The sequence below is a fragment of the Mustela putorius genome, unplaced genomic scaffold (assembly GCF_011764305.1).
Source record: "Mustela putorius furo isolate JIRA1106 unplaced genomic scaffold, ASM1176430v1.1 tig00000196_pilon_pilon_pilon, whole genome shotgun sequence".
Classification (NCBI taxonomy): domain Eukaryota; kingdom Metazoa; phylum Chordata; class Mammalia; order Carnivora; family Mustelidae; genus Mustela; species Mustela putorius.
Genome location: NW_025421310.1, coordinates 3,499,629 through 3,561,328, shown reverse-complemented (window position 1 = coordinate 3,561,328; position 61,700 = coordinate 3,499,629). Strand labels below are relative to the sequence as shown.

Here is a 61,700-nt window from a genome sequence, read left to right as displayed (position 1 = left end):
TCAATCAATGGCTTATATCTTCATTATTTTCATAGTGTCTTTCGAAGAAGAGATGTTTTTAATCTTGATGTAATCCAAAATTCATTTTCTTTTATGTGTTCTTTCTGTCTACTCTCTAATTGGAGTTTCTCTCCAACTCAAGGTTGCAAAGATTTGAATTATGCTTTCTTCTAGATATTTTATGGTCTAGACCATTTTTGAGTTAATACTTTTATGTGGTCTGAGGTAAAGATTTTATATTACTTCTAAACATTTTATAACCAACCTACTCACTTTGGGGGCATGTGCATTAGGAATGAGTGCTTTTTACACCAATATAAATATATACAAAAGTTTATAATAATTTCATGATAACCAAGAAATGGAAATAATTCTGATGACAGTCTTCTATAAGGTGCTTAATTTCTGGGGCGCCTGGGTGGCTCAGTGGGTTAAAGCCTCTGCCTTTGACTCAGGTCGTGGTCTCAGGGTCCTGGGATCGAGCCCTGCATTGGTCTGTCTACTCAGCGGGGAGTCTGCTTCCCCCACCTCTCTCTCTGCCTTCCTCTCTGCCTGCTTGTTATCTCCGTCTGTCAAATAAATAAATAAAATCTTAAAAAAAAAAAAGGTGCCTAATTTCTACCTTTCATGCAGTGGAAGAAAATGGTTTCAGACTTCTGCCTTCATCCTGCAATGCTCTGAGGGGCAATGTACATTGAACACAAAGTAGTAAATTCTGCAGAATTTTATAGATGGTTTCATAACCAAGAAAACCTAATACATGGTGATTGAGAACATAATAATGGTCATGTTCTCATAGTATTAACTGAGAGGAGGCAGATACGTGTCTGAGAAGTTACTGGGAATATTCTCTATGTATAGCTAGGGATTGCATGGGAAACACATAAAGAGTGTCCAAGCTATACTTCTATGATTTGTCCATTTAATCTCATTGAATTAAACATGTATGAAAAAGATAAATATCATAAGTAGAAATGCATTCCCCACCCCAGTAAAAAATGGAGCCTAGTGACATTAGCATGCCATGGATGAGCCTGTGAGATTGCAGATTCTATCCTTCACTTCGAAGAACACCATCCAGAATTTTGCTTTACTTATTTTCTTACTTTTCTTCATAGTTTGACACCTTAAATATGTATTTCTAATAGTGGTTATTGTACTTTTGTTGGATTTTTAAATTTATATGAATGGTATAATGCTTTGCAGATGCCTTTTTTGTATTGCCTGTTGTTATTGTGATTTTTAAAGGTTTTTGAGATGAATGTATGTCTGTCTCATTATCACCCTTATATACATTAAAGGGTATTCCTTTTAATGGAATTCATTAATGGCATCTCATGAGAATATGTAGGGGTATCATCATTTTTGGCACCTTGTAAAGCAAAGCTTCATGTTGAATATTGTATAAGAATTTTAAAACAAAAGTATGATTCGAATAATAGAGATTGGGCACATTCATCTATTCGACAGACAGAGATCACAAGTAGGCAGAGAGGCAGGCAGAGAAGGGGGTAAGCAGGCTCCCCACTGAACAGAGAGCCCAATGCGGGGCTCCATCCCAGGACCCCTGGATCATGACCTGAGCCAAAGGCAGAGGCCCTAACCCACTGAGCCATCCAGGTGCCCCAAAGAGGGATTTAAAAATATATATTTTATTTATTTAAGAAAGAGAGCATGAGTGAGGGGAGGGGCAGAGGGAGACAGAATCTCAAGTCAGACACTCAACTGACTGAGCCACCCAGGAGCCCCCTTTTTTTTATGGTTCTGTGTATAGTCAGCTTCATACATATTGAATTTGTGCTAAAAAGCAAACCTCCTATAGTCAGTGTCTACATTTCTGTATGTATCCTTCAGGTCAGATTTGTCCATCTTGGTGTGTGACTCTAATGGAAACTTACCAGTATTATGCCTGCTTTTCAAAAATCATAGTAAAATGTCCCACATTTACCCCTTTATTCTTAGAGTAAAAAAATTTTTTTTACATAGTTTGAATTGATGCTAAGAATTACATACAAATTTTAGGGGCACCGTGTAGCTCAGTCAGTTAAGCATCCGACTCCGGGTCAGGTCATGATCTCACAGTCCTGGGACTGAGCCCCATGTCCAGCTCCATGCTCAGCATGGAGTCCTTTGTCGGTCTTCCTTTCCTATCCCCCTCCCCCTGCTGTGCTCTCTCTCTCTCAAATAAACAAAATCTTAAAAAAAAAAAAGAATTGTATACAAGTTTTAAAGTATGTCTTCCAGCTGTTTTCATCCTTATATCTATTTTTCCAATACAAATACAAACCTTTGTCTTATTGTCTAATAATTATTAGCTATAGGGGTGCCTGGGTGACTTAGTCGGTTAAATGTCCAACTCCTGATTTTGGCTTCATTATCTCAGGGTGGAGAGATTGAGCTGAGGGCTGAGTCTGCTTGGAACTCTCTGCTTCTCCCTCTGCCCCACCCCCTCACCCCACTTCCATCCCCACCCCCATCCCTGCTGGCTCTCTCTCTCAAATATATAAATAAAATCTTTAAAAAGTTATATATTTCTCTAACTTTTATTTCATCAATTTCTGTAACATCATATCTTAGAAGTATGGGTTATAAACTGATTATTGTGGGATGTTTTTCAACCCACCAAAAATAACTGACTACTAATTCAAGCATTTATTCCTCATGTCCTGTGCTGGCTGGGATATTTGGGTTCAAATGCATCTTCCTGTTTTGTTCTTATCTTTGCTTCAGTTCTGTTTCTTACACTTTCCTTTAAAAATTTGTATAGATTATTTGCTTTCTAAACATTGCTTTTAGTTGGGAATGTATGTGGCCCTATTTTATTAATGTTTAAGGTAAAAATTGTAAGACACGTCTAACACAACAGAATATAGTGTTAATACCTTTACCCTTTTCTTGCACAATATAAGGGGAATTATTGAGAATTGCATGGCAATTCTATCATTCAGTTCAACAAGGAGATACCGTTCATGTGCTTTATAGATAGCAAATAATTTTATTAATCCACAGATGCATCTCTCTTGGATCTTCATTCCTTCTGTCAGTGCAGACCTTTTACCAGGGATCACTTTCCTTTGACTTTAAACTTCAGGATTCATTTTGTATGGCTTAGGTTTCTATTATATTTTTCATTTTTGGCCTCATATTGTCTTATTTCCTGCTCTTTCTTCAAAAATACTGTTTTGTGGAGTATCGAAATCTTTGTGGACGATTGTTTTTTGGCACCTTCACTGTGTTGTTCAATGTGTTCTTGACCCACTGTAAACCGGAAACGAGTGGAAGCAACTTACTTTGTGTTGATAGTTTCCTGTTGTTAAAGACTAGTATTTGAATGACACACTAGAGATTGTAACTGTGAGATGGGCTCAGGAATTAGATGGGGTTTGAGTTGTTGGAACAAAAAAAAGTGACAGTGTAGAATCCATAGGAGAAATAATAGAATACATATCTGATGACCAAATTGACGGATTGTGACCTACGGTGGCTGGATGCTTACCAATCGCATTTTCCCTGTCTGGACTCCCGGGAGGACAGCATGTCTCAGCTCTTCTTACACTTATTTTGAGACCATGTGAATGAGCCGAGGCCAGTTGGATATAGGCAGAAGTGATGGTGAAATTGTGTCTTAACTGTTCTCACGTTTGTGCACAATTCTGGGGATATCCTCAGTGGTTCTAGATTTCACACCACCCAGGATTTAGTACTCCTTTGGGGGCTTGCAAGTTCAGAGGGGTGGGCTGACGGTGACAGTGTTTTTTTGTTTTTTGTTTTTTAAGATTTTTATTTACTAATTTGAGAAAGAGCATGAGAGGAAAGAAGGTCAGAGGGAGAAGCAGACTCCCTGTGCAGCTGGGAGCCCGATGGGGGACTCCATCCCCAGGCTCCGGGGTCATGACCTGAGCCACCCAGGCGCCCGGTGACAGTGTTTTGATAAAGACAGGGCATCATGACCGAAAGCCTCCGAGCTTCATGATCACATATTTGCCCTAAGCAATCAGAAGGGCAGGACGAAGGTCAGATGGGAGACGCAGGGCCGGGCTACTGTGAACTAGACAAGAGGTCCCTTCAGCTCCACCGTCAGCTCGACCCTGACAGCCGCTGGTCCTGACAAGCCGAGATCTGAGTCCTGGGGCCTGTCGTAACGCCTGTGTTGGGCAGCTTGTCTCTCTGTAGTTGAAGACGCTCTCCTGCCACGCTGTTTAAGAAACCACTAAATAAATCAACTAGTTCAAATCCGTGCTTATATGTGAAAATTTTAACCAATACCTGTGAGGCTCCTTTCCGGTCAAGAAGTTGTCGTATTTTGTTAGATAAACAACGCCCAGGATCCCGCAAAGAGCCAGCGCGACTTGGCCTCCCGCAGCCGGGCTAGATACAGCTAACAGCGAGTGACCTAACGGGAACTAACCGCGTGAGGGGCACGTTAAATCCCGCGAGGGACTTCGTTCCCGTCCGAGTCACGCAGAGCCCGGGTTCCCAACCTGGGACTGGCAGCGGGGCCCTGCGACCGGCGGTGCCCGCCCCGCAGTCTCCCGCGCACCGGGGCTGGCTGGCTGCAGACGTCCTCCGCTCCCGCGCCGCCTGGCTTCGGGGCGGGGGGGGGGACTTCGCCCCTCGCCCACGGGACTGCGGACGCTTCTCTGCACCGGGGAGCCTGGGCTCTGTTCTCCTGGTTGGCCTGTCGTAGTCCCGAGGACTGCACCCGCCCCTAATCCACAGTGCCCAGAAGCCTGGGCTCTGAGCTTCCGCCCCGAGCGCCCCACCGCAGACCGCCCGGGGACGCTTCCTGCGCGAGGGGCGGAACTTCCTGCCGCGCCGCAGGGGCGCATCCCTGACTGAGCGGCGGCTGGTGGCGCCACGACCGCGTGGACGGGAGCGCGCGCCGGAGCACTCCGGACCGCGCCGGGCGGGGGAGTGACGTGGCGGGGACCGCCTCCGCGCCCTGAGCCAGCCGTGACGCCCGGCGTCCGTCCCCTCTCCCCGAGACTGTGGCCGGCTTGTGGGACGGGCGCCGCAGGCGCCGCTCCTCCTCCGAGGTCCCCGCTCTCCGTCGCCCAGGCCCCGGGAGGCGGCGGCCCGGCCCCTGTGAGCCTCTCACAGCATCTGAGAGCGCGGTTCGGGCCGCCACACGCCACCCCGCCCAAGCTGAGCCCTTGGGACCCACCTGGTCTCCCGCCTCTCGGGCCCTGCTCAGCCTACCCGGACCCCTGGCGTGGCAGGGGCGGCAGCACGGATGAATCCCGCGCAGGTGAGTGGAGCGTCGTCCCGGGCCGCCCCCCACGCGCCCCTCAGTCTCTCACCCTCACGAGCGCCGCTCCTCCTCATGGCGGGTGGGAGGGCGGGGTTCGATTTAATCTCGCCTTTTCTCGGCCGTGGAGGCCCTGGGGGAGGTCGCTTCTGGCGCAGGTGAGATAACTTGGGGATGTACCCATTGCCGGCGGCCGGTGGAGTAACACTCGGAAGGGGGACCGAGGCACGGGCGCGGGCATGGGCCAGTACTGGGAGCGAGATTGAGCTGGGAGAGAGCAAGGTCTGCAGTGGGTCCGACGGGAACAGAGGGCAGGGGAAGGGCAGCCCCGCACGCTGGGCCTTTCTTCTGAAAGTCTAGAGCTGAGGACCAAGGTGGTTTGACACAGATTTCCCTCAGCAGCTTCCCCTGGCCACAGAGTGGAGGCTCGGGAGGATGCGAACTGAGAGCATTAAGGCCCTAGTGCTGAGAGCTTCCGGGAGAAGGCGAAGCCCAGTGTGGTTGTGTCTGGGAGGCATGGTGTGGAGGACGGCCAGAGAGTTGGTGCCCTTCCTGCAGATCCACAGGTTACATGGTATCTGTCTGACCACCTGCCTGGCTCTGGGCTGCTCACAGTGATCAAAGAGACAGGAGGGCAGAGCAGGCACTGGTGGCGCCAAAGCCTGCTATCTCGTGTGAGGTGGGAGGCCAAGAGGAGAGGCACCAGGGGTGGTTGTGTGAGTGGATCAACTGGGGGCCCCTGCTACCTGTGAGCTCAACTGTCCCCCCTTGTGACAGGGCTGTGTGACCTTCGAGGATGTGTTCGTGTACTTCTCCCGGGAGGAGTGGGAGCTCCTTGAGGAAGCCCAGAGACTCCTGTATCGTGATGTGATGCTGGAGAACTTCGCACTTGTGTCCTCACTGGGTAAGGCCCTGCTTTAGTTACCTGTTGCTACGTGACAAATTATCCCAAAGCTTAGTGGAGTGAAGACAAACACTTACTGTCTCACGGTTTCTGTGGGTCAAGAATCAGGCATACCTTTAGCTCAAGGTCTTTCATAACCTTGAGACAAGCTGTCCACGTTTGCTCTCTCATGGGAAGGCTCAGCTGGAGGTCAATCTCTTTTCAAGGTCATGCACCTGTGCAGAAGGCTATTGGACTAAATAGTCATTTGCTTGCTGGCTTTTGGCCAGAGCCTTCCCTCAGGCTCTTGCCATGTGTCTTCTCCATAAGCAGATCACAACAAGGCAGCTGATTTCCATGAGCACGAGGAAGAGACAGCACCCAACGTAGAGGCTGGTGTTTTCATAATCTGTTCTCAGAAGTGACATCCTGTCATTTGGGCCGTATTCTTTTCATTAAAAAGGAGTTTTCAGTTCAGTCCACATTCAAGAACATGGACAGGCGGGGATAGTATGATTGCCAGTTTCCTGGGCTGAATTTTGTTCTTCCCTTTCTTCCTCAAAGGGTAGCTCTCAGTCTTACAGTACTGTCATGGCACGACTGACCATTTTCCTTGGCTCCCTGGGGTAGGTGGTGTGGGTCCAGGGGCTGGGCAGTGGGCACTGGCTCCTGTTCTGCTGCAGCCCCAATCTCTCCTGTCCCAAAGCTTTCAAATGAAGAGTTTGGGGGTCAGGCGTCTTGCGATCTGCCCAGCGGATCCCAGATGGCCTGGCCACACCTTGACTGGGTGTCCAAACACCTCCTCTCTGCCTACATTTTTACCCCTTCTTCTAATTGACTTTTTCAGGGGCCTGACTGTGCCAGGAATTGCAGGCACTGACATGGTCATACCTCGTGAAGAACAGTGAGCTGTTCCTACAAGACGCTTTTCCAAGATTCTTTTTTAAATAATTAATCTTCTTTTTGGAGAACGTTGCCCTAGGGTGCTGCCAGCCACTCAGCGGCTCTTCTTTCCTTTTAGGACTTGCCGTTTCCAGGCCCCACGTAGTTACCCAGCTGGAGCCGGAGGGGAGCCCAGGGTGCCTTAGAAGGTAAACACAACTATAGCTACAGCAAAGAAGACTTGGAGGAACCTGGGCTTGGTGAGTGGAAGCTGAGGGAATGGTCGCATTGGGGCTGGTTTCACGTTATACCAGCAGCCCGTGCTGTGTCTCCTGGTATTCAGACGCTGGTACCTGTGGCTGACCTCCCTCCTTTTCCTTCCCCATCTGGATGCTCTGCCCACTGTCCTTGTACTCTGATCTCAGGTACCTGTTAGTCCCTTCCCTCTGCCCCCCATCTTCTCTTGGTACTCTGCAGCATTGGGTTTCATTTAACACTGTCATGAGTTGTACTCACATCCTTCAATTTTCCTTGAAAACGAAGTATTCCATTCCAACCAGATTTTTCTGGCCCTGGACAGACCCTTTTGCACAGCACTTATCTACCACAAGGCCTTGTTGGGAGATCATTGGCCAGAGGAGTGATTTGGAGACCCTGCCCCTCCTTGTACTGTACTCCGCCCTTGTACCCTCTTCCTGTGAGGTCTCTGTCATTCCCTGACCTGTAGAGGCCTGCAGCCTTCCCTTCCTGATCCTGATGCTAGCTCCCATGTTATGCTGTCCCATGGACTCCTTCCTGGTTGTATCAGACACACATGTGTCATGGCCTGCCACTTGCCACCCATTAAACATGCACTTCCCCACCTTTATCTTTCTTCAGGTTGATGGCATGGTGTGAGGGATGAGGCTGCACCTTCTGAGCAGGGTGTTTCTGTGAGTGTCACAGATGGGAACTCCCAAGGCAGGTCCTTCCACCCAAAAGGCTCATCCCTGTGACATGTGTGACCCGGTCTTGAAAGACATCTTTGCACCCGGCTGAGCCACAGAAAACACCATCTGAGCAGTACCCAAACACCGCCATGTGCATCACTGTGGGAGAGACTCCTGGGGTAGTATAAACCTTGACCAGATGCAGAGGCCGCAGAGTGGAGAGAATTTCTTCAGAAAGGAAAGGAGCCAGGCCTGATTTGTGAAGATCTACAGATCCCAGGTGTTGGAGAAGGCCTTTACTTGCAGGGAGGGTTGGAAAAACTTTGTGGTCAGTTCTGGACTTACCAGCTGCAGGCCCCTAGCAGTGGGGAGAAACCACACAGAGGCCCTCAGTGTGGGGAGGCCTTTTGTGTATCAGATTTCCTTTAGGTAAGAGACCATAATCTGAGACCATAAAGCCTTCCACTTGTTAGGAGGCAACCTCGCTCCTGGGTTGCTTGACTCAGAGCATCTCAAGGGACTCTTGGCTGTGGTGAACCTGGGAACAACAAGGGCCATTGGAGATTCAGGAAAGGCTCCTGAGCCTGGGACACTTTCCCATAAGGAGAGTCCTCCCAGGAAGGTGAGCTCTGAGCACATGGGTGTGGGAACTGCTAATCTGCCTTCAACACTTTCATGGGAGTGAGTCTCTTGGGGAGGGTGCTTTCTGTGAACCACTCACCCCACAGAAAGCTTCCATGGTCTATGGGCAGAACTCGTACAAGTGGAAGTTTAACAAATATTGGCGTGGTTGTTCGACATCAGCAGATCATGCTGAAGGGAAGCCTGTGACCACGGTAAATGTGAGAAAGCCTTTCTTGAGAGGGCAGGCCTAGGTCAGCATGGGAGGATTTGCACTGAGTGAAGCCAGGGGAGTACTTCCAAGGTGGGAAGGCCTCCAGCTGCAGGTCAGACCTGCAGCACAGTGGACTCACACTGGGAAAGGCGTTGTGAATGCAAGGAATGCAGGAAAGTGGGGGATGGCTCTGCTTTTGTCCAAAATAACTTCCCCCGCCCGAGAGAGTCTCTTCAAGTACAGAATATGTGGGCTAAGCCTTTTGTGTCAGCTGTTTTCTCACTCATCATGTAAGGGTTCCCCCAGGAGAGAAGGCTTGAGGGCAGTGAGGTGGGAAGGCCTTCATTCACCATTTTTATTCCTGGCATTAAGAGCATCTGTGCTGGGGGAGAATCCTTTGAGTATAAAGATCAGAGAGCCTTTTGTGACCGCTCTTCCCTAGCTTGGCACAAGGAGTCACAGTGGAGAAAACCTCGTGGATACAGCAACTGTGGACACACTCTCCGCCTTCATTCATCCCTCACCTGCCCCTGAAGTATTCTTACTAGGGAGAAACCCTGTGAGTGGAAGAGATGTGGGAAGGCCTTTTGCAGGTGGACTTAGCTCAGTCAACAGCTGAGAACTCATACTGGGAAGAATGTAACTCCTGAGGAAAATGTTTGCCTGAGGAAACATCTCACTTGGCAGCTGAGAAGTTATACCAAAGAGAAATCCTGTAAGTGTCATCGTTGTGAGAAAATCTTCCGAAACAGATCGTTGCTTACTGTCTTCGAAAGGGTCCTGTTGGAAGTTGACTCTGCAAGGACCTTACTCTCCAAATGAGAAAGGAGAAAGCTAGTGGAAAAAGGAGAGAAAACTTGTGGTTATGGTGCAGTTAACAAAACCTTGAGCTAGCACTCAGTATGTGCTGAGAAGCAATCATGGAAGATTATTTTAAAAAGAGAGAAGGCATAGGAGGAGGAAGGAAAGAAGTAGACGTGACAGAAGAAGGACTACTTTCTTGGTTTATTTCCAGTGTCCCAGGCAAACTCACGACAGTTTGTTTTCAGTTATTTCTGTTTGGGGTGGCAGGTAGGCGCAAGGGGGCCTCATCCCTTTCAACCGGCCTGCACACAGTCACTTCCTTTCTATGTCAGGAGAGCTGGGCACTTGATAGCCTCTGCGGGTATTTACCCAAATCCTTCTTTGTTAAAAAAACACTGACTTAACCAGTCAGGGTCGTAAGTCTTTGTGATAAATGTGAAGTCGATTGATAAAGCACTCAAAATTTAAAAGAAGTTAGAACACTAAAAATATTGTCACCTAAAGTCATTTCATATCTAAGGAGCTAAGTTCATAGATATGAATGGGTATATTTTTTTGCACCATTTTAAGACCATTTAAGGCTTCAGTTATTCATTCACTAATTTTTTCTTCATTGAGATATGATTGACATATAACCCCGTGCGAGTTTAAGGTGTACAGCATTGAGCTGATGAATTTACACTCTAGTATGATTGCCATTATAGCACTAGCACCTGTATCCTCGTGGTATCCAGTGTTCCTCATGGTAGGAACAGTTAAGATCTAGTCTCTTGTCCAGTTCAATGTTTGTAATACAGTTTTGTTTCTTTTCTTCCCCGTGCTGTATATTATATTATATCTTCAGGATTTATTTATCTACCAGTTGCAAGTAGAAATCCTTAAACAACATCCCCCCACCCAAGCCTTTGGTAACCATCATTCCACTCTCGAATTTGAGTTTGGTTTTTTGTTTTGCTCTTAAGATTCCACATATAAAAATATATAGTATTTGTCTTTTTGCGTTTGACTTACCTCACTTAGCATAATTTCCTTAAGGACTATCCATATTGTCGCAAATTACAGCATTTCCTTTTTTCTTGTGACTGAATAATAGTCCATTGTGTATAGACCGCGTCTTCTCCCTTGATAGACACTTCAGTTGTTACCACATCGTATCTCTTGTGTACGTTGCTTCAATAAACCTGGAGTGTGCATACCTCTGAGATCCTGTGTTCATTTCCTTTAGCCATCTATATACCCAGAAGCAGGATTATTGGACCATATGATGGTTCTGTTTTCAATTTTTTTAAAGAATATTTATTTATGTGAGAGAGAGAGCAAGCACAAGCAGGGGGAGCAGCAGGGAGATGGAGAAGCAGGCTCCCCACTGAGCAGGGAGCCTGACTGGGGGCTCGATCTAGGACCCTGTGATCATGACCTGAGCTGGAGGCAGATGCTTACCTCACTGAGCCACCAGGCGCCCTTTTCTTTATTTAAAAAATTTTTTGGTGGGCAGCAAAGCAAGGCTTATTGAGCAATAGCAAAGTGATAGTACAAATCTCCCAAGGAGGGAGGGGACCCGAGAGGGTTGACCCTATTTTAAGTTTTCGAAGAACCTCCATACTGTTCTCAAAAATGACTGGACCAGTTAACAGTCCCACCAACTGTGCACAAATGTTCCTTTTTCTTCACATCTTTGGTGACATTTCTCTCATCTTCTTGATATTAGCCATTCCGACAAGTGTGAGGTGAGCTCTCACTGTGGTTTTGGTTTGCATTGCCCTGATGGTTAGTGGTACTGAGGACCTCTTCGTGTACCTATTGGCCATTTGGATGTCTTTAAGATGTCTGGGTTTAACCTCTGGTTAAACCAGATGTTAATAAAATTTTGAGTATTAGCCCCTTATCTGGTAACATGGTTTGCAAATATTCTCTCCTACTCCATAGGTTGTCTTCTCATTTTTCTTAATTATTTTTTTTGCAATGCAGACACTTAAGTTTGATGTAGTCCCACTTGTTGATTTTTTCTTTTGTTTGTACCTTTGATGTCCTGTCCTAAAAGCCATTGTCCTGGAGCTTCCCTTGTTTTCTTCTAGGAGTTTTATAGCATCAGGCCTGTGTTTAAGTCCTCGATCCGTTTTGAGTTAATGTTTGTGAGTGCTATAAGGAGGTGATCCGATTTCGTTTCTCTGCATGGGTTATGCAGTTTTCCAACACCTTTCACTGGAGAGACTTTCCCCCATTTGATGTCCTTGGTTCTCATCAAATACTGGGTGACTGTGTATACGAGGTTTTAATTCTGTCTCTTTATTCTGTTCCATTGGTCTGTGTCTATTTTTAGCCAGTACTATACTGTTTTGGCTACTGTAACTTTGTAGTATAGTCGAAATCAGGAAATGTGATGCAACCTGTTCTTTCTCCTGGTTGTTTTGGCTGTTAGGGGCCTTGCAGTTCTGTTTCTTCTATTCCTGTGAAAAGTGCCATTGGCATTTTGATAGGGATTGTGTTTAATCTGCGGACAGCTGTGCATGGCATGGGTATTTTGACATTATTACTTTCAGCCTGTGAACATAACGTATCCTTCCATTTGTTTGTGTCTTACTTCTTCCACCAGAATTTCACATTTTTCATTATACAGATCTTTCACTTCCTTGGTTAAATTCATTCCTAGGTATTTTGCTATTTTTGATGCTATTTTGAATGAGATAGTTTTTTCTTTCCCCAGATGTTTCATTGTTAGTGTGTGCAAATGCAGCTGATTTGTGTGTATAGGTTTCATATCCTGCGACTTTACTGAATTCACTGAGATCCAACAGTTTTTACTTAAGTCTTTGGATTTTCAGTTTATAAGAATATATAAGTAAATAATTAAGTAAAATATATATCAAGTTATATATATTAAATTAAATTTAAAATATATAGTAAAGTAAAAATATATAAGTAAAACAGCAGTTTTAGTTCTTTCTTTTCAATTTGGGTACCTTTTAATTTGTCTTGCCTAGTTGCTCCAGCTAGGATGCCAGTGCTACGCTGAGCAAGAGCGGTGAGAGAAGTCTTTGATTTAAAAAGCAAGCCTTTTCTTCCTGTCATTTTAGACATCCATTCTGCTCACTTTTCCTTGATCCAGATCTGCGTTTTCTTTATTTTCTCTGAAACAGGATGGTGATAGCTGTGCAGTCTTCCCAGGTGAGTCAAACTTTTCCTCTGACTGGGTTTTTCACTTTCTTAAATCTCTTTAGGGTCTTCTCCAAGTCCATCTCAGTAGTTTTCTGGGGGTCAAATTAGGGCTAAAACAAACAGTAAAACACACATGCCACTTAAATTCATGATAAACTGAAAAAACAAACGGATAAGGAAACTCGTTTAATCTTAAGAGAATGTGTCCAGCGTTGTTACAAAGAAAGGTGACCGGAATTCACCAGATGAAGCAGAATTCGTGCAGGTGCATGTGATTTTCACAGTCGCCCATGAACAGACTTCCTTTGTGCTCTCATCAGGTGGGGCATTTGGGAATATCTCCTTCCTTTGGGACTGTCTTTGAGGACAAATGCTGAACTATATGAGGTGATTGTTCTCTCATGATAAAAGCATCTGCAATTTTATGGGCGCCTGGGTGGCTCAGTGGTTAAAGGTTCTGCCTTCAGCTCAGGTCATGATCTCAGGGTCCTGGGATGGGGTCCCACATGGGGCTCTCTGCTCCGCAGGGAGCCTGCTTCCCTCTGTCTCTCTCTCTGCCTACTTGTGATCTCTGTCTCTGTCAGATAAGTAAATAAAATCGTTAATTTAAAAAATCTGCAGTTTTTAATATAAATAGAATTGCTCACTTTGAGCGCTGCTCAACACCGGGTCAGCGAGCGCAGGCGTGGTGTCGCTGCCGGCTGCGGCCGACCCACTCTATGGCCTCTACTGCACTTCCTCGTTCTCTGCCGTCACAACACTTCCAGTTATGAACGACCCAGTGTATCGCTTCCTGTCACGTAGGAGAGAGAGCTGCCCCTTGAGGCTCCTCCTCCACCCGTCACACAGACTCCGAGGCTGTGGCCGCACAGGCCGCAAAGCCCCTGGGTCTACGAGGGCTGGAGACACCCTGTGCAGAGAGCAGGTCCCTCGCTGCCTGGGAGTTCCCGGAGCCCTGGCCTTGAGCTCACACGGGGTTGCATTAAACAGGTGGAAAAGGGGACACTCGCTTTGACACCGCGTGTCTGGAACCCCGGGAGTGGGAGAGAAGGGTGGAACGTCGGGCCCCGAGGACCAGGAGGGGGACGGGGAGGCCTAGCAGCCGAGAGCTTGGAGGCATTGGGATTCCAGCCTGTCTGCCCCGCAAGACTCGTCCTGTCCCTCGCCGCTGGAGTTCCCTGTTCTTGCATAAAATGGGAAGCTGAACTGAAACACAGAAAGCAGAGCTGCCCCTGGAAGCTCGCGACGCGCAGGCGGGGCTGGAGTTGGGAGCTTCTGCCAAGTGTCAGTGTTCCGGGGCGGTGAGCGGGGCCTGTCCCTGTGGCTAAGGTGGGCACCACGGAGCGGGGCAGGGCGGGATGAGGAACTGGCGTTTGCGCTCACTAGTTTTGAGGTTTCTACCAGCCATCTGGCAGGAGGTGCTGGTGAGCAGCTGGGCAAGCAAGGCTAGAATCCAGAGCCGTGTTTGGGTCTCGGGGTGGTTGGCGCCAGTGCCCTCTGGCACTGTAAGTGCACCTGACGCCCGTTGCGGACCAGAGTGACGTGTTGCTGCACTGCAGGGGATATTGCGCTCCCGGAGATGGGCAACACTCAGGGTGTTAGGGTGTCTTCCAGGCTCTGCGCTTGTGCTCAGTGACGTGTAGGAGGGTTTAAGAGTGTAGAGATTTGGGGGGCACCTGGATGGCTCAGTCGATTGGGCACCTGCCTTCGGTTCTGCTCGTGTTCTCAGGGTCCTGGAACTGAGTCCCACCTTGAGCTCCCCATTCATCAGGGAGTCTGCCTCTCCCTCTGCCTGCTGCTCCCCACTGTGTGCTCGCTCGCTCTCTCTCTCGCTTAAAAAAAAAGAGAGAGAGAGAAAGGAAGGAAGGGAGGAAGGAAGAGATTTGGTCGGAACTGGACATTACCAGGAGGCAGGGTTGCTCCTATGATGGGATATCCTGAAATGTTTATTCTACAAAGCAGGGATGGAAGTGTCACTCCAGCAGCAGCTGGGAGATGACATAACTGTCACTTAGGTCACCAAAGATAGGGTTGATACCTGGTCATTTCCATTGTTCACACAGAATTCTTTGTTTTGTTCATGCTCTGACATGATGGTGGGATGGTTTTGTCTTTGTCTCAGTCTGTCATGGTCACTGAGTGGCTTTCACTGAGTTTGGTGCTCTGTGAACTTGTTTATGTCCGACAGGGGAATCCCAGAGTTTAACCGAGTGCCAGGCCAGCTACTTATGCCATGACCTGACCTCCAGGACCCCCCTGAGCTCTACTTTTCCTTTCCAATCATGGCAAATATCCACCCATCCTACAGACAGAAATTAGCCCCACATAGCTTTAGGAAGAGGAAGCATCACACACAAAACTCTGCACATATGCGGATTCTGTGCATTAGAGAAAGTGGAAGTTTAGAGTGGGGAGAGCTGTGCCCAGGGCCTGGGGACCAGCCCACTCGAGAGGCTGGTCGGGGAGGCCTCCTGGAGGAGGCAACTTCTGAGTTGGGACAAGCCGAGCTCCCAGAGATGCCAGTGGGGACATTGTTCCAGAGTGCCCCATTGCTGGTGAAGCCCTAGTGGCACCCAAAGAGTCCCTTTAGAGGTGACTGGGCTGTGGCAGAGCAAGGGTTAGGGTTAAGAATGACTTAGGGTCAGGGTTAGGGTTAGACGTCTTTGGGGTCAGATTTAGCATAAGGTTTAGGGTGGGGTCAGGGTCAGGGTTAGGTTCATGGTTAGGTTTAGGGTCAGGATCACAGTAGGTTCAGGGTAAGAATTACGGTCAGAGTCAAGCTCAGGGTCAGTGTTAGGCTGATGGTTAGGTTTAGGGTCAGGTTCAGGGTCATGGTCGGTTTTAGGGTCAGGTTCAAGTATTAGTTTGGGGGCAAGGTCATGTCAGCTCAGGGTTAGGTTTGGGACAGGTTTCTGCTGTCAGCTTCACATAGCCAGCTGATTCTCGAAGAATGCTCTCGTTCATTTTGGCTTAAACTCTGATGTGTCAAGATTTGTATAAAATTTCAACATATTTGTATACTGCAACCAAGCAAATCCAGTTCTGTGTGTATGCCCAATAGAAATGAGGGCATTTTTCCTTCAAAATATACACAGTTGATCCTTGAACAACCCGCATTTGAACTGCATGGGTCCATTAAATGTGCATTTTAAAAAAAAATACAGTACTGTGAATATATTTTCTCTTCTTTATAGTTTTCCCTTTTTTAATATTTTATTTTATTTGGGAGAGAGAGAGAACAAGCAGGGAGCAGAGGGGCAGAGGCAGAGGGAGAAGCAGACTCCCCACTGAGCAGGGTGCCCCACCCAGGACCCCGAAATCATGCCCTGAACCACCCAGGCACCTCCCTCATGATTTTCTGTGTAGCATTTTCTTTTCTCTAGCTTACTTTATTGTAAGGATACGGGAGGTCACCAAATATGTTAATCAACTGTTTATTTTCTCAGTTTGCTCAATAGTAGACTATTTCTAGTTAGGTTTTGGAAGAGTCAGAGGTTATACATGGATTTTTAACTTTAGGTCGGCACACCCAGCCCGCGTGTTGTTCGAGGGTCAACTGTAGGATTATCGGTTTACAAGCAACTTTACTGATGATAACCAAGACCCTGACACCACGCACATAGCTCTTGATAGGGACATGCCTGAACAAATTACATGCCACAAACTGAAGGAAAACACAGCAATGAAAACTACTGCTTCACTCTACAGTGTGGGTGAATCTCCTAGAAAAAGACAGTGAGTGGCAGTAATACCCATCAGAGATAAAGTAGTATGTGCCGTGACCTTGTAGGAAGGTCAAAAAACAGATGAACCTAGTATGTGGTGAGAAAGGACAGTCATGGTCCTCTTTGTGCAGGGCTGCCGAGAGCGCCCTATGTCTTTGTGTGGGTGCGGTTTATACGTGTGTTGACAGGCAAATACTTGTCAAGCCACACACTTAAGGTGTGTCCATTTTATCTTCTCGAAATTACACATGTAGAAAAAAAGATAGATAAATACCGGTGCACAGCCCACAGCATAAAAAAGAGCATAAGCAAGACTGGAATTTCGTTATGAACCTCACAGCTTACACATCCTATTCTACACCTCAGAGGAATCCTTTGTCCAGAAAGTTTGCTTTACTAATTCTTTTAAATTCATAGTTGGACACCTTGCATATGTATCACTAATAATAAATACATTTTATGCTTGATATTGAAATCTGTATGAATGGAATCAGTGTGCTTTTCTTTGCTGTGGATTTCTTTTAAAGATTTTATTTATTTATTTGACAGACAGAGATCACAAGTAGCCAGAGAGGCAGGCAGAGAGAGAGGGGGAAGCAAGCTCCCTGCCAAGCAAAGAGCCTGATGTGGGGCTCAATCCCAGGACCCTGAGATGACCTGAGCCGAAGGCGGAGGCTTAACCCACTGAGCCACCCTGGCGCCCCTGCTGTGGATTTTTAAAAAGCATTTGTGAGATGAATGTATTACTTGTTATTTATCATACTTTAAAATATATGTGTTTTTTTAAGATTTTATTTATTTATTTGACAGACAGAGATCACAAGTAGGCAGAGAGGCAGGCAGAGAGAGAGGGGGAAGCAGCCTCCCTGCTGAGCAGAGAGCCTGATGCGGGGCTCGATCCCAGGACTCTGGGACCACGACCTGAGCCGAAGGCAGAGGCTTTAACCCACTGAGCCACCCAGGTGCCCCAATATATGTGCTTTAAACTATTAAATGTACCTACAGAATTTTATTAAACACATCTCTAAAGAATACATAGGGATGTCAGGGTGGGTGCCTGCATGGCTCAGTTATTAGGCATCTGCCTTCACCTCAGGCCATAATCCCAGGACCTGGGATAGAGCCTTGCATCAGGCTCCCTGCCCAGTGGGGGGGTCTGTTTCTTCTTCCTCTGGTCCTCCTCCCAACCTGTGTTCCCTCTCTCAAATAAATAAAGAAAATCTCTTTTTTTAAAAAAATATTTTATTTATTAGAGAGAGGGAGAGAGAAAACAAGCAGGGAGAGCAGGAGAAGGAGAAGCACGCTTCCCGCTGAGCAGGGAGGCTGATGTGGGGCTTGATCCCAGGACCCTGGAATCATGACCTGAGCCGAAGGCAGACGCTTAACGACTGAGTCACCCAGGCGCCACAAATAAAATCTTTTATTAAAAAAAGATTTTATTTATTCATTTGACACAGAGAGAGAAAGAGAGATCACAAGTAGGCAGAGAGGCAGGCAGAGAGAGAGGGAGAAGCAGGCTCCCTGCCAAGCAGAGAGCCCGATGCAGGGCTCGATCCCAGGACCCTGAGATCATGACCTGAGCCGAAGGCAGAGGCTTTAACACACTGAGCCATCCAGGTGCCCCAAGTAAAGAAAATCTTAAAAAGAATATACAGGGATATAATTATTCAGCAACAAAATAATTTCTAAGATGGCTGATATAAAAATGCTTGATATATTCATGGACTGTTATCTTTTTCCTTGTTATTCTGAAACTGTTGCTCTGTGTAATATGAGTCAGTATTACAAATTACATATTTTATCTTCTTGGTGATACTTTCTCCCCTGAAATTATTTTTCTCTGATGTAATTACATGGTTCACATGTGCTCATGTGTTTTAAATGAGATAACAGGTGAGTTTTTTAAGACCTGTTTCAAATATCTCTGTAATGTTATGTTTTATTGATTATTTTTAAAGATTTTATTTACTTATTTGACAGAGAGAGATCGCAAGTAGGCAGAGAGACAGGCAGAGAGGGAGGAGGAAGCAGGCTCCCCAAGCAGAGAGTCTGATGTGGGACTCGATCCCAGGACCCTGAGATCATGACCCAAGCCGAAGGCAGAGGCCCAACCCACTGAGTCACCCAGGAGCCCTGTAATGTTATATTTTAGATGTGTCTCTTGTATCCATGCTATTGTTGGACACTTCTAAGAAAAGATTTTATTTATGGGGTGCCTGGGTGTCTCAGTGGGTTAAAGCCTCTGCCTTCACTTCAGGTCATGATCCCAGGGTTCTGGGATCAAGCCCCATATATAAATAAATAAATAAATTTATTATCTAAAATAAAATAAAATAAAATATTTTATTCATTTATTTGACACAGAAAGAGAGGGAGCACAATCAGGGGAAGCAGCAGGTAGAGGGAGAGGGAAAAGCAAGTTCCCCACGGAGGAGGGAGTCCAACGTGGGGGTTGATTCCAGAATCCTGGTTCATGACCTGAGCCGAAGGCAGAGCTTAACCAACTGAGCCACCCAGAAATCCCCAAAAAACTGACTCTTGATCAGCGATGCGTTCAGTGAAAGATCTTGATCAAAAGGGGGAAATGTGAAAATTGATAAAAAGAAAACCTCAGTAAAATGGAGTTGAGAGGCCAGAAGGGGAAGCTCTCACTCAGTACCACTGGAAGTCAAGACTTGCCAACCACAGAGGCCAAGGGAAGAGTCATCAATTACAGGACCCAACAGGAAGAGATGTACATTGCATCTCCTATAAGAAATCGACCACCCCCGCAGCTCTACCGAAGAGAAACCATCATTACTCTGAACTCTTGCTTTTTTCCAATGGACTTCTGTTCAAAACAATTCTTTCCAACTTGCTCCTTCTTCTCCACGGAACGGTTCTTTTCCTTTGTTGAACTAATCTGTGTTTTTTTTGTTTTGTTTTTAAGATTTTATTTATTCATTTGACAGAGAGAGGGAGATCACAAATAGGGAGAGAGGCAGGCAGGCAGGCTACCTGCCAAGCAGAGAGCCCAATGTGGGACTCGATCCCAGGACCCTGAGATTATGACCCAAGCTGAAGGCAGAGGCTTTAACCCACTGAGCCACCCAGGCGCCCTAGTCTGTGGTTTTTGTCATAGCTTACCTGTCCTGAATTTCAGTTCTCTGCTATTCTAGAATAAACTGATCTCTTTAGCGAAACAACTGATTTGTTTTTAAGTCAATGATATGAAACCATGTTAATTCCATACCCACTTAAGGCCAAGAGCAATTAGTCTTGATAGTCCTATGTTTTGCATTATATGGCCTGTAAGAATGTGTTGAACAATAGGCCTACCTGTGCATTATGAAACCTTCTTGTACATAGTGTCCTTTTTTTTTTTTTTTAAAAAAAAAAAGGTTTTTATTTTACAGAGAGATAGAGGGAGAGTACAAGTAGGCAGAGCAGCAGGCAGAGGGAAAGGGAGGAGCAGGCCCTCCACTGAGCAGGGAACCGGACACCAGGCTCTATCCCACGACACTGGCATCATGACCTGACTTGAAGGCAGTCACTCAACTAATTGAGCTACCCAGGAGCCCCATGGTGCCTTTTTAAAAATTACATGCACCTAAAGGTATACACATATGTTTTAAGTAAAAATTCTAACCATTGGGCGCCTGGGTGGCTCAGTGGGTTAAGCCGCTGCCTTCGGCTGGGGTCATGATCTCAGAGTCCTGGGATCGAGTCCCGCATGGGGCTCTCTGCTCAGCAGGGAACCTGCTTCCTCCTCTTTCTCTCTCTGCCTGCCTCTCTGCCTACTTGTGATGTCTCTCTGTCAAAAAAAAAAAAAAAAAAAATTCTAACCATCACCTATGATGCTACTATGATGCTATACCCCTGCTAAGAGGGTGTCCCTGACATCCTCCTACAGCAGTGTATGTGAGAACTTTGTGATGACGATGAATAAAAAGAATAACAGCTTGTATGTATTTAGCCCTAGGCCCTGTGTTAAGCACTTATCATCTCATTTCCCACGACATAGGTTGTACTATTTTCCCATTTTAGTCTTTAAATGGGGGGGGGTAGTCATGACTGTAAAGTTTTTCCAGCGAGATAAACACACCAGGCGAGGTAGGCACAAGGCAAGATTTATTAAACGCACTCTCTGGCGAAGTTTCAGGGCTCAGAAGAAGGGGAGCCAGGAAAGTTTCACTGGGAGGAGGTGGGTACCCTCGGGCGAGGTTCCGCAACTCTGGAAAGCAGAGTGGGGAAAGTCGCAAACGAGGCAGGGAGAAGGGGGCTTTTAAGGGGTCTCGAAGGGAGTTCAGGGGACTTTTGGCAAGTTTCCCTTATTTGGATTTTTCGCTTGCTTGTCGGGGTCCCATTGGTCCACTGGAGCCCGGAGCGGGGCTCTCAGATTCCCGCTTGTCAGGGTCCCATTGGTCCATGGGGGCCGAGGGCGGGGGGCAGGGGGCTGGGGGGAGGGGCGTGTTCCAGATTCCTGCTTGGGTCTTTGTTCTCCTGTTGGAGCTCAGGTTTTGTGGCGGGAACGTTCACCATCTTAAGTAGCCCTTACTTTCTGCCAGCCCAACAATGACTTTTTTTTTTTTTTTTAAGATTTTATTTATTTGACACAGAGAAAGAGCACAAGCAGGCGGAGCAGCAGGCAGAGGGAGAAGCAGGCTCTTCACGGAGCAGGGAGCCCAATGCGGGATAGATTCCAGAACCCTGGGATCATGATGTGAGCTGAAGATGGATGCTTAGCTTAACCGACTGAGCCACCCGGGTGCCGGGTCAAGACTTGTTTCAAGAGAGTTCGGGTTCTCAAGGTTAAACCAGGGCCCCGCCCGCAGTGTCTACTGTGTCGTAGGTTGGGTCAGAGAACTCTGATTCTCATTAAGTTCACAGGTGATGATGATACTGCCTGTCTGGGGCTTACATTTGAGGAATCAACGAATTAGGGAACATTTAATGATCCTACACAAAGGTCCCACAAGCGAGGCATTTTCATTATTCAATTTAAACCTCAGTCCCCAAAGCTCAGAGAGGTGAAGCAGGTCCCCCAGGATTAAAGACTGAACCGCGTGCAGGAGATCTCTGAGTAGGTGGCTTCGTCCCAGGTGACCACAGAAATATGGGTGCGTCCCCTTTAAGAGGAGCTTGGGCACTTCCGGACAGTATTCCTCCCTTATCTTTCTTCTCCTGTCTTTGCTGCCACCTGGAAAAACCCGGAAAAGGACCACTGCCTCGGTGGTGCAGTGTACCAACTACATTACCCAGAAATCTGTGCTCGCCGCATCGACGCCGCGCCTATGACTGCCCGGAAAAGATGCGTTGCCCGCCGCCCGGCTCGGCTGAGGAGGGACTTCCGGCGCCGCCATCGTGACGTCTTTTGCTTGTGCCGGCAGTATCCGGCCCGGTGGTAAAGGCTCCGGGACCCGGGCGGGTCTGCTTCCCACGCGGCTCTTCGGAACCGAGGAAGGAAGGACGATAATACGCGCCTTTGTTGCCCTCCATGAGCGCCGTCGTGGGGCCGGCTGCCTTGCGCGCAAGTGTCCCCTGGAGCTGCGCCCTTCCCGAGGCCTTCGCGTCCGCACTCTGTCCCCGTACGCCTCCGGCCGCGGCGCCCTAAGCCTGTGCGTACCTTCACTCAGGGGCGACGGGCTCGGAGGGCGGACCGAGGTCTCCCCGCCTCGTGGACCTCCGGGGTTCTGGCTGAGTCCGCAGGGCCTGCTCGGTTTGCCCGCTTCTCACGACCCGGTTCTGTTAGCGGGGTCCCGTGGCGGCCCTGGCGCTGATGGACGGGGCTCAGGTGAGCAGAGGGTTCCTCAGGCCTCACCGACTCGGATGTAGGGGGTGGCGTGTTCAAGGACCCTCCTCGCTTTGCCTTCAGCGCTTCCTTCTGTCGAGCGTGAAGGCGGCGAAGGGCGGTCACTTCCGGCAGGTATGTGGCGGGGTCCCTGGTGCCCGCGTGGATGGGGTGAGTTGTGCAAGAGTTTCCAAGGTGTAGGAGCCAACTGGCACAAATATTTGGGGTGGAGATGAATTCGGAGTGTCCCAGGAACCGGAGGTCCCTGTGACATCTGGTGAGGACACACAGCAGGTGGTCAGGCGTCGGGTCTGGAATGGCCACAGGAGGAGCTCGGCTTATGTTCTGATGGTAGTGGGAGCCATGGAAGATTCGGAACAAAGACGGAGGTGGCCTGGCTCAGGTGTTAACAGACTCCGTCTGGTTGCAGAGTGGAAAGTGGGGGGACGTTGGTCTGGGCAGGAAGACCAGAGTGGAGCTTACCTCAGTAGACCGGGTGAGAGTGTTAAATGGTGGGTGGACCAGAGTGGGGGCAGTGGAGCTTAGAGAAGTGTAGGAGTTTAGTATCTACTTTTAAAGTAGGGCCCAATAGGCGTTCTGATGAGACATAGTGATACTCCGGGACTCTTTACTTTTGCCTCTGTCTGCATTGGTTTTCTGGGCACCCGAAGCTGGGGGTGTGGGGGTGGGGGGTGGTCATTTCTAGCCCAGCGATCTGAATCCAGGCTGAGTGTTATGTAGAGAGGTTCCTACTTCTGGCAGCCAATTGGATGAGGACCGAGGGGTGTATTGGGCCCAGAACAGCGTTGTGCAAATGCTGGGAGGTAAGATTGAGTTGGGTGTCCTCAAGGAACTGCAGATCTTAGTTGTCTCTTGGGAGTAGGGTCAGAAGGCAGACAGGCATGGCAGGCTGAGGAGCTGGGCCTCATTCTGAGGGTGCTGAAAGGCATGGGAGATTTGGAGCAGTAGAGAGGTGACCTGACTCAGATTTTAATGGACCTCCTTCAGCTGCTCTCTGGCTGAGAACAGAGCCGTGGGTGTGAGGGGGCACCTGCTGCAGTAGTCTGTGAGTGTTGATGGTGACTGGCCCAGAGAGGTGGCTGAGGAGGGGAGACATGTTGGTGGATTTTGTATCTGTTTTGTAAGCAGGGTAACCAGATTTTCTGGTGTGAAGGGTGAATGAGAGAAAGGGATGAGTTTTGGGTGACCCTGCGGGTGGGGGGGTGTCTGGTTTTTTTATTTTGTTTTCCTTACTGGTTGAGTGATGGAAATGTCATCACCTGAGATAGGGAAGCTGGAAGCAGGAGTAATTGTCTGGGGTTCTGTTGGGAGGTAGGTTTTTCTCATGTTTAGTTTGAAAAGTCCCAGAAATTCCTTAGTTGACACATTGGGCTGGATGCAGGTTTTTCATACTGGCAGAGGTACTGGTTGCAGAAGTTGCAAAGGTGGTGGCCAGTATGTGGAAGGGGGTGGAGCTGTGGATTACATTTAGGAGGGAGTATCTCTAGGTCATGGCAGCAGTGCAGTTAATAACAAGAAAGTTGAAACTTGGGACCAAGGACTGGGTCTCTTGCTTAGGCGCTGGGTGACAGTGGTGCCTGTAACAAAGATAAAAGAGCACTCTCCCCGGGGTTGTGCCCTGTAGGTGCATATGTTGTGGGCCGGAAGACTGGTGGTCGTGATGGCGGTTCCAGCTGGGAAGAAGGGGTGGTTCAAAAAATGGTGTACGTGTTGGGAGAAGTGTGAACAGATGGCCTCAAGGTCGTGTCTGGGAGGCATGGTCTGGAGGACAGCAAGAGAACTGGCTAGCCAGAGAGTTGGTGCCCTTCCCGGCAGACCCATATCTTACACGGTATCTGTCTGCCCACCTGCCTGGCTCTGGGTGGCTCGCAGTGATCAGACAAGACAGGAGGGGAGAGCAGGCACTGGTGGCGCCAAAACCTGCTATCTCATGTGAGGTGGGAGGCCAAGAGGAGAGGCACCAGGGGTGGTTGTGTGAGTGGATCAACTGGGGGCCCCTGCTGCCTGTGAGCTCAACTGTCCCCCCTTGTGACAGGGCTGTGTGACCTTCGAGGATGTGTTCGTGTACTTCTCCCGGGAGGAGTGGGAGCTCCTTGAGGAAGCCCAGAGACTCCTGTATCGTGATGTGATGCTGGAGAACTTCACACTTGTGGCCTCGCTGGGTAAGTCCCTGCTTTGTCTATTGGTATATGGCAAATTACCCCGAAATTTACTGGCTTAAAACAGTAAACATTCATTGTTTGAGTATCGGGAACCTGGTCACAACTTACCTGGGCACTTTTTGCTAGACTCATGCCGTTTCAGTCAAGCTGCCAGCCAGGGCTCTGTTCTCATCTGAAGGCCAGCCAAGAAGAATCCACTTACAAATCCAGTCATGTGGTTGTTTGCAAGATTTAGTTTCTTGTGGTTTGTTGCACTGTGGGAATTAGTTCCTCTCTGGCTTGGCCAGTGGCCTCAGTTCCTTGTCATGTTGGCCTTTCTGTAGTGTAGCTCCTAATAGGGAGGCTGCCTTCCCTCTGAGCTAGTGAGTCAGAGCGAATGCCCAGAATGGAATCTGACCTTTTTCTAACCTGACCTTCAAAGTGACATCCCATTGTCCTTAGATATGGGTCAGGCAGTCCTGCCTACAGGCAGAGGAAGAGGCTTACACAAGGGCAGCAGAGCGGGAAGTGGACATTCTCGGGGCCATCTTAAAGGCTGCCTTTCACAGGTCCTCTTGTTCCCTCCAGTGTCCCCCGGTTTGGTTATTCCCTGTTCTCTAGAGCCAACTCAGTGACTCTTCTCCCTCCCTTCTTTGGTTCCCAGAGTAGGGAGGGCTGTGGGTGCCAGGGCTGTGCATGCCAGGGCTGGGATGTGTGCAGTGTCCCCTCGCCTGCAGGGCAGATCCAGCACTTTCTGCCCAAAGTCTGGCAGGAGTGGGTTTGGGGCTCGCGGCATTTTCGGTCTGTTCAACAGGTTCAGCGTGGCTTGTGCACTGCCTGGCCACGTAACTGTCTGGATCCATGGTGCTTCGGTGTCCCAGCTGCTGGCCCTTGTCACGTAGTTGACATTCCTGGGGCCTGAGCACTCTAGGAGTTACAGAAGCTGTCATGGTCATTGCTCATGAATGTCTCGGGCTGTTCTGCTTCGAGGTTCTTTTCTTTAACACTGAATTTTCTTCTCTGTGTGTGGGGTCTTCCTGGGCCATTCATCTGTCCTGTGTTTTCTTGACAACTTTACATCCTATGTAGTGGCCCAGTTGGAGAGGGTCAGAAAGCCCTTTGTGTCTGACATCACTCCAGCCGCAGGGAGAGAGACCCAGAGGGGCCTGGCCCAGCAGAATGGGAGCTGGAGGAGTGGTGCGTTAGTACTGGGTTCAGATCATACGTTCAGCCTACTTTGTGTTCACCGATGGTTTTTTGTTGTTGTTGTTGTTGTTGTTTTGTTTTGCCAAGGCCTATAGCGGTATTCCATTTCTGCCTTTCCTTCCCCATTCTTGGCACTTTGTCCACCTGTAATTCTCTTCTGTCTTCCATCTCTTGACTCTTTCCTCTCTTCTCTGGCTTCTGTGTCTCATTCATTCTTCTCTGCTCTGCAGCACCAGCTACTTAAATGTGCAAGGAGTTGTGCAGTGATCCTTACATAGTCCTTAAGAACCAGCTGCTTATTCACAGTCAGATTTTCCTGGGCCTGGACATGTCTTTCTGCGCAGAGCTCAGCTGGCACTGGCAGCCAAGGCCCTACTCCCTGGAGGAGTGATCCGGACTCCCCTCCTCTGTGTGCTGTGTGCCGTACCACCGTTGTCTCTACCCACCTATTCTCCTTACTGTGACCTTCAGAGCCCTGGTACTTCCAGTGGGCCTTTCCTTACCCTAATCCTGGCTCCCTGGTCCCACCAGCAAGCCAGTGCTCTCATTCTTCGGCATTTCACACACACGTAAGTGAGGGGGCTGCTGCTGTCCACTAAAGTCAATGTGTACCTCACCAGCATCTTCTTGCTTTCAGGTCGTTGGCGTGAAACAGATAATGAGGAGACTCTTTCTGAGCAGAGCATTTCTGTGGGAGTGTCGCAGCTCGGGACTCCCGAGTCGGGTGCATATATCCAGAAAGCCCACCCATGTGAGGTGTGTAACCCACTCTTAAAAGACATCTTGCACTTGGCTGAACACCAGGGATCACAGCCCTTGCAGAGACTGTACGCTCGTGGCCCATGTGGGAGAGGATTCTCGTTCAGTGCAGACTTTCACCAGCACCACAAGCGATACAGTGAAGAGGATCTCTTCAGAGTGGATGCTGGTGGGGCCTCACACAGGAAGAACTGTGCAGCCCACATGTTATGGAGACCCCTTACTTGCAAGGAGGAAGGGATGGACTTCCTGGACATCTCTGGTCTCTTCCATTGCCAGACCGCTGGCAGTGGGATGATTCCACACAACAGGACCGAGTTCATGGCAACTTTCCCACACAGCACCAGTCTTGGCCCACACCAGGGAGACCAGGATGGACTGGTGCTTTTCAGCTGCACTGAGAGTGCGAAGGGCTTCCTGAATACCTTTACTCTCCGTGACAACCAGGTAATTCGTACTGAAGTAAGACCCTGTAGATGCCAACCGTGTGGGAATCTCTCCAAGGAGAAATCAGCACTTATTAATCACAGGAAAGTTCACAGTGGAGAAATATCACATGTGTGTAAAGAGTGTGGGAAGGGTTTCATTCACTCGTCTCACTTAAAAATGCACCAGAAATTTCACGCTGGAAAAAGACATTACACATGCAGTGAGTGCGGGAAAGCCTTCAGTCGGAAAGACACACTTGTTCAGCACCAGAGAGTTCACACTGGAGAAAGGTCTTACGACTGCAGTGAGTGTGGAAAGGCCTACAGCAGAAGTTCCCACCTTGTTCAACACCAGAGAATTCACACTGGCGAAAGGCCTTATAAGTGCAGTGAGTGTGGAAAAGCCTTCAGCCGCAAAGACACACTTGTGCAGCACCAGAGATTTCACACGGGAGAGAGACCTTACGAGTGCAGCGAATGTGGGAAATTCTTTAGCCAGAGCTCCCACCTTATTGAGCACTGGCGGATTCACACTGGGGCAAGGCCTTACGAGTGCATTGAATGTGGAAAGTTCTTTAGCCATAACTCGAGCCTCATTAAACATCGGAGAGTGCACACAGGAGCAAGGTCCTACGTGTGCAGCAAATGTGGGAAAGCTTTCAGCTGCAAAGACACTCTTGTTCAGCACCAGATAATTCACACCGGCGCAAGGCCTTATGAGTGCAGCGAGTGTGGGAAAGCCTTCAGCCGTAAAGACACTCTTGTGCAACACCAGAAAATCCACACTGGAGAAAGGCCTTATGAGTGTGGTGAATGTGGGAAATTTTTTAGCCATAGTTCCAACCTTATTGTACACCAGAGAATTCACACTGGAGCGAAGCCTTATGAGTGCAGTGAATGCGGAAAATGCTTTAGCCACAATTCCAGCCTCATTCTACACCAGAGAGTTCACACTGGCGCAAGGCCTTATGTGTGCAGTGAATGTGGGAAAGCCTACATTAGTAGCTCCCACCTTGTTCAGCACAAGAAGGTTCACACTGGAGCAAGACCTTATGAATGCAGTGAATGTGGGAAATTCTTTAGCCGAAACTCTAGCCTCATTCTACATCAGCGGGTTCACACTGGGGAAAAGCCATACGTGTGCAGCGAATGTGGGAAAGCCTACAGTAGAAGTTCCCATCTTGTTCGGCACCAGAAAGTTCACACTGGAGAAAAGTCTTATGAGTGCGGCAGTTTTGGTGGTCCTTTAGCTACATCTCTTAAACTTGTTTAGTTCCAGAAAGCTCACAATAGAGAAAGGCCTTATGAATGTAGAAAATGTTCCATCTCCTTGTTCAGCCTGATAGGATTCACACCAGAGAAAATATCTGCAAGTACCCTTTGTGAGGGAACCAGCAGCCAGCAGGTGAGCCTCGTCCATTCGTACAGGTATCATGGGGACAGTCCCAGTCAGAACCGCATAGATGGGAAGCTTTCGTGAGGCGCTTTGTACTTTCTGAACCATCCAGGGCTCTTGACAGAGTTCTGTCACCACCAGTGCCTGTGGCGGAAGCCATCCAGTTGCTCCCAGCTGTCCAAGGTCCCACAGTGTGTTGTCAGTCACTCCTGTTCTCTGGAGTGAATCATGAGTGTTCTGAGCCCAGTGAGGCCCTCACTTCCTCCTCCATAACTGGATTCTGAGTGGACATGATCCTGCTCTTGCCAGAAGGATCTGAACTGGAGTCTGCTGGGATTTCCAGACAAGATTTCTCTTCATGAACAAGGTTGACTGTAAATATAACCACCACAAACTCATTTGTCTTCTTCTAAGTCACTCAACTTTAGAACTGCTTGTCTCATGCTGGTCTGATCTGTGCAGTGACACAGGCCTGCTGTGGCAGTCTTTACCATTGTGTGTGTGGTGGGGTCTGTTTGCTGTGTGTAGTGGATTAAGAAAAAGTTGGGTTCTTCCACCGTGAAGGGAAGAGCGCCTCTTGTCTGCACCAACTTCTTGTGCCTCAGAAGGGTTAGCAGGATGGCAGAGAACAGCTCTCAGTCTAGCTAGCCTAATTTGTATTGTGCTCAAGGCTTGCTAGAAAAAAGCAAAGCACTTTGTGTGCCTCAGCATATGGTCTGGAAGGCAAGATTTCCTGGGAGTCCAGAGTTCATTTCTGAGGAGGGCATAGTTGGTGTGAAGATCTCCAGTGCTTCTGGAAACATGAATTGGGTCTCTTGTTCCTAGGGAATGTCCCATATTCCCCAGCACTTCTGAGGGATTTCTGTTTCCTAGATCTGCATAGGAGCCAGTCCCTGATGTCCAGAATCCCCTAGGCAAGTGTCACTGACTGGAAGGCCCATAGGGCAAGGCGGGGCTCATAATTGGTACAGAAACACTGAGATAGTGGAGTGAGGCTGAATGTGGCCAATGAGAGGCTATGTGTCTCTTGTAGCAGAGGCATCTGCAGATGTCCCTGTGATTTTTGTGGGATGAGAATGTAGAAATTCTCTGGACCCTCAGACATCTGTATCTCCTGTGGCCAGGACCACTTTCAGTGTTGAAAGGTTTGTGGATTCCTGTATCTGCCTGGGCTGTTGGTGTTGAGGCCATCACTACACAGTCAGGAACCTCAGCATGGACAAAAGAGAGATCCAAGGGTAGGGCTTCTCTGACCCAGCTAGCATTGCTAGTGACCGGAGAGGACGTGGATTGCATTGCTCTCTGGTTTTTGCTGACATTCAGGCGGGGTTCATCCTCCTAAATTGGGAGAGGGATGTGGGAGAACGAAGACAGTTGGCAGATGGGACTTTCTAAGAGCGATGGTAAATAGGGACTTGATGGGTAACACTTAGTTCTCAAAAACATCATTGCAGTGTGATTGACATGAAATGAACTGCACACATGAAAGTGTGAAATGTGCCATGTTTCAGCATGTGTATATGCCTGTGAAACCATAATCACAGTGAACATAATGAATGTATTCGACACAACCAAAAGCTTCCTTGTGTCCCTTTATAATGCTTTTATCTCAGTCTTTCTAATACCCTTTCCCATAATTCATGAACAACAAGCATTTTCTAGAATTTTTGTGTGGACAGAATCATTCAGTATATACACTGGGGGGAGTGGGGGCTGTAGCCCTTCTCACCGTCCATAGCAGTTTAGAGATGACTGCGTCTCATTGCCTGTCTCCGTAGGCCGTTCACTTGTGCTGTGGAGGGTTTCTCCGTTGTATGCAGAGGCCACTCCTGTTTCTCGTCCGTTCAGCTGTCAGTGGATGCTTGGGTTGTTCCTGGTGTCGGACTGTTCCAAAGAAAGCTGCTCTGAAGATCTCTGTGCAAGTTACCACTTGATAACATGTCGCTATATGAATGTGCCAGTTTGTCTCTCTTTTCACCCACTGAGGGACGTCCTGGCTGCTTCCAAGTTTGGCACTTAGGAGTAAACCTGCAGTGTACATTGTGTGTAGGTTTTGTGTGGATTTAAGTTTTCATCTCTTGGGTTCTAGCCAAGGAGTGTGATTACTGGATTATGTAATAAGAGTATGTTTAGATTTGTAAGAAACTTTTTTTTAAAAGATTTTATTTATTTGAGAGAGAGTGCACAGTGGGGGGAAGGGCAGAGGGAGAAGCAGACCCCCCCACTGAGCAGGAAGCCTGATGTGGTCTTGACTCCAGGACCCTGGCTTCCTGACGTGAGTTGAAGGTAGATGCTTAACCAACTGAGCCACCCTGGTGCCCCTGTAAGAAACTGTCTTGCACAGTGGCAGTACATTTCACATTCCCACCAGCAGTGAATGAGAGTCTCTGTTGCTCCCCATCCACATCAGCATTTGGTTGGTGTCAGTGTTTTGGAATTCGGCCATTGTGATAGGTGTGTAATGGTAAGCCATTGTTGCTTTATTTTTTTTTTTTATTATTTTTTTTTTTGCCATTGTTGCTTTAATTTGAAATTCCCTAACGGCAAACGAGTATCATTTTTGTATTCATATTTCATATCAAACTGTCTTTTGCAGAGCAGAATTTTAATTTTAGTCAAGTTCAAATCACCCAGTTTTTCTCAAGGATTGTATTTGGTGTTGTATATAAAGCATTGCCAAATCCAAGGTCATCTGTATTTTGTTCAACGTTACTGTCTAGGTGTTCTGTAGTTTTGTGTTTTGCATTTAGGTCTGTTATCCATTTTGAGAAAATATTTGTGCAAGTATAAATTCTATATCTAGATCATATTTTTAAAAAGATTTGGGGCGCCTGGGTGGCTCAGTGGGGTAAAGCCTCTGCCTTCAGCTCAGGTCGTGATCCCAGGGTCCTGGGATCGAGCCTCGTGTCGGGCTCTCTGCTCACCGGGGAGCCTGCTTTCTCCTCTCTCTTGGCCTGCCTCTCTGACTACTTGTAATCTCTGTCAAATAAATAAATAAAAATCTTAAAAAAAAAAAAGATTTTATTTATCTGAGAGAATACACAAGCCAGGAGAGGAGCAGAGGAAAAGGGAGAAGCAGACTCTCCGATGAGCAGGGCACCCGATGTGGGGCTCAATCCCAGGACCCTGAGATAATGACCTGTGACAAAGGCAGGTGCTTACCCCTTAATCTACTGAGCCTTCCAGGTGCTCCTAGATCAGTTTTTTTTTTAAACATGAGGATGTTCACTAGTTCAAGCACCATTTGGTGAAAAAACTATCTCTACTGAATTGCCTTTACTCCTTTGTCAACAGCCAGTTGCCTGTTTCTGCTGATCTGTTCTTAGACTCTGTTCCAGACTTTTCCATCAATTGAAATAATCCTGTGGGTATGGGGTGGGCTTTGGTTGGGGGTGATAATATGGTATAACCCATTAGTTGATCTTCAGATGTAAAACTAATCTTGCATTTCCTGGGACAAATCCCACTTGGTCATGATTTGTGCTCCTTTGTGTGTGTTGCCAAGTCAGTTTTCTGATACTTTTTTAGGGTGAGTAGTGTCTTTATTCCTGTTTTTGTTAACTTGTTTTCTTTGCCTACCTCACATTTTGTCAATTTTGTTGATCTTTTTGAAAGAACTAATTTTTAAGTTCATGGTTTTTTTAGTTGCAGCATGATTGGCGTACAATATATAAGTCTCAGGTGTACAACCAGCTTCAGTATTCGTGTACATGACAGAATGGTCACCACAGTGGTTAGCATACCAGAAATGGTGTTGTTACGGTATTACTGAGCTGCTCTGCCCATGACATCCCTGTGCCTTATTTCACAATGGGAAGATCGTCTCTCTTGGTCCTCTTTGGCTTTTTCATCTACGCCCATCCCCCTTCCCTTGAGCAACCATCCTTCTCTGTATCTGTGAGGCTGTTTCTATTTCATTTGTTCTTTTTTTTTTTTTTTTTTTTTGCATTTTAGCTTCCACACGTAAGTGAAGTTGTACGGTATTTGTCTTTGTGTGATTTATTTCACTTAGCATCATACTGTCTGGGTCCATCCACGTCTCAAATGGCAGTATTTCATTCTTTTTTATAGCTGAGTCATAAACCACTGTGTGTGTGTGTGTGTGTGTGTGTGTGTGTATGGCTAGGTAGATAGATAGTTAGAGAGAACTAAATAGATATGTAACTCCACACACATACCACACCTTTATCCATCTGCTTATCATTGGACATCCCAGTTGCGTCCATGTCGTGGCTGTTGTAATGTTGTGATGACATAGGCACACATACGGCTTTTTGGATATATGTTTTTGAATGTGTCCTTGGTGCTTCACTTTCTTCAGATAAATGCCTAGAAGTGGGATTTCCAGATCATTTCATATAGTTTCATATGTTTTCCATAGTGGCTGCACTGATTTACATTCCCACCCATGGTACACAACTGTTCCCTTTTCTCCACATCCTTGCTGATACCAACTTCTCATCTTTTTGATAAGGGCTATTCTGACAAGTGTGAGGTGACGCCTCATCATGGTTTGGATTTGGATTTCCCTGACGCTGGTGTTGAACAACTTTTTATGTGCCTGCTGTTCATCTGTGAGTCGTCTTCGGGAAAGATGTTCAGGTCCTCGGCCTATTTTTTTTTTTTTAAAGATTTTATTTATTTATTTGACAGAGAGAGATCACAAGTAGGCAGAGAGGCAGGCAGAGAGAGAGAGAGGAGGAAGCAGGCTCCCTGCTGAGCAGAGAGCCCGATGTGGGACTCGATCCTAGGACCCTGAGATCATGACCAGAGCCGAAGGCAACGGCTTAACCCACTGAGCCAACCAGGCGCCCTCCTCGGCCTATTTTTGAGTAGATTTTTATATTGAATTTCTGAGTTCTTCGTATATTTTTTATGTTAGCCCCTTATCAGATGTGTAATTTTGTGAGTATCTTCTCCCATTCAGTGGGTCGCCTTTTCGTTGTTGATCATTTGTTTGCTGTGCAGAAGCTTTTCCATTGGTGTCCCATTTGTGTTTTCGCTTTTGTTGTCCTTACCTGAGGAGACATCCAAAAACATATACCCAAAAATATACTGCCTGTGTTTTCTTCTGGGAATTTTATACTTCCAGGTCTTATATTTAAGTCTTTAGCTCATTCTGAGTTCAGTTTTGTATATGGTATAATAAAATGACCCAATTTCACTGTTTTTCATGTAGCTGTCCAGTTTTCCCAACACTGTTTATTCAATATGGTATCTGCTCTTCATTCTGTATTCTTGTCTTTTTGTCATAGATTAATTGACCATGTAAGTGTGGGTTTATTTGTGGGATTTCTGTGCTATTACGTTGTTCTGTGTCTCTTGCTGTGTCAGTACCAGACTATTTTGATTACTATAGATACGTAATATAGTTTGAAATCTGGGAGCCTGGTATCCCAGCTTTTTTCTTCTTCCTTAGGATTCCTTTGACTGTTTGGGGTCCTTTGTGGTTTCATGCAAATTTTAGGATTATTCTGTGACAGATACCATTGGTATTTTGGTAGAGATTGTGTTGAATTTGTAGATTGCCTTGGGTAGTATGGACATTTTAAAGGTTAATTTTTCTGGGGCACCTGGGTGGCTCAGTGGGTTAAAGCCTCTGCCTTCAGCTCGGGTCATGATCCCAGGGTCCTGGGATCGAGCCCTGTATCGGGCTCTCTGCTCTGCGGGGAAGCCTGCTTCCTCCTCCTCCTCTCTCTCTCTCTGCCTGCCTCTCTGCCTACTTGGGGTCTCTGTCTGTCAAATAAATAAATAAAATCTTTTTTATTTTTTATTTTTATTTTTTTTTAAAGATTTTATTTATTTATTTGACAGAGAGAGATCCCAAGTAGGCAGAGAGGCAGAGAGGAGGAGGCAGACTCCCTGCTGAGCAGAGAGCCCGATGCGGGACTCGATCCCAGGACCCTGAGATCATGACCTGAGCCGAAGGCAGCAGCTTAACCCACTGAGCCACCCAGGCACCCAATAAAATCTTTTTTAAAAAAAATGTTAATTTTTCTAATCCATGAGTGTGGGTTATCTTTCCATTTATTTGTGTTGTCTTTAATTTCTTTCATCATAGTCTTGGTAGTTTTTAGAGGACAGGCTTTTCACCTCGGTTTAATTTATTACTTGATATTTTATTCTTTTTGATGCAGTTGTAAATTGGATTATTTTCTTAAGTTTTCTTTCAGATAGTTTGTTATTAGTGTATGCAAATGCAACATATTTCTATATATTGATTATGTATCCTGCAAATTTACTGAATTCATTTATTAGTTCCAGTAGTTTTAGGGTGGAGGTTTTAAGGTTTTATATGTGCAGTCGTCATCTGTGACTAGTGACACTTTTACTTCTTTCCAATTTGCATGCCTCTTGTTTCTTCTTGTTCATTTGCTGTGGCTAGGACTTCCAATACTGATCTAATTAAAGTGGCAAGACTGGCATCCTTGCTTTGTGCCTGATCTTAGAGCAAAAGCTTTCAGCTTTTCACTATTAAGTATGATGTTAGCTGTGGGTTTGTCGTATATGGCCTTTATTCTATTGAATTACGTTTCTTCTATATTCACCTTTTTTTAGAGTTTTCGTCATAAATGGATATTGAATTTTGTCACATGCTTTTTCTGCACCTATTGAGATGATCATATAATTTTTATACCTTATTTTGTTAATGTGGTGTATCATATTGATTGATTGGCTAATGTTGAACCCTCCTTGCATCCCTAGAATAAATCCCGCTTGATCATGGTCTATGATCCTTTTAATGTATTATTGAATTCAGTTTGCTAATATTTTTTTTAAGGATTTTATTTATTTATTTGACAGACAGAGATTACAAGTAGACAGAGAGGCAGTCAGAGAGAGGAGGAAGCAGGCTCCCTGCTGAGCAGAGAGCCCGATTCGGGGCTCAATCCTAGGACCCTGGGATCATGACCTGAGCTGAAGGCAGAGGCTTTAACCCACTGAGCCACCCAGGCACCCCCGGTTTGCTAATATCTTGTTGAAGTCTTTTGCATGCGTGATCATCAGGGATACTGGCCTGTAATTGTCTTTCTGGTAGTGCTTTTGTGTGGTTTAGTTATCAAGTTTTGTGTGTGCATGTGTGTTTCTGTTTTCTAATTTCAGTAAGTTTTCTTTTCCTAATCTTTATCATTTTTCTTTCTTTTTTTTTTTTAAAGATTTTATTTATTTATTTGACAGAGAGAGATCACAAGTAGGCAGAGAGGCAGAGAGAGAAAGGAGGAAGCAGGCTCCCCGCTGAGCAGAGAGCCTGATGCGGGACTCGAACCCAGGACCCTGAGATCATGACCTGAGCCGAAGGCAGCGGCTTAACCCACTGAGCCACCCAGGCGCCCTCATTTTTCTTTCTTATCCTTGGTTTGGGATTAGTTTGGTCTCATTTTCTTTTTTTTTTTTTTTAACATAGATGTTTAAGTTATTGACATCTGTCTTCATTTTAATAAGCTGTTTAAAGCTGTACATTTACCTCTAATCATTTTGTTTTGCTGTGCCACATTGACTTTTATATTAACATTTTTACTTTTATCAAACTCAACGTCTAAAAATTTTCTCTTGTTTCTCCATTTACACATAGAATCTTTGGTAGTATGTGGTTTAATAAAACCCTATTAAATTTTCAGGGCTGGTATCACAGAGCAGGAGGAATGCTCCTAATCATTCAGTCAGGGGCCCAGGTGTTAAAATTAAGGCTTGAAATAGAGAAAATGTATTTGTTATTTTAAATAGATTACATTCTGAGAAAGAGACTGAGCAATGGTGTCAGTTTTGTGTGTGTGTGTGTGTGTTTAAAGATTTTATTTATTTGAGAGGCAGAGATCACAAGTAGGCAGAGAGAGAGAGGTGGAAGCAGGCTCCCTGCTGTGCAGAGAGCCCAATGCAGGGCTCCATCCCAGGACCCTGGGATCATGACCTGAGCCGAAGGCAGAGGCTTTAACCCACTGAGCCACCCAGGTACCCCATGGTGTCAGTTTTTAATGTAGAAAGAGTAACCCACTCTATCAGGAATTGATTAGGATGACCATCGGTTAATTCATCTTGGTTATTAGGCACTTTTTCCTTCCTCAGAGCACCCTCGTTGACCTTGCTTGAGGTGTTTTCTTTGTCTTGGTTTTTGTTTCATAAGATGGCACAATCCTTTTTCCAGTGTTCCTTCTATATACAGTATCTACAGGTATCTTTGTCAGTAAGTGGTTGGTTGGGAAGTGGGCCATTATCTGTTTGACCTGCAGGGACACAATTTAGAGTGGGTCCTGTCCTGTTTTTATTCTGGAGCCCTTTCAAAATGTGCTGCTATGTGCTAGAGTTCCTCTAAAGGGACTGTTTATTATTCCAATTTCTGTAAGTGCTTATTGACCAGTCACAGATCACTTAAGACACAACAGAACAACTTCCTTTTTTCCTTATCTTTCTGGCAACTCTGTAAGTATTGTGTGTTCCTCTCTCTACACAGGCCGTTACTGCACGATGTTTTCAGGTATTAAAAATAGTCACATTTTGGGACCAAACCAAGAATGAAGCCAAGGTTGCAGTCTCTGCCTCATTCTCTAACTCCCTAAACTCGGTGACTCTTGCTCAGACTTCACTGATCTTAACTCTACCCCCACTTGTCACAGATATATTTCTCTAGAACGATTTTTGCTTTTTTCCTTGAAAAACATTTTTTTTTTAAGATTTTATTTATTTATTTGACAGATAGAGATCACAAGCAGGCAGAGAGGCAGGCAGAGAGAGAGGAGGAAGCAGGCTCCCTGCTGAGCAGAGAGCCCAATGCGGGGCTTGATCCCAGGACTCTGAGATCATGACCTGAGCCGAAGGCAGCAGCTTAACCTACTGAGCCACCCAGGCGCCCCCCTTGAAAAACTTTTTTTTAAGATTTTATTTATTTATTTGACAGAAATCACAAGTAGGCATAGAGGCATAGAGGCAGGCAGAGAGAGAGAGGAGGAAGCAGGCTCCCCGCCAAGCAGAAAAACATTTTTAATAGCATTCAATATTATCAATTTCACAAGTGTTTTTCCAGAGATAATCTCCACTCTCTGTGCATTCACCGTTGCTGCAGTTACAGATGAAACGATAATCACTAACCAGCAAAGAGATGAGACTATGGCTACTCAACTCTTTTATCTCAGGGATAGGATGTCCTCCTGTTGCACACATGGCCAAGTTGTCAGGAAGGCATACACTGTTAAGGTAGAAGATGGCATGTGAGAAGTCTTTTTTTCAGATAGGTTTCAGAGTTTTAAAGACATGGGACATATCTCAGATATTCAGTAATTAATATTATGTGAATTGAAGTATTGTTCTCTAGGTTGGAACACCAACCTGACCACACAGGAGGAATGTTTTCAGTGGGAATCAGAGGCGCATCCTCACCCTTTCTAACTGCTTCAGGGCCTTCTCAAACCCCTCTTTCAATTTCCCCACCACAGCCCTGTCTGGAGGCCCTTCCTCCCTTCCATCCCCCTCCCCTCCCCTCCCCTCCCCGTCTTCCCTCCCTCCCTATCTAGTTAGTTAGTTAGCTGGTTGGTTAAGGGCAAAGGGAGAGAATCTCAAGCAGATTCTGTATGCTGAGCATGGATCTCCAGGCAAGGCTGGATCTCATGACCCTGAGATCAAGGCCTGAGTTGAAATCAAGAGCCCCACACTTAAAGGACTGAGCCACCCAGTCACCCCTGGAAGTTTTTCTTTTCTTTCTTTTTTTTAGTTTTATTTATTTATTTGACACAGAGAGAGAGATCTCAAGTAGAGAGGCAGGGGGAGAGAGAGGGGGAAGCAGGCTTCCCGCTGAGCAGAGAGCCCGATATGGGGCTCGATTCTGGGACCCTGGGATCATGACCTGAGCCCAAGGCAGAGGCGTAACCCACTGAGCCACCCAGGCGGCCCTTTGGAAGTTTTTCCTATGAAACTATTGGAGCCTGTAAAAAGGATTCTAAAGGGTCAGTATTCCGGTCTTTGGCAAGCAACAAGATAGCTGAGAGCTACTCGAGGCGGCGAGTAACGTCACGGTGTGCTGTGTCCCTTTCTGTGTGCAGGCTTTTGGAAATACGCTGCGATTCCCGGAACCTGGAAAAAGAGGTCTCGGGAGGTTTCTGTGACGCCTGCCTATCTCTCCTTTAAGAACCAGCGAAGCCCCGCCCCCTGCAGAACCCGGAACTCCATTTCTCAGAGCTCTCCGTACTTCACCGAGCCTTTATCCTCTGGCAGGAATTACCTACGGCCTGCGTCTGCGCAGTAGCGGCGCGGAAACTACATTACCCAGAAGGCCGTGCGGCCGCAGCGGCGGGGACAGCCCCCCTCCCAAGGTGTTCACGCGTGCGCTTCGGGCGGGGGCGGGATTTCCGACGACGCCCCTGTAGTGTCGGGTTCTACTGTTGTTCTTGGGACCTTTTCTGGTTTAATGCGACCAGAGTCGTGACTGAAGTACACGGAAAGCGCGGGGAGAGGCGTTGTCCCCGTCGCGGAGGCCGCTGCGAGGCGCTCCTGTCTCTGCCCGGTCGCCCGCCGCTCCCCGCCCCACTCTTCCCGCGGGTCGTTGGTGGAGGACGCGCCGATGAAGCCGGCTCCGGTGGGTGCTGCGACCCCTAGACCCCCAGCCGCCCGCCCCCCGCCCCGAGCGCTGCAGCGGGATGGAGGGGCGCCCACACAGCTCCCCGCAGCCGGGCCGGCGGGGTGGGAGCAGAGGGCGCCCCGGCGTACGGTCCCAGCTCCGTCGGTGCGGTGGGGCGTGGCGGGGGGAGGGCCCGGCAGGTGCTCCTGAGTCGGGGCCGGGTGGTGGGGGGCGGCGGGCCTCTCGCGGGTGTGGGGAGCGGAGGGCGAGGCGGAGTGCCGCCTGCAGTGGCGGCGTGGGCAGCCGGGGCGTGGGCAGCCGGGTCTGCGGAGGGTCGGAAGGGGCGGGGATGAGAGAGGCCCCTGCGCAGAGTCACAAGTTTAACGCAGGGGAGCGCAGGATGGGGACCGGAGCGGAGATAGCGGAGCAGAGATGAGATCCTGCGTGGAGTCCACAACGGAACCCACGGGGTTTCAGGCCGCATTACACACACCTGTAAGTAGAGGTAGCGAGAGAAGGGCCATGTCCAGGCTTCTTGGCCTGAACATCTAAAGGGTGGAGGGTGGGGAGCAAGCCCAGGGAGTAGGAGGCGGGAGATCCTGAGTTTGGTTTTGGACTGGGCGATGCTGAGATACCGCGGATGGAGATACAGTACTCATACATGAGTACTTGGAGGTAACAGGCTGGAGGACAAGAGGGGCTGGGCTGTCAGGAAGTGGGGGTTGTACACTGCGGCAGAGCAGGGCCTGAAGGCAAGATCAAGGAGCGAGTCCTAAGGTGGTTATTGCTGATGGGCTCTGTGGTGTCAGGAGGGCTGAGATGGAGCGTGTAGGGGATTCAGCATCCTTAATGCTCCGTGAAGGAGCGTACCTGACATAGAAGGTGTTCTGGCCTGTGCCTAGAAAAGCATGCCTGGAGGCTGTAAGTTTGCTGGCCTGGGTGGGGGTGGGTGTATGGACTCTCAGCCCTGCAGGTCAGTTGATCCCTGTGAGACCAAGGAATAGTCATATTTGGGGAGCAAATGTGTCCCAGACAGGGGCACTGTCATCTCCTCCACCTCTGAGTGTCAGAGGAAGGAAGGAGAACTTCAGTAAAGGGGTCCTGCGAGCGCCCTTCAGGGGATTATGTAGGAGGTGGGGTTGTTCGCAGAAGGGAAGAGTAGCTGAGCTGCCTGCTCAGACTCTCCCTACAGCTGATTGTGTGTTGTGCGTGAATGTATGAAACATTTATCAGTTAAGACATCAGGTAACCAGTTGTCATCTCTATATGTACACATGAGGAGGCAACTAGAAGTTAATTCCTTCAATAAGGTAAACATGGCAATACTTAATAAAATTGCAAAATTAATTTATCTGTGGTATTTGCCAACCATAGAATGTTATATATCACATCTTCTGAAAAATTTAAAAAGCAGAAGTAGTGCAGACCCATGTTTTTAAAACCCTGTCCCTTTATTTGCACTGACAACATACAGAATTGCTAATCCCACAGATAACAGTGGCTGCCAAGTTGTGTATTAATCGTGTTTAATACTGTTATCAGCTCTGTGAGGTGGGGACCACCGTTAACCCCATTTTTCAGGAAAGGAATTGAGGCTCAGGAGGCTCAGTCCCTCTGCAGTCGCACAGCTGCAGGACGTGCACCGAAGGATATGGCACCGAAGTCAGAGGAGCTGAGAGCTTAGTGATCAGACAGAGATCACTGTGCTCCAGCGTGGGCAGGGGTGGTCCAGTTCAGTCTGTAGGATCCTATGATGGTTGCACCTTTCTCATGGCCTCCCTCTTCCCACAGGTTCCCATGGCGTTTGCAGAAATGCTTATGGACCCTGTACGGGTGAATGGAGGATGTGACAGACCTTCACGCACCCCAGTTGTCACCCTGGTGGTTTTGCTACTCCCATAGAAAGAATGGTGGTATCCTGAGATTGTTCACCTGGACTTCTTCCTCCCTTGGGCCTAAAATCCCTGTGGTTTCACCAAAGCTCAGGGTTTTGAACTGAGCCCTGGATCCTATGGAGTGTTGCCCATTTCTGGCAGCTGATGGGGTGAGATGTGGAAGGGCGTCCTGAGCACAGGTTCCAGATTGCTCAGGTGATGGGGTGAGAGTTGGAATGCCCAGGGAACTGCAAGGCTCCTGTGTATGGTGGGAATATGGGGTGGGAAGGGGAGTGCTGGGGGTGGAGGCACACAGTTACCAGATCCACAATCACAACACTGGGTCGTGAGCCTCTGATCTGAAGGAAGTAGGAGCTAGAGAAGGTTTGGAGCAGAAGAGCCTGGTGATACCATTCAGAGCTGAAAGGGCTCTGTCTAGCCGCAGTGTGGATGAGAGGCTAAGTGAAGGTGGGAATAGTGAACTGGTGACACTGCAGGCGAGTCCTGCTGATGGCTGGACAGGGGGTGGTGGCTGGGGAGGTAGAGGACTGGTGCCTTCTGGACAGTTCTTCTGCACAATTGCCCACGGTTAGTGATGCGGCAAGTGAGGGCGTCTGGGTTGTGAAGTGGGGGTAGTCAGGGACAGCCCCAAGGCCTTTGGGTTTCCCTGGAAGTTTGGATGTTCTGTCAGTTGAGATGGGGAAGTGAGTAGTCACAGGGCTTTTCAGAGGGAATAGGAGGTCAGGTTTTGTCACCGATGTCACAGATGTTCCAGAGACTCCTGAGTAGGGGTACCTAGTTGGCGAGGGACACACAGGTCTGGAGTTTTGGGGAGGCATTCACATTGCAGACAGCCACAGCACAGTGGCCGGAATGTGGACTGAAGTGTCGCTGTGCCTCAGTTTTCAGAGAGGGGATCATGAGGTTGTGCAGGTGAGAAGGGGCAGAAGGAGGCCAAGAACTGAATCCTTTTTGGGAGCCTGGGTGGTGGTAGTGGACGTCACAAAGGCAGGCGAGAAACCAGAGTGGGGGACGGGGGTTGCAGGGAGGTGTGCCTCTGAGGGGTGCAGGTGGAGTCTGAAAGGCTCCCGGGGTCAAGGGTAGGAGGTAGGTGTTGAAGCATCTGCACGAAGGCGGTCAGATGTCGGTGAGCTCAGGACAGGGCTCATTATCTCTTCTTGGACTCATCAGCGTTGTGGTGACTCTTGGTCAAACCCGATTGTTTCGTTCAGGCTGGTAGAGGAGTTGAGGTTAAAATGGAACGGCCAGCAGCGTTGCTAGGCCTGCGGTGGGGAGGTCAGTATGCTGGGCTCTGGATGTGGGTCAGGTGAACACAGGCTGTTCGTGACTGCCTGCAGGACAGCGTGTGCAGCGGCAATGTAGCTGAGGACCAAGAGTCTGTGCAGTACTGACGTTAGGTTTGGGAGGGCGAGTGTGCCACAGGTGGCAGGGCCAGGTGGGGAGAACCACAAAGGGACCCTAGTGGTCTCTGGTTCTAAGGAACTTGGGTTTCTGGGGCAGGATGGGGCCACATTGGCTGTTGATTCCATTTGCAAACGACTTCCCAGACCCCACCCACACAGCGGCATGCTGGGCAGCTGTGGCGTTGCCTGCAGAGCAGGCTGGAGGGCCTCAGCACTGAGTGGCCGAAGTGGAGGGGCCAGATCCGTAGCTGCAAGAGCGACACGCGGGCGAACAAGCACAGGAGTGTCTGACCCCAGGTCCTGGGCTGTGGTGCATATGGAGGAGAGATAAGTCCAGCTTTTGTTGTCTGGCAGGCAAGACCTGGGGGACCTGAGCCACATTTACTGATAGAGCAGAGTGCCTCCCCTTCCTGCAGCCCCAGAGCCTAGGTGAGGCTTTCTGTACCCTCCGCCACTTGTTCTCCCGCATCCTGGGTGTGGCGATCAGTGGCAGTGACAGAGAGAGGCCCGGTGCCACCAGACCTTGCATCTCTTCACATCGGGAAGTTGGGGTGGGGGGTGGTGCTGAAGATCCTGGGGGAGAAGCTGCACCTTGGTTGAACCGTCCCCATTTTGGCAGGGGCTTGTGGTTTTTACGGACGTGGCCATACACTTCTCCCGGGAGGAGTGGGGGCTCCTTGACGAGGCTCAGAGAAGCCTGTACCACAGTGTGATGCTGGAGACCTTGGCACTTTTGTCATCGTTAGGTAAGGCCCTTGCACCCACTGCAGTGTCCTGAGCTGGACGCTGGTTTTCTGTTTCCCAGGGGTAACTCTGTTGTTCCCACCCACATCACAGTCACTGCTTCCCTCCTGGATTCCCAGCACACATTTATGGGAGCCAGGTCTGGGCCCAGTGCACTTCTGCTCCGAGTTTGTCTGAGAAATCCCAGTGGTCTTGCTCATCATCGATCTGGTGTTTGGCTTCATGCCGTCCTCCTCCTCACTGACATTCCTTGGGGCACACCTGTGCTGGCAGTTTCAGCCACTAGTGTGGTCTCTATTTGTACAGACCGCTGGTTCTGCAAGACCCTCCTTTGAATTTGTTTTGCTTTTAGAATGTGGATGTTGTTTGAAGGATCACTGTGGGGGCATGCTTTCCACTCCCTTTTCCTGTGTTTCACCTGGGTTGGCCCATTCCAGGTCCCACAGAAGTGCTCATCTTGAAGAAGTCGGGGGGGGGGCGCTGGGTGCCTGACAGCGTGGCCATTACTCCATCAGTGGCAATAGGACATGGCCCTGGGGCTTGGGGGCTGGGAATGGGTGTGGTATCGGGGCTGGGTTCCCCACTGTATGCTTCCAGGGACAGTGGTCATACCTCATTTCTACCTCCTCTTTCCCATGATCATTTACAATCCTGCATTTCCCTGTTCCCCTGCTTTTGTGGCTTCCGTCTGTCATCCTTTCCCTTTGGTCCCTTTACAGTACACTTGACATATGGCCTATCCTGAGGTATTGTGATGGCCGCACAGATCTTTAAATACTCTATGAACACCGGCCACTGTGTTGCAGTCACCCATTTCTGCATTTCTGCGTAGGACCCAGTCTTGTGTCAGTGCTCAGCGGTCCCCAGCAGCTCCGGCCTTGTTGAAAGTCACCTGCAGAGGAGGAGGTTGGGGAGCCTTCCTCTCCTCCCCACACTTTCTCTCCCTCATGTCCTTCCCAGAGTCAGGGCTCTCCCATCACAGGGGCTTGCCAGGCTGAGCTCCGCACCACAGGGCTTCCTCTTCCTGTCTTGAATCCTCCTAGCCTGTCAGTCCTGTGGCCTCAGTGGGGCCACCTCCTGCCACTGAAGTCAGCTGGCACTTTCCCAGCATTTCTCTGCTTACAGGTTGCTGGCATGGAGCCCAGGACGAGGCGGCCCCTTTGGAGCAAGGTGATTCTGTAGGAGGGTCACAGGTCAGGACTCCAACCCAGAAGTCCCAGCCTTGGGAGCGGTGTAGCATGCTCTGGAAGGACTTTTTGCGCTGGGCTGAGCGTGATGGAACACGCCCTGAGCGAGGCCCGCAAACTTGTGGGGGAAAGCATTTGCAGCACCAAAAGCAACAAATTAGAGAGAAACTTTCCAGAAGCGGTGAGGGGAGGCGTCCGTTTGTGAAGAACTGCAGAGGTCACGTGACAGAGACAGGCTTTATACGCAGGGATAGTGGGAACGCCATCCCAGCCAGCTCAGGCCTTCTCCAGCCACAGGTTCCTCATGTTATACGAAAGCCATACTGGGACACAGGAGGTGGAGAGGCCTTTCTGAATGAGCAGAATTATTGTAAGTGCACCCCGTGTGGGAAAACCTTTAGCCATAAACATATATTTGTGGACCGTGAGAAAAGCCCCAGAAGAGGAAAGCTTTATGAGTACCGGGAGTTTGGGAGGGCCTTCCTCCGAAAGTCCCACCCCTGTCAGCACCTGAAAGGCTATGACGAAGATCGGCTTTATGAGAACCCGGAATGTGGAAGATTCTTCACACAGATAACCTGGCCTCGGTGACCATCAGAGTATTCACAGCAATCCGAGGCCTTTTGAGTGCAACCAATGTGGGAAGGGTTTCCTTAGACTTTCCCAACTTGTTGGTCACCAGAAAATCCACACGGGAGAAAGACCTTATGGTTGTAGTGAATGTGGAAAATTTTTTAGGAATCGCTCCACGCTCGTTAGACACCAGAGAGTTCACACTGGTGAAAGGCCACATGAGTGCAGTGAATGTGGGAAAGCTTTCACCCGCAAGCATAAACTTGCTGAGCACCAGAAAATCCACAGCGGCGAAAAGCCTTATGAGTGCAGTGAATGCGGGAAAGCCTTCAGCCGCAAAGACAAAGTCGTTGAACACCAGAAAATCCACACTGGAGAGAGGGCTTTTGAGTGGAGAGAATGTGGGAAATTCTTTATGGACAGCTCCTCATTATTCATCAGAGAGTTCACACTGGAGAAAGGCCTTATGAGTGCCACCAATGTGGGAAATTCTTTAGGTACTGCTTCACACTCATTCGACACTAGAGAATGCACACTGGAGAAAGGCCTGATGAGTGCAGCAACGGAGGAAGGCCTTCAGTTGCAGCTCCACTCTCACTGGATGTCAGGCAGATCACAATGGAGAAAGGCCTTCTTACTGTAGCAGGTGTGGGAAGTTTCTGTGCTACGACTCCAGTCTCACTGCACAACGGAGAGTTCACACGGATTTGAGAGTCCTTACAAGAACTGCGAATGTGGGGACATCTTCACTCACAGCTCTGGCCTCGTTAAACACTGTCAAGTTTGCAGCAGCGGAAAAATGCCTTAAGAGTGCGGTGGATGTGGGAGAGTCTAGCGATTTATGTCATTTTACACTAATTTGCATTTCTTTAATTTTTCTATATACTTGGAATCCTACAGACTACTTTTGCACAGCTGCTTTTCATTCAATTTTTGTATAAATGGACTCCTAAAGTGTATCCTCGTACAGCTAATTTGAGATTTATCCCTGTTGTGTCCATTCCTTTTTATCACTGAGTGGTCTTCCATTGGCTGTGTTATGACACAGTGTGTTTATCTTGCTGACCTACTACCAGAATGGATGTTATACATAAATACCTGAGAAGGGGGTGTCGCTCACAGCTGAATGTTTAACTTTTAAGAATTGGCCAAATTGGTTTCCAGTGTGAATGTGCCATTTTATACTCCCACCAGCTCTTTATCAGTGTTCCATTTGGAACACCTCTTTGTCAACAATAGGTATAGCCTGTCTTTTTTAAGTTAAAATAAGTGTATCATAGTCTTACTTAACCTACAATTCTATAATAATTTGTGGTACTATTTTTTTAAGATTTTATTTATTTATTTGACAGAGGTCACAAGCAGGCAGAGGCAGGCAGAGAGAGAGGGGGAAGCAGGCTCCCTGCTGAGCAGAGAGCCCGATGTGGGGCTCGATCCCAGGACCCTGAGATCATGACCTGAGCCAAAGGCAGAGGCTTAACCCACTGAGCCACCCAGGTGCCCCATGTGATACTATTTTTTATGTGCTTTATTGCTCTTTTGGCAAAGTGTCCAAATTTATTGACTTCTTTATTATCTAATTATTTCAGTAGACAGTTAATTTCAGACAATTTTAGATTTAAAGCAGAATTACTAAGATAGTACAGGAAGTTCTCATTTACCCCATACCCAGTTTTCCCGACCGTTAACATGTTATATCGATACATTTTATGCAATTGATAAATGAATATTCATACATTATTAGTAACAGGAGTCATGCTTGATTGAGATTTACTTAGTTTTTACCAAAATCCATTTTCTGTTCCGGGGTTCCTTCTAGGATATCACATTGCATTTAACCCCCATGTCTTCTTAGGTTCCTCATGGTTGTGACAGTTTCCTTGTTTTTAGTAACCTTGACAGTTTGGGGTTTTTTAAAGATTTATTTTACGGTGCCTGGGTGGCTCAGTTGGTTAAGCATCTGCCTTTAGCTCAGGTCATGATTCCAGAGTCCTCAGATCAAGTCCGGTATCAGGCTCCCTGCTCATTGGGAAACCTGCTTCTCACTCTACCCCTCCCCTCTGCTCATGATCTCTCTCCTGTTCTCTTTCTGTCTCAAATAAATAAGCAAAGTTAAATTAAAGAAAAAAAGAAGGGACGCCTGAGTGGCTCAGTTGGTTAAGTGACTGCCTTTAGCTCAGGTCATGATCCTAGAGTCCCGGGATTGAGTCCTGCATTGGGCTCCAGGGGAGTCTGCTTCTCCCTCTGACCCTCTCCCCTCATGCTTTCTCTCTCTCTCAAGTAAATAAATAAAATCTTAAAAAAAAAAAAAGATATATTTTAGAGAGAGAGTGGGGGGAGGGGCAGCTAGAGAGATAGAGAGAGCGTCCCAAACAGACTCCACACTTGAGTGTGAAGCCCAGCGGGGGCTCAGTCCTACAACCCTGAGATGACCACCTGAGCAGAAATCAGGAATCACACGCTCAGCCTATTGCGCCACCCAGGTGACAGTTTTTTATTAATGTGATAATATATATATAACATAAAATTTATCCTTTTAGCCATTTTTCAGTGTACAATTTAAATGATCTTAAGTACATTCACAATATTGTGTTACCATCTCCACTATTGCTAGAACTTTTCATCATTCCAAGGAGGAACTCTGCCCATTAAACAATCCCCATTCCTCACCTCATCTCCAGCCTTTGTAATCTGTATTATACTTTTCCACTTCCTTGATTTTCTTACTCTAGGTGCATCATGTCAGTGAAATCCTACAATATTTGTCCTTTTGTGTCTGGCTCATTTAAGCACATTTGCAAGGTTCATTAATGTAATAATATACATGAGACTTCCTTTCTAAGACTGAACAATATTTCATTGCATATATTTGCAACTTTTGATTTTCCACTCATCTGTTGATAGACATGAATCGTTCCCCTCTTTTGGCCTCTTTTGGCGTTTGCCAGAAATCCTCTGGCAGAAATGCTCTGAGCATTGATGTGCAAATATCTCAGTCCCTACATTCACTTTCAGGGAGGGTGGGTATGTAAAGAGTTGGCATTGTTCTGGGAAATAAGGATCATATGGTGATTCAAAATTTTCAGGATCCATTGAAGTGTTAGCACCAAAATTTTAAGCTTAAATATTTTCTTATGTCCAGTGTCCTTATATTATTCTTGTTTTTCGTTTGCTCTGCTTCCCAAACTTTAGCTTCTATCAGAATCCCATGAACACAGACTGCTGGGTTCCACCCCCAAAAGTTCTCATTGAGTCAGAAGTAGGAGAATTCACATTTCTTTTCTTTTTTCTTTTTTTAGATTTGATTTATTTGCCAAAGAGAGGGAGCACAAGCATGGGGAGCAGCAGGCAGAGGGAGCAGCAGGCTCCCCCCACCAAGCAAGGACTCCATCATGACCTGAGCTAAAGCAGACACTTAAATGACTGAGCCACCCAGGCGTCCCTGAGAATTCACTTTTCTTTTTTTTTAATATTTTATTTATTTATTTGACAGAGAGAGAGATCACAAGTAGGCAGAGAGGCAGGCACGGGGCGGGGGGGTGCAGGCTACCCGCCAGGCAGAGAGCCTGATGTAGGGCTCGATCCCAGTGATGAGGGAGCAGGAGGCTGGCTGAGGACAAAGCAAGAGCTGGTGCCTTGCACCCCCCCCTTCATTTGCTCCCCTCCATATGTGTAGCATTCCTCAGGCACCCCTGACTGCCATAAAACGATAAATAGTTAACTTGCAGGGATCGCAATCCTGTAGAACAGGAATCTCCCTTGCTCTACAAGATGTCCTAGAGACCTGAACAGGGAGGTTACCTTATCAATAGCACAGATTTCCAGAGGCAAATAACTCTTGGTTCCTGAAGCCCTAATGTCCCCCTCCCACCATAAACTGGAGGAGACTGGGGTAGAAAGGAATGTAACTGATAGCCGGATCATAATGCCCCACCAAGAATCCCCCATTATCTTGATGTTAGTGCCTGACCTAAAGACGACATTGATCAAGCCATAAGGGCAAAGACTTCCCCCCGGCACCTTGTAGGCCCTCCCTAACATGTGAGAACTCTGTTGAAACCTCCCATTCCTTCACCACCTCCCCCAACCGTGGGGTATATAACATGCCCACCCTCACAACCCGGGGCAGCAGCTCTTCCTGCCCATGGGTCCTGTCCCCGTGCTTTAATAAACCACCATTTTGCACCAATGACGTCTTAAGAATTCTTTCTTTAGTCGTCGGCTCCGAACCTCCTCACCCCACCGAACCTGACTTAGGTTCTGGGACTTCATCATTTTTGGCGAGCCAGCCAGGAGGTTTGTGAGTCTTTACATTTGGACTCTGAGCTTCGGTGCCAATTGGTGAGTATTTTCTCTCCTTTTCCTTTACTCTCATTCCAGGGCTTTTTCAAGGAGTATGGTCTTACTGGAACACTTGTCTGTCAATTGCTCAGGCTGTAATCCTCTAGCCCATGGCTACTCTATGGGGAGGAGAACGTCTGCCTTTTGGCTGTAAGCTAGTACCCTGGCCAGAATGGCAATAAGACCCAGAAACTTGATGGCCTCACTCTATTCCTGTTCTTATAGAAAGTTGTCTCTCTTGGGCACGGGACAGCCACCTAAGTCACCAGGACGGCTGCCAATCTTAAGACTCCCGTGTGAGGTTTCCTCCTGATTGATCTAATGTGATCCCCTCCACATGCCCGGTCTAGCCACTTCTGGCCACGGGACCTCCACTGGGAGCCGGCCGAAACCAGTACTCGATTGAATTAAAACGCAACCGGGGACCGTTTCCTAGGGAAGTTGGCTGTAAGGACCACATGTGTTGGAATGTCGCATAGACCATGATGGATTTCAATCTTTACTGTTTCTCGTCAGTGTCTTCTGTAAACCGCCTAAAGCTATGAAATTGGGTAATTTCCCCTTGCCAAACTTTTCTAGTACTTCCATGGGTTAATATGGCGAAACAGTATGCAGTCTTCAGGACATACGATGGCATGGCACAAGCATTTTAGTCCATTCACCAGGCACCCATCAGCAGCCTAGGATGCGATGGGGAAGTGGAGGGACGCCGGCACCCCTCCAGGGCCTTTTATGGCAGGAATGTCTTCCCAGGGAAGGCAGGATGGTGATCAATAGCGATATCTTGAGGGACGCCTCTGGTCGCTTTTGACACACAGGAACCTCTGACATATCCTGCGTGGGACGCTACCCAGGAGTCAGGGGGGATTTGGTAATGGACCTTCTTTACTTTTCTGGAAGCATGGCCTCAGTAGGCTTCTTCAGTTCCCAAGGACTCTACCTTGGGGTGCCTTTTAACCCACTGGAAATAATTTGGATTGCAAAACTTAGGAAAGGACTGAGCTCCTGTAACACTGCATGGCCTCAGTGGGATCTATCAGTTAGATCTCTGCAGGAAACAGGGCAAATGGACCTAGGATACCTTCACCGCTCGTACGTAGGCCTTCATTGCTCTACACCAGGACCCCAGACTAAGGGGCTTTTGCGGAATGTGTTTGCCCAAATGAGTCAGCTAGTAAACTTTCTCCTGACATATTGGATGGTAATTACATAAGTAAGCCTTCTTCTAGTAAACCCAGGTTGCTGGGCCATCCCTACCAAAGGGGATTCTGGCTTTATTTCTCTCTGTTACTCCTAACAGATGTGAGGGCTTCTCCCTCACTCACTTCCCGTGTTAATGGCTATAACTGGAGCCAACTGGGGTTGGTCTAACTCGAGACAGACACCATAAGGAATATTGCCAAGCAGCTGCCGAAACTCTCTTTGTTTCGGGGAAGTTTCCCTGTGTTCTCTGGCCTGACTTGGACTGCCTAACCCCTTCCCCCTTGCTGGTGGGAAAGCATGGCGTCTGCTCCTCTGTTGGGGCTTATGAGCTCTAAAACCGGGAATCTTTTCTCTGCCTCCTGGCAGCACTTTGTTTCTTCTGTTTCCCCCTACGTGTTTCTGTACCAACGTGTATGCAGCCTGCATGACTGGCCTCTAGATCATGCACCACGGCTCCTTCTCTCTCCACTGTAAAGGAGCAAGAAGAGCACCCCTGGACCTAACACTCCCCACTCCAGATCTTCCCACGCATGTCTCAGGTAAACATTCAAAGTGGAGTGGGCCCAGGTGGAACATAAATCACTATTGGAACTAAGTTAAGTTTGTTGGTTTAATTAAGATAAGACGTGTCTTTGAAGTTACAGCAGTAAATGTGAAACTTTTATTCTATCAAAGTTTACTGAAGGTCAGATAAGCTTGTGTTACTTGTTAAAATTTGTTAGCAAAGAAATGACTAAACTGATGGTTAATTGTCTGTCTCAAATTTCTAATGGGTAATTGCTGAAGTAGCTTTCAAAGTCTTTGGTAACCTGAAAGTTTTAAAGTTTTGCTTGGATGACAAATGGAATTAAATTGTGGACATCTAGGTCTTAACCAAACAGGATAAAATGCTAAGTCGTTAATTACTGAATGAAGGTTTGTGCTTTTGACTTCTTACTGCAAAGAAACTAAGAGTATTTAAATCTGCTGGTAAGCTTGTTTTCTACTTAACTGATTCATAAATTGCCACCTGAAGAATTCTGTTGTAACAGTTCACAATTGGTTAATAACTAAAGGTGTTTCTAAGAATACGAAGTTCTGCTTAGTGTAACTAAGACTGATGGAAATAAAAGGAAATTCTGTATGTAGGAAAGTAGGAGATATGTAAGAAAGATTTAAGGAATGGGAATACATTTTGTTGAAGGTAAAGGAAGGTAATTTTGTCCTAAATGAGATGGTTGTTTAGAAGGAAATGGCTTGGGACAAAACCTGAATGCAAAGGAAAGTTGTAGAAGGTTTGTGAAGGGAAATCTTCGGGAAAGGAATTTTAGCTATGGTCAAGAATGGATTAAGATTGAGGTGTTTAACATCCCTAATTATATTTAGGCATGTGCTTTAAAACTTTCTAAGATTTTAGCAAATGTTGACAGGATTTAAATTGTAAATCTCTTTAACTCAGGCTTTTCCTTGGTATGTGAAGTTGCTCATGAAGTACTACTGAACCAATGATAAACCTTGGGTTACATTTGGGAAAATGCTATAACTATTCTAGAGATTCTACGCACTTCCTAAAGTTTTAACGTTTTGAGAGATCATCGCTTGATACTGTAATTATGGAAATGTTATGTATCACAGAAATAACCTGATTTCCTTGCAGCTAAATTGTAAACTCCCGTGTCTCTTTAGCTCTAACCATATCCATTCTGAGTTTTTGTCATTTATAATTGTTTTAATTCTCTGGTAAAATGAGTTTTATCTTCAAGGAGATTCCTATAAAGGACTTTCAGGACAAATACAGATATTTGATAAGCTTGAAAATCCTAAAACTGAAATGGGTAAGAATTTCCAGAACTGACTAAAGCCGCATTCACCAGAATTAGTAACATGGGACTAAATGAACTAAAAGATTATAGTGTTGTGTCTCTTAATGTTTTGTCTTACTTTAAACATTGCTGGTTCTCTCTACTGTTTGCTCTTACAGACTAGGAATACTCCCTCCTAGTTATCTGTAACTTTACAGAGATGTAAAAGTGCTCATTTGTAAAAGTGCTCAAAGCATTCAACTTTTCTCTCTATCTGAACCCTCTGAAACCAAAAGGTCTCAGTAAGTATTCATTCTTCCATGGCAATCAGTCATTTGCATAAGTTCAATAAGAATCTGTTCTCCTTGTAACAGGACACCATTGGAAACTGGTTATTTTGCCAAGGCTTTGACTGGGATGTCATATTTGAAAAGACTCAGATATGACCAGACAGTTTAAAGTAACTAAGGTTGACTTTATGAAACCTGGAGCCATAAAGCCCCTTGGGACTGTTGGCCTGATACCTTGCTTACAGAGTTCCCAGCAGCCTCACCAGGTGAGTAAAGAATGTCACTCCTTGGTAGGTGCAGTCTCAGAAGAGGAATTCGCCCAAAGGTATTGCAGGCATGCCTCATGGCAAGTACAGGGCTTGGCTTCTGGCCCGGAGAGGCTACTAAAAGTTCAACCTAGAGATTCCTTATACAAAGTTCCAGCAAAGCAGATTCTAAAAGATCTATTTGATCACAGTCACTGTTCTTGCTGAGCTTATGTAAATAATTAGGCCAAGTTTGTTAAAACTGGACTTGTTTCACAAGTGAATTAGTCCTGATTTGGCTATCTCTGGAAATGAGGGTTATTTTAGAGAGAAAAATTGTTTTAGTAACACACCTTTATGGATGTTAAATTATAGATTTGATTGTCTTTAAATGTTTGTTTACCTAAGCTAAACAATTTGAAGTAAACTTCAGAGAAGTTGCACAATAGCTTCTTTAGTCGATCTTATTATTTTGTGGGGATATTAGCAGACCCCACAGCACATGATTAAACAACTGGAAAATGGGATTGATTCCCCTACAATAGTATAACTTAACTAACACCTTATGTGTGGCTGGGATAATGAAATTGCCTAAAAGCCAACCTATCGACTCCATAGGATTAACTATGGACTTGTGAAGATAATGGATGACCCCACTTTCTTTATGAGTGGATTTGATGATTCATGGGGGGCTCCCCTTATCTCTTGACAAGTTTTCTCCCACTTGACAATGATCCTCTGTAATCAGGATATTGTTAAGGCTGGACCACTCAAAGGTCTTCTTATTGGTTTCATCCCTTAGTTATATTTATCCTAGAGGCCACCTCTGTTGAGGTGCAATTGCAAACAGATGCTTTAGCTAAGCATGGAACAGCCCTCCTATAAAAGAGCCTCAAAGCTCACTATGGGACAGTCCTTGACTGTAATGATGTCACATCAGGTCCAGATTTGTCTTAGAAGCCAAAGGCCACCAATGGATGATGGAGGCCAACTTATTAAATACTGGGCTACATTAACAGATATGCCAGAAATAAAACTTGTCAAACTTTAAACCTAGTTACCTGTATGCCTGAACCTGACCACTGTACTTCTTTCTCTATAGAGCAAAAAAGGTTATTGATCTTGCTTACTCTATCTGGCCAGATTTAAGATACCCCTGTTAAAAATATGAATGACAGTTGGTTTTCTGATGACAGTAGTTTTCATAGAAAAAAATAAGAAAAGCTAGGTGTGCCATAGTGCTCACTAGCACTTTGCAATTGCCAAAGTCTAAGAATTAACATTTATACTGACTCCAAATATGCTTTCCTGGTACTACATGCCCATGGAGCTATTTGGAAGGAAAGGGGATTGCTATCAAGCCATAACTCCCCAATCCAATATGGGCCTAAGTTCCAAAACCCTCCTTATTGCTATACTAAGGATGGCATATATCAAATCTGAGATACGTATCTGTGGCTTACACCCACGATTGGACAGCTCAGTCAGAAGGCAGTTTTATGCTGGGAACAAAAGAATCATATGAGTGGTACTTGGGCAAATAACGCACGATATCTGGGATGGCTATCACTAGAAATGTGTTCCCAGATAATAGTACTCCAGACTACTGACTGGTTTGCTACTGGCTGGGCAAGGCGACCTGGCATTAGATGGCCAGCTCCAAACGGAACCCACTGGATATGTGGAACCAACCTGTGGCCCTGGCTTCCTCCAGAATGGATAGGTCGCTGTACTTTAGGATTTGCCTGGATTCATGGGCGCATTACTAAAACCATTACAACTCCAGCTAATCTCTCCAACTTGAAACAGAGATGGACACGATCTGTTTTTAAATGGTATGATCACTTAGCATCCATTTTTGTTCCATCTGCAGGACTAGAGGATGTCATGTGGCATGTAGAAGCCCTTAATAAATATACTACAAAGGCACTCAATGACTCACTGAACAGCATCTCCCTACTTAATACTGAAGTGTCACAAATACGTCAGGCATTCCTACAGAATAGGATGGCCTTAGATGTCCTGACAGCAGCCCAGGTTGCACATGTGCAATCATCAAAACAGAATGTTGCGTGTACATCCCAGACTATCGCAAAAATGTCACAGGAATAATAAGGGATATGAACACCCAGATTAAGGCCCTACAAGATCTCTCTCTCTCTCTCAGTAAATGGTTAAGTTCCTAATTTGAAGGAGGACTATGGCCGAATCTCCTTTTCGGGCTTCTTATTCTTATCGCCTTATTAATCTTAATATGTTGCTTTGTTCCATGTTTCTCTACTTGGTGCCGAGACTCCATTGCTACAATGACTACACCACGACAGACGATCCTTGTCGCGCGCGAGGACGCCTCTTCACTGTCAGCGCTGGATTCAGCTGCCTCCACCTTTCCTAACTCCCCTATGCGTTCCTACCCTGATCAATATTGACCCGAGCAGGTAGGGACAGCTCTACGCCCCTATTCAGCACGAAGAAGTTACAGAAGATGAGACCTTCCACCTTCAACCACCTTAAAGATTTAAGGGTCAAAATTGTTCAGGGGGGAATGATGAGGGAGCAGGAGGCTGGCTGAGGACAAAGCAAGAGCTGGTGCCTTGCACCCCCCCCCCTTCATTTGCTCCCCTCCATATGTGTAGCATTCCTCAGGCACCCCTGACTGCCATAAAACGATAAATAGTTAACTTGCAGGGATCGCAATCCTGTAGAACAGGAATCTCCCTTGCTCTACAAGATGTCCTAGAGACCTGAACAGGGAGGTTACCTTATCAATAGCACAGATTTCCAGAGGCAAATAACTCTTGGTTCCTGAAGCCCTAATGTCCCCCTCCCACCATAAACTGGAGGAGACTGGGGTAGAAAGGAATGTAACTGATAGCCGGATCATAATGCCCCACCAAGAATCCCCCATTATCTTGATGTTAGTGCCTGACCTAAAGACGACATTGATCAAGCCATAAGGGCAAAGACTTCCCCCCGGCACCTTGTAGGCCCTCCCTAACATGTGAGAACTCTGTTGAAACCTCCCATTCCTTCACCACCTCCCCCAACCGTGGGGTATATAACATGCCCACCCTCACAACCCGGGGCAGCAGCTCTTCCTGCCCATGGGTCCTGTCCCCGTGCTTTAATAAACCACCATTTTGCACCAATGACGTCTTAAGAATTCTTTCTTTAGTCATTGGCTCCGAACCTCCTCACCCCACCGAACCTGACTTAGGTTCTGGGACTTCATCAGCTTGGTGGGTTAAGCCTCTGCCTTTGACTCATTATTGGTGCAAAAGGTGATTTATTAGAGCACGGGGACAGGGCCCGTGGGCAGGCGGAGATGCGGCTGCCCCGGGTTGTTAGGAGTGGTTGGTTATATACACAGGAGTTGGGTAGGTGAGGACAAAGGGGTGTTCAGAAGGGCTATTGGGGCAAAGAATACTATCAGGATATTGAAGGCTTAGTTGCTATCAAGTAAAGACAATTGGAAGTCTGGTGGAATGTTACATTCCTGCTATCAAGCATCCTTGTTAATGAGATTTAGGTTTAGAAGAAATTTAACTTTATTTACTTTTCCTTCTACCTCCGCCTCCTTCGGGTTTTTTATGGAGGGGAGGGTGAAATTAGGGCTTGAGGAACTGAGTTCTGTGTCTTTGGAAATTGGGCTATTGATAAGGTAACTTCTTTGTTATAATCTCAAGGAAATTTGCAAACCAAGGGAGACTTCTGTCGTGCAGGATTGTGATCTCAGCAAGTTAACTATTTATCATTTTATGGCAGTCAGGGGTGCCTGAGCAATGCTACACATATGGAGGGGAGCGGATGAAGGGGGGGGTGCAAGGCGCCAGCTTTTGCTTTGTCCTCAGCCAGCCTCCTGTTTCCTCATCAAAGCTACCCAGGTGCCCCAAGAATCCACATTTCTAACAAGTTCCCAGTTGGTGGTGGTACTGTGCACCGTGTGAGGACTGCTGTCTCACTCTATTTTGAAAATATTGCACATATTCTATATATTTTTCCTATTTCCATATATACTTTTCCATAGTCTTTTCATGGCATTGTTTGATTCCTTCAGGATTTACAACTAGGAAAGAAGTTGGTATCTTTCTTAAATATAAATCTTCACAAAATAGCCAAGCAAAATTGCAACTGCCCCTCAGAACAATGTGTTACTTAAACTATAACCCCTGGAGGTACGAGGATACACTTTAGGAGTCAATTTATAACTAGTTACCAAGCACATTTAGATACGCCCTTAAGAAAAACATACTGGCAACACGTCTTTGACCATGAAGCTGGACAGCTGGGGATGCCTGGCCCGCCCAGGGCGGAACGCAGCCTGTTTCAGGGAAACCTAGAGAGCACGGGTCAGCTCAGGGTGGAACGAAATACCGAAATACCGCCTGCTTCCCTTTTCCGCCCCGTCGCTCCTTTGTCTTCCCAGAAGCGCTATTGTTATTAGATGAGTCCTTTGAATGTGCTTGGTTAACTATAAACTTGATCCTTCTCACTTTTCCACAAGACATGTGACTAATGTGTGACCTTCGGTTCTTCTGTTGGCTATTGTTTCTATAAAAGTGAGACTGTGGAGTTGCTCGGGACAGCAGTCTTTTCGACTGTTGTCCCCTGCTCCCAATCTCTTGCAGATGACTTATTTGTGCGTAATTCTTCTCCCGTTCGCTGACTGGAAGCGGCGCAAAATCACCATGAAGCAGTTGCAAAGACTCCCTTGGGTTATTTTCCAGTCCATTTCTTGTCTAGATATTTCCTAGCATGTAATCTTGTATAAGAATATATTTTATAGTAAGGCTAAACTACATTTTTAGGGATTCATGTTAAAGTTCAAAAGTAGAGAAATTAATTTACTTACGGACTTGCCCCCCTCCCAGGCAGTCAGATCCTTCTCAGTGGTGTGGTGAGATGTCACTGACTTTGCTGCTTTTTTGACACTTATCTTCATGTGTAATTTCCTCTGATCTCACCTATTAATGGGTTCTACTGCAGCAAGTAACTTACCTTCTGGACATAAAATAATACAGCAAAATTTGGCTGCTGTGAATAATTACACAAAACTATAAATTGTCTCATGGGATTTGAGGGATTTCATTGGGACTCTCCATTTGGCTATTATGTTGTAATAAAAAACACCAACAAAAAAGTTTTAGTACTCCCAAAATGAGCAAGACTGCATTATGTGTTAGAGCTGTATGAATGTATAAACAACAAAAGTACTTTTAAGTGTAGGCAATAACTGAGCAAAGAATAAGAAAGTGAAATTTAAAGTAAGTGATTGCCAATAAAACTTTATGAACCATCTGCCTTTAAACAAATGTCCACCAAGGCATTGTTTTAGAATTTTCTCTTTTTACTCGAATACTTTTTTATAGTGTTTTCAAGGTATACTTTTGCATCGTAAAATTTCTTCTTTTTTTTAAAGATTTTATTTATTTATTTGACAGACAGAGATCACAAGTAGGCAGAGAGGCAGGCAGAGAGAGAGGAGGAAGCAGGCTCCCTGCTGAGCAGAGAGCCCGATGTGGGGCTCAATCCCAGGATGTTGGGATCATGACCTGAGCCGAAGGCAGAGGCTTTAACCCACTGAGCCACCCAGGCGCCCCGCATCGTAAAATTTCTTAGAAACGTTTTAAATAATCATTTTTATAGTGATAAAAATAATATAAAATGTATTATTTTAATCGCTTTTAAGTATTTGGTTCTGTTGCATATTAGAATTATCCAGAAAAACAGCACTAAACTGGTGTATGTCTGTACATATACATCTGTATAGAGAGAGATTTATTTTAAAAAGATTGGGTGACACTATTATGTCGGCTAAGCAAGTCCAGAATCTTCAGGGTAACCTGGCAGGCTGGAGACTCAGGGAAGAATTTCAGTGCAAACCCAAAGCAGTCATAGACAAAATTCCTTCTAAACTTATGCAAGTTACTGCTTGTCTATTAATGCCTTTCAGTGGATGAAGCCTACCCTCATTACAGGAGGGTAATCTGCTGATTGAAATGTTAATTCAAAAAGCATTTGAAAGAAACATCCAGAATAATATCTGACCAAATAATGTGGTTGCCATGGTCTAGCCTAGTAGACCCACAAAATCAACCATCACATGTGGTATTAAGTACGTCGCAGTCCGTCTTCAGAGCTTTTTTAGTTTCCCCAACTGAAATGTTTTTGTATCATTAAACACAATCTTCCCAGCCTCACTCCCCCCAGGCCCACGAAAACCACCATTCTACTTTGTATCTCTATTGTCTATGAATTTGACTACTCTAAGAACCTCATATAGGAGAAATCGTACGTTTGTCCTTCTGTCACTTATTTCATTTAGCATAATAGCTTCATTTTGGACATTTTGACTACAAATATATTGTATAGAAAAATCTTGAATTAACGCTTATCACTTCTTCATTTTTTATGAGCTATTTTTCTAGACTTGTATCACCCGGGTTTGATCAAAATTTATAGCTCGGTCCCATTGTTGTTCTAAAGTGGTCTGTTTTTTTCTTGTCAGTTTGCAAGATTTTCTTTATTCTGTGATAAAGTGCTTTATTTTAATGTGACTAGTTAATGGATTATTCTAAGTATTAGTCTCACTAAATTTTCCTCATTCATAGGTTCTATGCTCATGTCCCTTATTAAAAAAAAAAGTTTTAGATTTTTTTAAAGCATCCTCTGAAATGAATTTACAGCATTTTAATTCATAGCTAGTTGTATCCATTATGTTATTCATCCCAATCCCATGTACTCTTTCACATGTTTTGTATTTTATAGTTATTTTGAGTTGAAATCCTCATTACTTATATGACTCTAATGTTGTTCTTTCTAGTTTTTAATAAAACATATGCATGCTTTATTTTACTCAAACTATTTTTAAAGATTTTTTTTTATTTATTTGATAGAGAGATTACAAGTAGGCAGAGAGGCAGGCAGAGGGAGAGAGGGAAGCAGGCTCCCCACTGAGCCAGGAGCCTGATGGTGGGGCTCCATCCCAGGACCCCGAGATCATGACTTGAGCCGAAGGCAGAGGCCTTAACCCACTGAGCCACCCAGGTGCCCCTACTCACACTATTTTAAATTTTTACAATAAACTTATAATGCTTTTACTCTTCAGGTACCTAAAATACATCCTATGAGGTCATGGTCCACTAGGGGGTATCTGTCCAGCCATACGCTGAGGATGGGATTGACTGTTGCCGTGCACTGAAAGTAAAACACTCAGACTCAATACTGAGCAGATGTGCAGGACTGCCTCCAGAGGAGAACAGCAGCTGCACAGGCATAAACATGGTTTTTATTAAAAATCTTATCAGACAGGGGCGCCTGGGTGGCTCAGTGGGTTAAAGCCTCTGTCTTCAGCTCAGGTCATGATCCTGGAGTCCCAGGATTGAGTCCTGTGTCAGGTTCCCTGCCTCCTCCCCTCCCCTCCCACCCATGCTTGCGCTCTCTCTCTCAAATAATAAAATCTTTTTTTTTTTAAGTTTACTTTTTAAAAATAAACATTAACTACTAACTCACCTATAGGATATGTGCAGTTATTCAGAAAGTACGTATAGAAAAAAGATTGGCTATAATTACCCCTACCCTCTAGAGCCTCGTAAGGGTCATGAGAGCTTTGTTTCAAATAACATTGCGTATGGTAAGTTGAGGCAAAACTGATGCCGAGGTTTCAGCAAATGCCTTGGACTCATGCCCAGAGGTTCAAAGGATATTTTCTAAAATTAACTCCACAGGGGCGCCTGGGTGGCTCAGTGGGTTAAGCCGCTGCCTTCGGCTCAGGTCATGATCTCAGAGTCCTGGGATCAAGTCCCGCATTGGGCTCTCTGCTCAGCAGGGAGCCTGCTTCCTCCTCTCTCTCTGCCTGCCTCTCTGCCTACTTGTGATCTCTGTCTGTCAAATAAATAAATAACATCTTTTAAAAAAAATAAAATAAAATAAAATTAACTCCACAGTTGAGTTCAGGCCTTAGTTTTTGCCCCTTGTGTATGGTTGAACCTGGCAAGAATAAAGCCCTCCCACACCAGTCCTGCTGATAACACTCACTTCCATCTTCCACTTCCAGACAAAACTTCTTCTTTTTTTTATTTTCAGTTTTTGAAAATCTTAATTCCAGTGTCGTTAACATACAGTGTTGTACTAGTTTTGGGTGTACAATATAGCATTTCAACAGTGCAGGCAGAACTTTCTCTGAATTTTAAATATTTGGAAACTGGTGAACATAAATGCAAAAGTCCTCGAAGAAATGCTAGCAAACCACATTCAGCGGCACCTTAAAAGTTTTACACTATGATGAAATCGGCTTTTTCCCTGGGCTGCAAGAATGACTCAGCTTATGCAAAAGAATAAATGTAATACTCCACATTAACAGGATAAAAATCATGTGATCATCTCAAATAAATGCAGAAAGAGCATTTGACAAATTTCCACATCCTTTTATGATAAAAAGTTGGTAACAAGTAGAGGGGTATACGTTAGCATAATAAGAGACATATCAAAAAGCACATAGCTAACATCATACTCAACGTTGAAAAGCCAAAATCTTTTCTTCTAAGATTATGAATAAGGGTGCCCATTCTCTCCACTTTCATTCAACATAGTACTGGAAGTCCTAGCCAGAGCAACTGGGTGAGAAAAAGAACTGAAAGGCCTCCAAAATGGAAAGGGAGAAGTAATGTCTGTCTGCAGATCTTACATGTTGAAAACGTGAAAGGTTGTACCAAAAGAAACTGTAAAAATTAGTAAATCGATTCAGTGAAATTTCAGAATATAAAATCAATACACAAAAATCAGTTTTGCATTTCTACACACTAGCTTTCTGGAAAAGACATTAATAAAACAATCTGCTTGATAACAGTGACAAAAAGATTAGTTCAGAATACATGTAAGGAAAGAAGTGAAAGATCTGAACACTTAAAGCTATAGAACATTGATGAAAAAAATCAAAGATACAAATAAATGTGAAGATATTCCATTTTTCATTGATTAGAATAATTAATAATGTTAAAATGTCTGTTCTACCCAAAATAATCTACAGATATTTGAATGCAATCCTTGTCAAAATTCCAATGACACTTTTCACAGAAATAGAAAAAAATCTAAAATTTATATGGAACCACAAAAGACACTGAATAGCTCAATCTTGAACAAGGGAAACAAAGCTGGAGGCATTAAACTTTCTGTCTTCAAGCTACACTACAAAGTTGTACTAATGAAACTAGTACAGTACTGGCGTCAAAACAGACACAAAGACCAATGGGAAAAAAGAGAGAGCTTGGAAATAAACCCACACATATAAAGGCAGCTAATTTTTGACAA

General features: G+C 46.4%; 2 protein-coding genes and 1 long non-coding RNA gene across 11 annotated transcripts; all 3 read left to right on the top strand.

The window, feature by feature from the left end:
• Positions 1–4,798: 4,798 nt before the first annotated feature.
• LOC123391157 lies at positions 4,799–10,783 on the top strand. Its single transcript, XR_006605784.1, has 4 exons — positions 4,799–5,248; positions 6,026–6,152; positions 7,153–7,273; positions 7,893–10,783. It is a non-coding gene; the product is annotated as an uncharacterized LOC123391157 (long non-coding RNA).
• An 11,005-nt stretch (positions 10,784–21,788) lies between these two features.
• ZNF304 (zinc finger protein 304) lies at positions 21,789–29,847 on the top strand. The gene is made up of 3 exons (XM_004776892.3): positions 21,789–22,235; positions 24,289–24,415; positions 26,238–29,847. The coding sequence occupies exons 1-3, from the start codon at positions 22,221–22,223 to the stop codon at positions 28,058–28,060; spliced, it is 1,965 nt and encodes a 654-aa protein (XP_004776949.1). The 5' UTR covers positions 21,789–22,220; the 3' UTR covers positions 28,061–29,847.
• Positions 29,848–38,011: 8,164 nt separating this feature from the next.
• On the top strand, positions 38,012–47,880 carry LOC101689500 (zinc finger protein 547). Of its 9 annotated transcripts, none has more exons than XM_013048119.2 (4): positions 38,089–38,747; positions 40,521–40,773; positions 42,647–42,773; positions 43,897–46,271. In XM_013048119.2, the coding sequence occupies exons 2-4, from the start codon at positions 40,741–40,743 to the stop codon at positions 44,547–44,549; spliced, it is 813 nt and encodes a 270-aa protein (XP_012903573.1). In that variant the 5' UTR covers positions 38,089–38,747; positions 40,521–40,740; the 3' UTR covers positions 44,550–46,271. The 9 variants fall into 9 exon arrangements, 4 of the variants coding, with proteins under 4 accessions (XP_012903573.1, XP_012903575.1, XP_012903574.1 ...); XM_013048120.2 differs by lacking the exon at positions 38,089–38,747 and adding an exon at positions 38,757–39,224; XR_001177020.2 differs by lacking the exon at positions 43,897–46,271 and adding an exon at positions 47,831–47,880 and having other exon boundaries at positions 38,042–38,747; positions 40,521–42,773.
• Positions 47,881–61,700: the final 13,820 nt, after the last annotated feature.

What these genes read in the sequence shown, in the direction of transcription:
- ZNF304 (XM_004776892.3), top strand. An exon ending in CACACTTGTGGCCTCGCTGG is followed by an intron (nt 24,416 to 26,237) that starts GTAAGTCCCTGC and finishes TCTTGCTTTCAG; the next exon opens with GTCGTTGGCGTGAAACAGAT.
- LOC101689500 (XM_013048119.2), top strand. Translation starts at nt 40,741, where the DNA reads ATGGAGTGTTGCCCATTTCTGGCAGCTGATGGG. An exon ending in CATTTCTGGCAGCTGATGGG is followed by an intron (nt 40,774 to 42,646) that starts GTGAGATGTGGA and finishes CCATTTTGGCAG; the next exon opens with GGGCTTGTGGTTTTTACGGA. An exon ending in GGCACTTTTGTCATCGTTAG is followed by an intron (nt 42,774 to 43,896) that starts GTAAGGCCCTTG and finishes CTCTGCTTACAG; the next exon opens with GTTGCTGGCATGGAGCCCAG.